The sequence below is a fragment of the Thamnophis elegans genome, chromosome 12, assembly GCF_009769535.1.
Source record: "Thamnophis elegans isolate rThaEle1 chromosome 12, rThaEle1.pri, whole genome shotgun sequence".
Taxonomy (NCBI): Eukaryota; Metazoa; Chordata; class Lepidosauria; order Squamata; family Colubridae; genus Thamnophis; species Thamnophis elegans.
The window spans coordinates 4,439,094-4,510,394 of record NC_045552.1 but is presented as its reverse complement, the minus strand read 5'-3'; the positions used below and the strand labels follow the sequence as shown (position 1 = coordinate 4,510,394).

Here is a 71,301-nt window from a genome sequence, read left to right as displayed (position 1 = left end):
GCGCTGTTGTCGCCCTGTTGATGACGTCAGCGACGCGGTTTAGTCGGACGCGGTTTAGTCGAGCGCGGTTTTGTGGTGGAACCCAAAGAGACAAGAGGGAATAATTTTGATTGAAATTGACTGCTTCATGCGTACCAAAGGAAACCATCAACGTCCATGGAAAATGATGGATGGAAATGTAGATGTGACATTCCTGAAAAAAAAAAATAGGGATGTTTCTCTTGGCCTCAAAGCCACCAATTTCTCCACTTCTTCTCCTAAACAGCCCTAAAATTTATTTACAGTAATTGGAAAGGACAAACTTGCGAAGGTTGGGCTCTTAACCTGAAGGGGGCGCTGCTGCCTTATTTAACGATCCATTATTTGTATCTCACCTTTATTATTTTTACAAATTACTCAAAGTGGTGGACATACGCAAACACACTTTCCCCCCTATTTTCCCCCCAAACAACAACCCTGTGATGTGGATTGGGCTGAGCAAAAGGGACTGGCCCAAAGTCATCCAGCTGGCTTTCATGTCTAAGGAGGAACTAGAACTCACTGTCTCCTGGTGATTGGCTCAAAGTCACCCAGCTGGCTTTCATGGCTAATGTGGAACTAGAACTCACTTTCTCTTAGTGATTGGCCCAAGATCACCCACCTGGCTTTCATGTTTAAGGAAGGACTAGAACTCACAGTCACCTGGTGATTGGCCCGAAGTCCCCCAGGCGCCTTTCATGGCTAAGGTGGAACTAGAACTCACTGTCTCCTGGTGATTGACTCAAAATCACCGAGCTGTCTTTCATATCTAAGATGGGACTAGAACTCACCATCTCCCAATTCCCAGGCCTGCAACCTTCATCACTAGTTCAAACTGAGTCTTTAATTCTTAAGTTTAAACCCTCTATCTAGTGTGTTTTAATTTGGCCAGATGAGACCATCTGATGAGCCCTTTTTCGTATTGAGTGCAGGAAGCATGAATCACAAAAATCTGGCACCTTTGGAATCCTTTAGATCCCATGATTCAAATAAAACATTTGGAGGGTGAGATATCATCGGTGGAGCTGGAGTTCACGACTGTGTATATGCCTCCTCGTAGATTTTTATGACTGGCATTATTCATTAAGTCTGTTCTAAATATAATCAGGTTTCGTGAAGCCACTTCCTTGTTATGCATCTCAGGCAGAAATGGAAAGCAGGTGAGAAGGTGGGGAAGAGAAGGGGGGGAGAGGAAGGGAAGGGGAAAAAGAGGGCAAGAAAAAGAGGGGGGGAGATAAGAAAGAGAAGTGAAAGAGAAGAGAAAGAAGAGAAAAGAGGAGAGGAGAAGGGAGAAGAGGAGAGAAGGGAGAGGGAAAGAGAAGAGAAAGAGAAAAGGAGAGAAGAGAAGGGAAGGAAAAAGATGAGGAGGAGAGGAGGAGAGAAAAGAGAAGTGAAAAGAGAAAAGAAAGGAGAGAAAAGAGAAGGAGAGAAGAGAAAAGAGAAGAGAAGGAGATGTTGAAAGAAATGTCCTTCTGGGTTCGGCTCCAAGTAGGGAAAAAGACACTGGAGACATGGAGGCTGCTTGGAAAGATGGTTTATTGTTGGACAGGGCCACATGGCTTGAGCCCTGAACAGGAAAGGTGATCACATGCTTCAATGTTGGGTGAAGAAGAAGAGAGCAGAGGAAAGAGAATGGAGGAAGGGGCTTGGTGGGCTTTTTATAATCTGTCCAGCCCCACCTCTCTGTTTCCTGTTCCTGTGTAAGGAATGTATTCTGATTGGTTGTCAGATTCCCATGGGGCCAAGTTTGAGTTTCTAGATCAGTGTTTCTCAACCTTGGCCACTTGAAGATGTCTGGACTTCAACTCCCAGAATTCCCCAGCCAGCGAATGCTGGCTGGGGAATTCTGGGAGTTGAAATCCAGACATCTTCAAGTGACCAAGGTCGAGAAACACTGTTCTAGATGCTATATGGTGAGTTTCTCTGGAAGGCTAATCCTCTCTTTATTATGCAAAGTAAACTAGCTCAGTCTTTAATGGCTCATCGATAAAAGGGAAAAGAGGAGAAAGAGGAGGAGAGAAAAGAGAAGGAGAGGAGGAGAAGAAGAGAGAGAAGGCGAAGGAGAAGCGAAGGATGTGCTGCTGAATTAGCCTTAGGAAGGAACCAGTGGAGGAGAAAAAGGAATTTATGCGCTTGCTTTTCACACAGAATGCTTCCCGCACAAGGTCAGGTTAATGCATAATCAGCAACCTGTTGCCTCCCAGTCTGGAATGAGGCCACTGCGCTGCCTTGTAGCCAAAACAGTCCGCAGAAGGTTCAAAAAGTCCAGGGCTTAACTTCTCTCTGCAAGCTGGATGATTTGAAAAAAAGTCACTGTAGGAAGTTATCACCCAGACCTCTCCCAGAAAAATGAAATATCCTAGGAAACATTGAAAAGGCAGAATATTTCTCTGGATATGAAAAGAAAGAAACATTTTTTAAAAGACAGAATAGCTGCCTGTAGCTTCCTGCCCATCCCCACTTTGTCAATGGGCCATTAAGAAGGCCGAGCTAGTCCACTTTACATAATAAAGACTTCTCCACTTCAGTTCCAGGGAGGGATGGGGTTAAAGCATGATAATATTGGCCCCAACCGACCACCTGGCATCTGAGAACTCAACCAAACCTGGATTCAAAACACAGCCTAGAGAGTTGCCCCTGCATGGCCCCATGGGAGTCTGACAACCAATCAGAATACATTTCTTACACAGGAACAGGAAACAGAGAGGTGGGACTGAACAGGTTATAAAAAGCCTAGCAAGCCCCTCCCTCGGCCCTTCTCTTCTCCACCAACACTGAAGCATGTGATCACGTGCTCAAGCCACGTGGTCCTGTCCACCATTAAAACCATCTTTCCAAGCAGCCTCCATGTCATCTCCAGTGTCTTTTTCCCCACTTGGAGCCGAACCCAGAAGGACATTTCTTTCATCAATCTCTTCCTCAACAAATAGGGATGGAGGTGTTTGGCTTTACTACTGTTTCCGCAACACAATCAAGTGTGCTTTCCGACAAGGCAAGGCCCCAGTTTATAGGAATTATAAAAGGATGGCCTGCCTTAGACAAACATTGTAAATCTCCTCCTTGCCCTAAAATCCTCTCTCTTAAAAGATGTGTTTGTTTGTTTATTTGCTTGTTTGTTTATTGGATTTATATGCCGCCCTTCTCCCAAAGGACTCGGGGCAGCGTACAACATTAAAAACAACAACAACACATATTACAAAAGCTCAAAAGGAAATTAGATAAGAGTATCCAGAAACAAGCCCAATTGATATTAACAATAACATTTTAAAAATGAGATTAAACTTAACAATTAAATCAATCACTTATTTTATTTTGTTCAGGCCAGGCTGGCTTGCTGGAAAAGCCAATTTTTAGGTTGGTGTCAGAGTTACTTGCCAGATTTAACTGGATAAAGTGATGTGCCATCATGGGTTTTTTTCTCAGGGTTCCAAAAAAACACCCCCAAGGAAATAAAACTCCGAGTTCCCTCAAAGTTCCACTTTATTAGAGATGTTGGCACATCTGGGAAAACCCAAATCCGAAAGCTTCCAGGTTTTCCCACCCAGTTGGAAGTTCAAGACTCTGTCCCAGCACCCACAAGTTCATCCCATGGTCCAATCTTCCACGGCCTCGAAGACAGATTCCTCCCATCCAGTTCCGGCCAAGGGCAGAGGCAAAGATGACCTTGACTTTCTAAGAAGAATGTTGTTATGGCTACATATCGCCCAACTCCATACAAATCCCGCTCCCCTTTTCCCACAGTAGAAAGTGTGGCAGGACTGAAACCCCCCAAAAAACATGGCTTGTAGACATGACACTTACACTAACAGCAAGCAATAGCGCTTAGACATATATACCGCTTCACAGTGCTTTTACAGCCCTCTCTAAGCGGTTTACAGAGTCAGCCTCCTGCCCCCCAACAATCTGGGTCCTCATTTTACCTCCCTCGGAAGGACGGAAGGCTGAGTCAGCCCTAAGTCTGGTGAGATTTGATCTGGCAAACTGGTGGCAGCCCATGATTAGCAGAAGTAGCCTGCAGTACTGCACTCTAACCACTGCGCCACCGTGGCTCATAGCAACCACAGCAGGGGTGGGTTCCTGCCAGTTCTAACCTCTTCTATAGAAGAGATTCCACAAATCTACAGTGCCGTTTAGAACCGATTCCAGCTACATCCCCACCGCCCGTCCGCACATCATCAAGATGAATAGCAAGAGGAGGAATTCTGGGAGTTGAAGTCCACAAGTCTTAAAGCTGTCAAGTTTGAACACCTCTGGGTTTTTTTTTTCCTAAAGGGTTAGGGGTGCAAGAATCTTGTAACTTGACAGCTTTAAGACTTGCACACTTCAATGCCAGAGTTCCTGAGCCAACATGACTGGAGGAGGAATTCTGGGAGTTGAAGTCCACAAGTCTTAAAGCTGTCAAGTTTGAACACCCCTGGGTTTTTTCTCTCTAAAGGGTTAGGGGTGCAAGAATCTTGTAACTTGACAGCTTTAAGACTTGCACACTTCAATGCCAGAGTTCCTGAGCCCACATGACTGGAGGAGGAATTCTGGGAGTTGAAGTCCACAAGTCTTAAAGCTGTCAAGTTTGAACACCTCTGGGTTTTTTTTTCCTAAAGGGTTAGGGGTGCAAGAATCTTGTAACTTGACAGCTTTAAGACTTGCACACTTCAATGCCAGAGTTCCTGAGCCAACATGACTGGAGGAGGAATTCTGGGAGTTGAAGTCCACAAGTCTTAAAGCTGTCAAGTTTGAACACCCCTGGGTTTTTTCTCTCTAAAGGGTTAGGGGTGCAAGAATCTTGTAACTTGACAGCTTTAAGACTTGCACACTTCAATGCCAGAGTTCCTGAGCCCACATGACTGGAGGAGGAATTCTGGGAGTTGAAGTCCACAAGTCTTAAAGCTGTCAAGTTTGAACACCCCTGGGGTTTTTTTTTCTAAAGGGTTAGGGGTGCGAGGGTCTTGTAACTTAACAGCTTTAAGACTTGCGTGCTTCAAATGCCAGAGTTTCTGAGCCAACATTTTGGTTGCTAAGCAAGAGCGTTGTTAAGTGAGTTTCACCACATTTTACAAGTTTGCCATGCCCACCCAGTCACATGACTGCCAAGCCATTCCCATCAGATCACATGGCCGGCAAGCCACTCCCACTCGGTCACATGGCCAGCAAGCGACTCCCACAAAGCAGGCCACACCTACAGAAAAGGTTCTAAAAAATTTGGAAATCCACTACTGAACCACAGCAATTGATTTTTTTGCCTGGAGCAGTGGTCCTTCCCCCCAAAAAAACTTGGTTCTTTAACAGATTAAGAGTTGGAAGGTCATCTAGTCCAACCCCCTGCCCAAGCAGGAGAGACTACACCATTTTGGACAAGTGGCAGTCCAGTCTCTTCTGGGGTCACATGATCCCCATTTGGGCGATCTTCCCAGCTCGCTTCCAACCAACCAGGTCAATGGAAGAAGCAGCATTCACTTAACCATCTCAGGATTCACTTGACTTGCAACAATTTGCTTCCTCGCTGTAACAGAAAGGTTGTAAAACTGGGTGTGACTCACTTAACAATTGTTTGGCAATGGAAATTTAGGTTATAAGTCAAGGATTATATGTATGTACTCCAGAGCAGAGTTTTGAGGTGAGCTTTGTCGATCAAGAAGGTCGCTAGCTCGGTGGTTCGAATCCTTATCACTGCGTAATGGAGAGAGCTCCCGTTACTTGTCCCAGCTTCGGCCAACCTAGCAGTTCGAAAACATGTAAAAATGCAAGTAGAAAAATAGGAGCCACGTTTGGTGTGAAGGTAACAGCGTTTCGTGTTTTGGCGTTTAGTCATGTGATCACGGAGACGTCTTCAGACAGTGCTGGCACTTCGGCTTTGAAACGGAAATGAGCAGTGCCCCCTAGAGTCGGGAACGACCAGCACAGATGTGCGAGGGCAACTTTTACCTTTACAAAGAAAAATTCAGCCCTCGGGGACAGAAATTCGTCATGGCCATCCTGTTCGTCTAAAACACCTCTATTTCCTGCTTCTTTTGGGGGAAATTGGGGTGGGTGGTCCATTTAAAAAAACACACACATATACCCGCCAACACCCACACTGACCCCAAAGCCCCAAAGCCCGCCCACACTCTCTTTAAATAGGTCCTCCCAACATGACAGATGAAGGGGCCAGAGGTCAGGTAGCACTTTCTAAAATTATCTCCTTCTCTCCCTCTTTATTTACATTCAACGCAGAGGCCGCCTTCGGAGCTAAACTATTTTAGAAATCCGAAGTCTGCTGCCCCCCCTCCTCCCTCAAACCAGGGAAGGGTGGGTGGGTGGGGGAGAAACATGCATATGTTTCCTTGTCCCAATTTATCGAGCAAAGTTTCAATTTCCCTTCTCTCTCTCTCTGCTTGGTTTGATTGCCTCGCCTTGCAAAACGCTTAACGTGAATGGTTTCCTAATGCGAGTTCAGATTCCGTGGGGGTATGTGTGTGTGTGTGTGTGTGTGTGTGTGTGTGTGTGTGTGCGTGGGGTGGGGGTTCCATCCAGAAATTAAATTTCCGAGTGGGAGGCATTGCCACCGCTATTTTCGAAAGATGCCCTGCCACCACTGCCCACTGCGTCGCCACGAGCCACCTGCTGATTTGCACATTGTGTTGGCAAGGAGATGATGTCTTAGAACCGTGGGAGATTTATGGCAGAAAGTTTCTCCATTCCTAGCAATGTTGAGGACGCAAATATCCTTGTTTCTATCCCTTTTTCTGCCCTGGGGTTTGAGTCACGTAGAGGCCCAGCCAGCTGCCTGGGAATACAACACCCGTCGTCCCCAGCCGGCAATATTTCCTCCAACTTTGGCCAGGCGTGGAAAAAAATGGCAGAAAAGGTGCAGAGGACTAATTTTCACGTCTCCCTAATTGGGGGGTGGGGGAGATAAATCAACCAGAAGAGAGCTGGAAGGGACCTTGGAGGTCTTCTAGTCCAACCCTCTGCTCAAGCAGAAAGCCCTATACCCGCGATGGTGAACCTATGACACGCGTGCTGGAAGTGGCACATGGAGCCATCTCTCTGGGCACGAGAGCCGTTGCCTTTTGCTCTTCTGGCTTCCGGTGGGCCAGGCCGCCGGTCGGCATGGGCCCACTGGGAAGATGATCTTCCAGTTTCTGGCGTGTGGTCTTCGTGCGGGCATGCATCCCACAAACCAGAAGACCAGGTGGCTGGTGTGCAGGTATGTGTCGGGAACCGGAAGATCATCTTCCTGGCACGCTTGCACACCAGGCGGCTGTGCTTATGGTTTTCGGCCCATGTGGCAGTGCCGAAAAGGTTCACTTCCCTATACCATTTCAGAGAGATGGCTGTCCAGTCTTTTCTTAAAAACCTCCAGTGATGGGAGGGCCCATAACATCTGGAGGCAAACTGTTCCACGGGCTAATTGTCCTCAGTCCAGTGGTGGGTTTCAAAAATTGTTCGAACCTACTCTGTGGGTGTGGCCTCCTTTGTGGGAGTGGCTTGCCGCCCATGTGACCGGATATGAAGATGCCGACGACACTTGTCAGAACCACCTTAAATTACCTCCCACACAGCACTGGCATGCATAAGAATAGGATGTCAACTTGTTTTTTAAAAGGCATCTTTGGTTTGCGTTAAAACAACTTCAACACACGCAATGTTCTGATTGCACCACAAACGCAGTAGTCATCCTTACCTTTCACAGAGGCACTGAGTTTTATAAATAGGAGCATGATAGTGTAGAATAATCATATCCAAGGACCAGTGGTGGGTTTCAAAAAAGTTTGGAACCTCTTCTGTAGGTGTGGCCTGCTTTCCGGGTCCACTGGTGGAACCTCTTCTAACCGGTTCGGTAGATTTTATGAACCGGTTCTACCGAATAGGTGTGAACTGGTAGGAACCCATCTCTGCCTCAGTCATTCATGGGATTAAAAAAATGCCCCGATGAGCTTGTTGTTAAAATATTCATGACTGGGAGAGACATGGGAACAAAGTCAGCCAATGAATAGGCACAGCAACTAAGTCAGCCAATGGGAGCTTAAACAGATCTGAGTCTGTGCAGAGAATTGAAACCGAAACTTAAGCAGTCAGCTGCTCTGAAAAGTAAACTAGCAGTCTGTCTGGGCTTCTCTGCTGAAATGAAACTAGCTGTTTGTGTTTGCCGGTAACTCTCCGGCCTTGCGTTTACTTGGAAGAACCACCTGTTGGTATTGTACATGTATTCATTTATTGTTACGTATATAAAGAAGTTAATGAATCCAGCTGAATCGGTTCCCTGTGTGCTTTCTGGATTTGAATTTGTGCAACCAACTCTGAAATGTGTTCTGCTTTGTATTATGCACCATGATTGGATAATAATTCCCTGTGTCTCCTTGCCAACCTGTTCAGCATCCAGATTTTAATACATTCCTCTTCAGGCTCCTCTTGTTGACACGGATGACACAAGCAGGACCCACAATCTGTCCTTCCGTAGGACAGGTCGTCCTTGAGATACAACCTCCATCATATCCAAAAATCTCTGTTGCTAAGCAAGAAGGCTGTTAAATGAATCCCCCCCCAATTTTACGACCTTTCTTGCCACACTCGTTATGCAAACCACTCCGTTTGTTTTAAGTTAGTGACACGGTTGTAAAGTGAATCCGGCTTCCCCCTGGACAGAGAATCGTATGACCCTGGGATGCTACAACCGTCATTAATATGGATCAATTGCCATGTGCCTGAATTTTGAGCATAAGGCTGTGGGATGCTGCAGTGATTGTAAGTGTGAAAAGCGGTCAGAAGTCACTTTTTTTCCAGTGCCGTTGGTAGCATTGAAGAGTCAGGCTGCCTTTGCTGATGCCCGTTTGCGGACTCATTTCATGTCCCCCTTAAGATGCCCACCAAAATGATACTAATACCACACTATAAAAGCAGGGGTGAAATCCAGCAGGTTCTGGAGAACCAGGAGTGGAAATTTTGAGTAGTTTGGAGTAGTTTAGTATTGTGGCCCAGCAGGAGCCGTTGGAGGTGCCACCAGACTCCAACAGCGAGGGGCTCTCTGAGTCGGCTCTGGAGGATGTGGAGGACCCTGGACAGGGTTCTGACTCCGAGCAGGGCGCAGAGAGGCTGGTTGGCCACCAGGAGGCACCTGACCCTTGGACCAGTGGGGAGGAGACAAGGGAGAGTGAGCCGGATGCCAGCAGTGAGTTGTTCCTGGATGCACGCCATCGAAGAGCTAACAGGCGTCAGGAATAGTTGTGCAAGTACAGGAGGTAATTGCACTCAGCTGGTGGTCATTAGGCTCCTCTCCAGACTATAAAAGGACTGCTTGTACACACACCCCTCTTGCACAAGTCAACGCAGGAATGAATGTCGGAGAACATTATTGTGAGCTTGGCAGGCTGGATTGCTGCAACGGCTTATCTGTGCTGGATTGCTGCCCAAGCTTGTCTGGGCCGGTTTGCTGCCAAGGACCTCTCTGTCTGTTAATTAAATGCCGTAACTTATCTTTGGCTCAGAGTGTGTGTTGGTGTGGGATGAGGGGAGTCAGAACAGTTCAGAGAACTGGCAAATGCCACCGCTGGCTGGCCCCAGAGCGAGGAGGGGAGATTTCGCAGTAACCTTCCTCTGCCACGCCCACCAAGCCACGCCCACAGAAGCAGTAGTAAAAAAAATTGAATTTCACCACTGCTATAAAGCCTTAGTAAGGCCACACCTAGAATACTGCATCCAGTTTTGGTCACCACACTATAAAAGAGATGTTCAGACTCTAGAAAAAAAAGTGCAGAGAAGAGCAACCAGGATGATTAGGGGCAGTGGTGGGATCCAAATAATTTAACAACTGGTTCTCTGCCCTAATGACCAGCTGGTAGGTGTGGCTCGGTGGTCTTGTGACTGGGTGGGCATATGGCCAACTCAATGTCACTCACGTTGATGGGCGCTTCGTTTTAGCTGTTACAATATAATAAGGGTTAACCGGAGAGGCAGTTTCTGTAAGCAGGGCAATACAGATTAGGCTAGAAACAACACCAGAATGTTTCCTTCCTGCCTTCCTTACAGGATTAGCCCTGTAAAGTGGGAAAAAACAAAAGGAGATTTCTTCCAACAACCGGTTCTCCAAACTGCTTAGAAAGTTAGCAACCAGTTCTCCCGGATAGGTGCGAACTGTTTGAATCCCACCACTGATTAGGGGACTGGAGGCTAAAACATACGATGAATAGTTGCAGAAACTGGGCATGGCTAGTCTAGTGAAGAGAAGGACCAAGGGAGACAGGATAGCAGGGTTCCGATATCTCAAGAGCTGCCATAGAGAGGAAGAGGCTCAAGTTATTTTCCAAAGCACCTGAAGGCCAGAGAAGGAAGAATGGATGGAAACTGACCAAGGAGAGATTCAACCTAGAAATAAGGAGAAATTTCCTGACAGGGAGAACAATCAACCCATGGAACAGACGTTGCCTTCAGAAGTTGTGGGAGCTTCATCACTGGAGACTTTCAAGAAGAGACTGGACTGTCATCTGTCAGAAATGGTGTAGGGTCTCCTGCTTGGGTGGGGGGGGGTTGGACTAGATGACCTACAAGACCCCTAATCTGTAATCTGTGTAGTCGTGGTCACCGGCTTTCAAAATCTTGAGTTGGCAGGAGCTGGCGTGAATGACAGGAGCTCACCCCATCCCACAGCACCCACCGGGTCTCAAACGCAAACTTGCCGATTTTGTCAACCCAGATTGGCTTTAGGCCAATCACCAGGAGACAGGGAGTTCTAGTTCTGCCTTGGCCACGAAAGCCAACCGAGTGACTTCGGGCTAGTTCCTCCCTCTCAGCCCATACCCACCTCACAGGGCTGTTGTTGTGGGGGAAATAGGAGTGCGGGGGGAGGGAGGAGGGGAGAAGTGGGTTGGATATATCCAATGCCTTGAATTACTTGTAAAGGTAACGAAGATGGGATACAAATAAAGAAATCAACTAAATGCACAAGGCTCGCAAACATTCTGTGCATCACACCCGACGTGCAGAGAAACTGCTTAATTATACACTGCAGGATAATTATGTAGTACTGTATAAGTGTTTAGGCATGTAAGGAGCTACTGTTATCTGAAAGAACCCGTGGTCTTTTAAATAACCCTGTCAAAACTTGTGCCTGCTGAAGGGTTAGGACTGTCCCTCCCCCCCTCAAGGAATTTTGACTTATCAAGTTGAATGCAAGCCAATATATACACATTAACATTTCTGGTCCCTTGGTAACCTCCGATAACGATTTCCTCCTTGCAACTTTTTTTGCATGCACCCCCACGCATGCAATCCAAAGAGAGGAAGAGGCCATGAATTATTATTTTTTTTGGTGGGGGGAAAGAATCTGCCCTTCCCCCCAATCTGAAGGGGTCCTTGATGCTCTCTGAGCTTGGTGGTTTTCTTGCAGGCGTTTCATTACTAGTGACACTGATGACATTACCCAGTTGGGTGATGAAACGCCTGCAGGAAAACAGCCAAGCTGAGAGAGCACCAAGGACCTCATTCTCCTCCGAAACCCTACTCCCTTCTAGCACTGATGAAGTTACCCAGCTTGGTAGTGAAATGTCTGGAAGAAAACAGCTAAGCTCAGAGAGCACCAAGGACCTCATTCTCCTCCGAAACCCTACTCCCTTCTAGCACTGATGAAGTTACCCAGCTTGGTAGTGAAATGTCTGGAAGAAAACAGCCAAGCTCAGAGAGCACCAAGGACCTCATTCTCCTCCGAAACCCTACTCCCTTCTAGCACTGATGAAGTTACCCAGCTTGGTAGTGAAATGTCTGGAAGAAAACAGCCAAGCTCAGAGAGCACCAAGGACCTCATTCTCCTCCGAAACCCTACTCCCTTCTAGCACTGATGAAGTTACCTAGCTTGGTAGTGAAATGTCTGGAAGAAAACAGCCAAGCTCAGAGAGCACCAAGGACCTCATTCTCCCCTGAAACCCTACTCCCTTCTAGCACTGATGACATTACCCAGCTGGGTCATGAAACGCCTGCAGGAAAACAAGCTCAGAGATCACCAAGGACCCCCTCATTTTAACCCTAAATGACAATATCCTCCTTCGTTGCCACCTCTCCCAAATCTACAAGGAAACAACCTGGATGTGAACAGTTGTCGATTTCCCCACAACAGAGAGCAATTCTGATTTTTTCCTTTTAAGGGCCGATGATATACAAATCCGCCTCTTTTTCCACCCGTTTTATTTATTTTTTATTTAAATTTAAAAAAAAGATATCCAGACACATCCATCGAAAATCAGCTTCAAACCACGGTGAGACAACCTGCCAAGCCGAATGTGACAATTAACACAAGGTCTCTGGATGGCTGGTCCTTCGCAGATTCTGCTCTTCCCAGAAAAATAGGATGACAGATGGTTTCAAATTGGAGAGCAGGCATGTTCAATGCGATGTCCTTAGCCCAAAACACTGCGCCATTGTCCTCTTGCTCCAAAGCTTCGTGTGATCACAGGCTGTGCAGCCCACACCTGACAATTAATTGTGAGGTCCAGGTTGTACGAGATGCTATCACGCCAGGTAGGGAGAGGCTGAGTGGGGGGGAGGGAGGGGTTGACCAAAGGAAAGAAACTGGGAAGGGGGAGGGAGGGAGAGAGCTTAAACTGGCTATCCTAACACCAAGCAGCAGATATTAAAAAATAATTTTTTCTTCTCTCCTCTTCCAGACCTTAAATGGCCTGCAATTAGAGACAAGGTAAAGGTTCCCTTTGCGCATGTGTGCTAGTCGTTCCTGACTCTAGGGGGCGGTGCTCATCTCTGTTTCAAAGCCGAAGAGCCAGCGCTGTCCGAAGACGTCTCCGTGGTCATGTGGCCGGCATGACTCAACGCCGAAGGCCCACGGAACGCTGTTCCCTTCCCACCAAAGGTGGTTCCCTATTTTTCTACTTGCATTTTTTTACATGCTTTCTGCTAGGATGGCAGAAGCTGGGACAAGGAACGGGAGCTCACTCCATTAGGCACTGCTAGGGATTCGAAACCCTGAACTGCCAACTTTTATGATTGACAAGCTCAGCAGCCTGTCTTGGAGACAAAACAGACCAGCTAATTCTAATATCATTAAGTTGAAGGAGGCAGGCTGCTCAACTGTTAAAAGACGGTTGCTTTTTCCCCCCCAAATGAGGAGATGCCCTTGGGTAAACACGCCTTCTCTCCATGCTTGGATGCCTTCAATGAGGCGGGTTTCCTTTCTGCAAAGCTCGAGCATTTTTCTGCAGCGGGGGACGTTTGGGCCCTGTATTTACAATTCTCCTATGCTGGCAGATCATTTAAAAGCTGCTCCTCGTTGTAGCTCCGTGCAATCTCCCCCAACTCTCCTACCAGAGGGAAGGAGTCCACCTGAAGAGCTGGGAGAGGCCCAGAAGAGATGGTCTCCCAAGCTTTTTGCAGGGAGTTTCCTCCAAAGTTCTGGAATTGTCAGTAAAAATCCCCAAAAGACGTTTTCATCTGGTGCTGGAAAATTATGGAAAACCTTGTTGAGATATCAACAAGTCGGTCCTAGTGCTCACCCTTTACTTTCTCTCCTGGCTCAGCAAATGCCAGTTTGCTGGACTAAAAAAAATAAATAAACAAATTAAACTTGGGAGAAGTTATTTTTTTAAATAGGGACCTCATCGCTCACGTCACCCTCTGGCTGCTGATTGTTCTTTCTTTGTTTGCGTCTTCTAATTTGTCTAGCTGATCTGGAGAAAACAAGGGACGGTTCCAGACGGAAAATCAAATTGCCTTTTTGTCGTCACCACTTCCCACCGCAACCTCCAGATCAGAGAAGCCCAATTGATCTACCTATCGATTAAAAAAAAATGAAAAAGGGATATTTGAGGACCTAGAAGGGGCAGGAATCTGGCCGGGAGGAAGGACGGGACACCAGCTCCTCCGTCTTCTGAAAATCAGTGAGGACCAGCAGCACGTCGGATGCTTTTCTGAGGAAGCGAGACCTTTTCATTTATTTTTTTTTATTTTTTATTTTTCACGTGGCACGAAAAAGCCCTGGAGGGTAGGAGCCACAGCTGGCTGGCAACACCAAACTCAAGTTGCAAAAAAACACAACAGAGAACCGTTTGGCACAACTCAGGAATCACAGCGAGGCGACGAGAATGGGAGGGAAAGGCAGAGAACAAAATGCAACCTCTTGTTTTTTTTTGCTTCCTGCCCTGTTGAGGGGGGGAAATGAAACAGCCTCCCTGCCGCACGCGTGGAAGTCTTAACATGATAAAAATGTATGTGTTGTCTCTTGCACAAGGCTGCTAACCCTTTCATTACATCCTGGGGAGAGAGACACTCCGCTGTGGCTGTTGTTTTGCATCCAACTTGAGAGGCTGGGCGGCAATCTGGACATTAATTGATCACGGGATCAAGGGGCTTCTTGCCCTCCCTTCCTGTTTTTTTTTGGAGAAGATCATTATTTATCCTCCCTTCTTCTTCCCTATAAAAGCTCGCCACCAGAATCCAGCTGAAAGAGGAAGGAAGCAGAAGGGGAGGGGGGGAGCTCCTGGGTTAAATAACCTGTCCTCCCCCCCACAGGCAAAGATCGATCCACAATCATTTTTTCTTGATTTCGGAATAAACAATACCACTGTCCAAAGGCCGGGGAGGTTTTGAGAGTGGCTGCGAAGTGTTTTTTGTGTCAAAAGCTAGTGTTGAATATTGTATGTCTTCTTCAACCTGTAAAAGAGGAAGGCGGAGGAGGAAAGGGGAAGAGATGGAGAGATTAGAACACAGAACGTACAACAATAGGAGAAACAGACACCTCTCTCTCTCTCTCTCCCCCTCCCTCCCTCCTTCTCTTTTTCAATCCTCAGGGGGCAAATCTGTGCAGGATTGGTCCTCCTCTTGCATCGTCAGCTCTCCACGAAGGAAGAAACGAGAAACAGGAATAGCAATGAGGATACAACAACATGCGCATTTGGAGACAAGACACCAAACAAGGCAGGCAAACATTAGTTCAGTGTTTTCACAGCAACCGCGGTCTTCCCTTCCAAACGGTGAATGACTTGGGAAGCACGAGAAGCCCATTTTAAACTACGCACACAAAAACATGTAATTTGTCAAGCTGTGATTTAAATACTCGCGCTTTTCTATTTTAATTCTTTTTGCATCTTGCTCCTGCTTTCTCTAGAAGGGTTACAGCCGTTCTGCTTGGATTCTGGGTACTTGAGAGACCGCCTGCTGCCAATTACCTCCACAGACCCATTAGATCTCACAGGGTTGGCCTCCTCTGGGTGTCATCTACCAGCCAATGCCACCTGGCTATTACCCGGGGGAGGGCCTTCTCGGTGGCAGCTCCGGCCCTCTGGAATGAACTCCCCGCAGGGAAGGACCCTCACCTCTCTCCAGGCCTTCCGAAAAGCCGTCAAAACCTGGCTTTGCCGGTAGGCCTGGGGGTGATGAGTTCCCTCCCCTCTTGACATGTATGGTTGTGCGACTGTTGTCTACTTTTATTATTTGTATTTTGTCTTTTATGTTCCCCCCTTTTTTCCCCTTTGAATTGTTCGCCGCCCTGAGTCCTCCCGGAGAAGGGCGGCATACAAATAATAAAATTCTATTCTATTCTATTCTATTCTATTCTGTTCATTTTAGGAATTCCCCTCCAATAGTTTTATATTTTATTTTATTTATTTTGTCAGGCATGTATTAGACAACATATATCAAGTATACATATGATTGGGTACATGAAATGGATAGGGACGGTAGGCACGCTGGTGCGCTTACGCACGCCCCCTTTTCGGACCTCTTAGGAATGGGGTGAGATCAACAGTAGACAGTTTAAGGTTGAAGCTGTGGGGGGGTTTGAGGATGTAACAATGGAGTTGGATAGAGCATTCCAGGCGTTGACCACTCTGTTGCTGAAGTCGTATTTTCTGCAATCAAGTTTGGAGCGGTTTACCTTAAGTTTGCACCTATTGTGTGCTCGCGTGTTGTTGTGGTTGAAGCTGAAGCATTCATTGAGAGGTAGGACGTTGTAGCGGATACTTTTATGTACCACGCTTAAGTCAGACTGAAGGAGGGGTAGTACTAAGTTTTCTAAGCCCAAAATTTCAAGTCTGGTGGCATAAGGGATTCTGTTGCGAGCAGAGGAGTGGTGGACTCTTCTCGTGAACTATCTCTGGACTTGCTCAACTGTATTAATGCCCGATATTGTTGTGCCCTGTTAAAGGCACTGGAGCACAAAAGAAAGTAGCAATAGCAATAGCAATAGCAGTTCGACTTATATACCGCTTCATAGGGCTTTCAGCCCTCTCTAAGCGGTTTACAGAGTCAGCATATTGCCCCCAATCCGGGTCCTCATTTTACCCACCTCGGAAGGATGGAAGGCTGAGTCAACCCTGAGCCGGTGAGATTTGAACAGCCGAACTGCAGAACTGCAGTCAGCTGAAGTAGCCTGCAGTGCTGCATTTAACCACTGCGCCACCTCGGCTCTAGTAGTAAAGTGGCAACTCTTCCTGAATTTGTCGAGGCCCAGAAAACTGGCACTAGAAATAACTATATAGTTTCCGAACAGGTTTTTTTTCCCCCACCCCTCCCAGCAGCTTTGGTAATTCTCTAGTTGTCTGCAAGGCTGAATTTGGTTTTCTTAAAACACTTCTTAGATGTCCGTGGCCAGCAATCGACTATATTAAAGAAATATTTAACTTACCCAAACTTACCCAAGAGTGGAAAAACAAAAACCCGCCTTCTTGATTGTCTGAACTGGGACTATACATCACTCACCTTGAAGAGAGCTGCTTAGATTCCTGAGTGTTTAGAATCCATTAAGGCAGTGGTTCCCAAACTTGGCAACTTTAAGACTTGTGGACTTCAACTCCCAGAATTCTCCAGCCAGCTCCAGTTGAAGTCCACAAGTCTTAAAGTTGCCAAGTTTGGGAACCACTGCATTAAGGTTATGATGACTCAGGAAATAATTGATATTGATAACATAACAACAATGACCATAATATGATGCACCTTCGTAGCAACTCGGTCTTACAGAATACAGCAAGTTCTTATTTGGCTTCCCCCCCCTCACCCAACCCCCGTTTTCAAATCATCTGGAGAAATGGACAGGAAGTCCTCGACTTACAACCGCCACTAGACTTCCAAGTCGTAAGTCGTTTGCGGCCCTTCAGTTGAACCAGACCGGTTTTTAATGATCGTGTTTATGAGCTGTCGTTAACTTTTCTCAAGGACGTTGTAACGACTTCGAACCGTCGTTAAACAAATGGTGATAAGTCGAGGACTCCCTGTATAGACCGCTTGCCGAAGTCCGTAGAATAAACGGCCATGGAACGAAGGAGGCATCAGAGGTGGGTTCCTACCGGTACGGACCGGTTCAGCCGAATAGGTAGTAACTCGGTTGGACACATGAATGTACCGTTTCTACCCTGGGTGCCGCCATCTTTATTTTCCATTCTGCACATGCGCAGAACAATCTTCATTGAAAATATGTAATTTCCCCTCCTTTTTTTAATGGTGTGCGCATGTGCAGATCTTTTAAAGTGCAAATGCGCATGTGTGCACGCGAGTGAAGCGATTGCGCGCGTGCAACATTTTTTGGGCACCGAACTGGTAGTAACACACCCCTGGACAGCATGAATGAAATAGCGGGCCCTTCATCTCTCTCTTTCTCAACACTGAAAACGGATTCTAAAGTTAGACCCCCAACATTTCCAGTTTTCCAATTTGACTTTCTCTCCACCTTGAAATCTGGACAAGATAGAAACTATTAAGACTTCCATTCTTACCGTTTTGGACTTGGTATCAGTGGCCTGGTCTGAAATGACAGAGACGGACAGGACAAAGAGAGAGAGAGGGAGAAAAAAAATCAGGGAACTGGAACAAACGAAATTGCATCCATGCGTGTAAGTAACACCCACAGGTGTGGACTCTTGTCTGAAATCGCATATGCTGGCAAGGAAGTCCCTCCTGATTTTAAGAGATGTGGCAGGGTATGGGGAAAACATGAAGTTTCTTCTCTCCGTGGCAAGGTTATCTCCAACTAAATTCATTTTTTTCCCTAGCTGATAAACTGGCATTGCCAAGGTATTTATTTATTTATCATGTATTAGACAGGAAAAGGAATGAATTATATCTATAGTGTCAAATCAATCTCCCTTACCAGAGGGAGCCCCTTGTGGAGTACTATGAAGCCGTTACCATGGCAGCTCCACTGTGCTGTACAGTAGAAGCCATTTTAAGGCACAACAGGCTGCACCTTAACAGAACTTGAATCCAAAATGCACACTATCACTGTCAAAAGTACTGTGATTTGACGCTATAGATACTGTATATTTCATTCCTTTCCATTTCAGCGGCCGGGGCTTTTCAGAGTTATGCTGGAACACAGACACACACAGACAACCCCCCCCCCCCAGGAGTGTTAGGGGTGTCTTACCCCCACAATATTTTTTTTCCCAGAGAGTAAGTTATCTGTGTACCAAGTTTGGTTGAAATTGCTTGAGGCATTCCAGAGTTATGCTGGAACACACCTACCCACTCATTTATTTATATAGGTTAACATATAAAGTTATATGTTTATATATAACTTATACAAATATAATTATTTATATAGGTTGACTAAAGGTCGGGGAAGGAAGAGCCAAGATGGTCAAAGTTCCTTCTGGTGGACCTCTTGAATGCTCTCTTAAGCTTGGTGGTTTCTGTGTAGAGTTGGGTCATGAACCAAGAAGATCATCAAGGTCAGAGAGCACCAAGATGTCCACCATTCAATCCCAAGCTACAGATTCGCTTCCGTTGAATGGTCCTTCCATGTGAAACCCTTAAAAGAACTTCAAGAAGGTCCAGATCATGGAAGATCAACGGAAGGCCATTGTGGGTTTGACAAAAGGGACTGGAGATTTCTAGATCGGGGATCTTCTCACATCTCCCATGGTTCAACCCACCTACCTTCCCTTCCTACCTGAGTCCAGTTCTGGAACATCCCAGCCAATGCAGAGGTAGACAAAGTAGGCCAACAACTCTGCCCCCCCCTCCCCACATGCCTTCTTCATGCTTGTATCCATGTAGCAGAAGCTCAACGGAGGTGAAGAACCATTTCTCCAAATGATCATCCGGCCGAATCTCACCACCTCTGGGGAGCTGTGGGGTTTCATCCCTCCATCCCCCTACCCCACCCTTTGAAACTACCATGGTATATAGCAGCAGGAATCCCAGGTGATTCAGGGTTTGGGGGCAAATGAGGACAGAGGGAGAACCGCAGAAGAACGAGGGAGAAGAAGAGAGGTGTATCCCAGGATGCCAGGAGTAAATTCAGAGAAGAAGTCTTCCCTTGGAAACAGGAGCCAGAGCAGCTGGGAAAAAGCCCACCCCGAACCTCAAGAGCATGCAGGATTTTCCCAGGATGCATTTGGGCTGTGGATGGAGGCACCTACTCTCCTATGCTCTGGCTCTACAGCAGTGTTTCTCAACCACCGACATAAGACGTGTGGACTCCCACCTCCCAAAATTACCCAGTCATGCAGGAATTTCCCAGGATGCAGTTGGGCTGTGGATGGAGAAACCTGTTCTCCTACACTCCGGCTCTGGAGTGGTGTTTCTCAACCGTCCGCATTTTAAGAGGTGTGGACTTCAACTCCCAGAATTCCCCAGCCAGCCGGCTGGCTGGGGAATTCTGGGAGTTGAAATCCACACCTCTTAAAATGCCGATGGTTGAGAAATACTGCTCTAAAAGAGTGCAGGGAAATCTCCTCCACCTTTTCTCCAGTGTTAGAGAAGCTCCCCGAAATCGCGAGGCGACGTGTTAGTAGTGAGGAGACCGTGTCACAAATACAGGCATGCGTCACACAGATCCCGGCCCGGCCCAATACTTACTGTGGCCGGGTGCCGAGGGTATGTTTCCATTGGATACTTGCTGTTCCGCCTTCCTAAATAAACAGCAGACAGGTGTGACCCCCCCAAACGAAGTGGGGATCCGTTTCCCGACACAGCCAGCAAGTTATTTGAGGTCCTGCACTTTTTAACTCCTCCCCACGTCTTAGAAATCAACAATAGGTAAGTTGGATGGTCATCTTGGCTGGGAATTCTAGTCCCGCCTAGGTGCCCTCCAGATGTGCTGTAAGTAAAACTCCCAGAATTCTCACAGTCAGCCCTTACATACAGTATCTGCATGGCCTAAGATCAGTGTGAGTAAAACGTTTGGTCGCTATTTCCTTGCTAATACCCCAAATTTGTCATTTTGGCACTGTCCCTTATATTTCCCCCCATAATTTGACCTTCAACCCCTTTCTCCCCAGTTAGGCTCTTTCCAATATTATAATTGCAAATATGATTTAAAACAAAAAGATTCACAAATGCTATGCACATTGCCCTCCTCCCCAGAAATCCAATGCCTTAACATTTTATAATACTTAAGACATCAGGAAAGATGTCCCCTCAAAGATGTCCCCCTTTTCCCCCCCTCAAAGATGAACCGGGACTACAACGCCCAGCATCCCCAGCCAGCACACACATCTCCACGTACCTGAAAGGACTCAAAAAATTGAAACGTTGATGTGTCCAGCAGAGGTTATTTTGTTCTTACGGGCCCATTGTACTTCGGTCTAGGAGAATGATTAGATTCAGCAATGGGCACTGAATCTAATCCCAGATCCCCAGGGATACTGGGATGTGGATACCTGCTCTGCTCCTCAGTGGATCCCGTTTTTTGAATTTAGTAAGCCTCGTTAGAGCTGGTGCGCCCTGCCCTTTGCCCCCTCAAGAGCTTCCAAAAGATTGCACCAAGGTAGATTTTGATCCAAGGTGAAGGAGGAAGAAAGAAAACAACTGTGGATAACGTTGGTGTCACCACCCCGTTAAGTCCAAAGTTAAGTGAAACCAGGCGCCCGTAGGAGGAAGGACCTCGAGAAGTTCGAGAAGGTGATGCACCCAATTGGGAACGCCAACTCGGCGGGGGACTTACCAACAGGAAGCCTTGGTCCACAGGAGGTACACAACGATTACGCAAAGCATCACACCGGCCACAGAACCGATAGTTGTCCCAGCAATGACTGCAACCGACATGCGGGGCTGAATTGCACTCTCATCTGTCAGAGAAGAACACGTGAAGGTTAGAGAGCACCTAGCCACGGACTTCCCTATTTTCTTGGGCAAATCAATGGGGGAAGGGCGGGTAGATTTCATTGGAAGTCCTACTCTATGGCTGGTAACTTCTGAACACGAAGCTACTGTAAGATGGGGACCTAACAGAATAACAGAGTTGGAAGGGACATTGGAGGTCCTCTGATGCAACCATCTCCTCAGGCAGGAGAGGAGACCTTATACCATTTCAGACCAATGTCCAATGTCTTCTCCCTCCCCCCCTGCTTTATCTATTTTATTTGTATTACTTTCCATTTCCACCAAACAGTGTGGGGGTCTGAGTTTTGGACAATCAAAATCCACATATTTCTTATAATATTCATCACAATACTATTAATAATATAACTATCAATACAACGACAATAGTACACAACACCTTCATCATCAAATTCTCTCCACATTAGCATTTCCTCTCTCTCCCGGGGGAGAGCCTTCTCTGTTGCAGCTCCAGCCCTCTGGAACGAGCTCCCCGTGGAGATCCGGACCCTTACTACTCTCCCGGCCTTCCGCAAAGCCATGAAGACTTGGCTGCTCCGGCAGGCTGGGGGGGCTGTTGAAATAGTCAGCCCCACAGGAACTATGAAAGTTGTGTATTTTTGTCTATTGTCTATTTATCCCCTTCCTTTGTTTATTGTAAGCCGCCCGGAGTCCTTCGGAAGTGGGCGGCATACAAGAATTCCATCAGCCGGCCAATGTCGACTGGCAACTACCCGGAGGAGAGCCTTCTCGGTGGCTGCTCCGACCCTCTGGAACGAGCTCCCCGTGGAGATTTGTACCCTCACCACCCTCCAGACCTTCCGCGTAGCTCTTAAATCCTGGCTGTCCCGACAGGCCTGGGGCTAAAGACTCCAACCCCACTCGAATAATATGACTGTTGTGCTTTTTTAATGATGTATTGTCTTCATGTTTGTAACTTGTTTGTCCTTCCCTCCCCCTGAATTGTGAGCCGCCCTGAGTCCCCTCAGGGTAAAGGGCGGCATACACATAAAGTAAATGAATAAAGTAAATGAAGACCAATAAATTCAATTCAATTCAATTCAATTTGTATGTCCTTTTTTCTAACTTCTGTTTCTGTTGTCTAACCATCGGTTCAGTGGTGGGATTCAAATAATTTAACAATCGGTTCTCTGCTCTAATGACCAGCTGGGTAAGTGGGGCTTGGTAGTCATGTGACTCAGTGGGTGTGGCCAACTCAATGTCACTCATATCGATGGACACTTCACCTTATCTGTTACAATGTAATAAAGTGTTAACTGGAGAAGCAGTTTCTGTAAGCAGGACAATAAAGATTAGGCTAAAAACAACACCAGAATGTTTCCTTCCTGCCTTCCTTATAGAATAGCCCTGTAAAGTGAAAAAACACAAAATAAGATTTCTTCCAACAACCGGTTCTCCCAACTGCTTAGAAAGCTAACAACCGGTTCTCCCAAATAGGTGCGAACTGGCTGAATCCCACCATTGCATTGGTTGAATACAAGCCACATCAGAAAATATTCAGTTTCTTCTTTATCCTTAATAAAGAGCGTTAATCTATCAATTTCTGCGCATTCTAATATTTTCTTAATTACACTCTCATCTGATGTCATTTCATCATTTTTTTCTATTGATGTGCAAATACAATTCTAGCTGCAGTTAATATATGTAAAACCAGATATCTAGTCTTTTTGCCATATTTTTCTGGCGGAATGCCCAACAAAAATATCTCAGGTTTCTCTTCTTCAAAGCCTCCAGTGATGGAGTATCTACAACTTCTGGAGGCAAGTCGTTCCCCTGGTTAATTGTTCTCACTGTCCCGAAAATGTCAATGGAGCTGTAGCCCTGATACCATCTGAAGAGCCATCAGAAGAATAGACATTTCTCTAGTACTACACAGTGTTTCCCAAGCTTGGCCATTTTTTGGGGGATATGGACTTCAACTGCACGAATTCTTACTGGTAGCCGTGCTGGCAGTGGAATTCGGAGAGTTAAAGTCCACCTATCCAGAAATGATCATGGCTTAGAAACTCTGCCTTGGTGGGAGAAAGGATAGTATCAAAAGCTTTGGACGCTGGCACAACCCCGTACGCCAAAAGACAGCTTGTCACCTCTGCTTTCCACACCCAATTTAGCTTCTGAACGCTGACACACAAGGAGAAGTTGTGACACTGCAGGAGATAATGTGAGAATGATGGCTTTTGCCATACTTGCTCAAAAGAATCCCAATGAACATTTAGGTGCAGAGGAGAAGGAATTCCATGACTACCTTATTTAAAAGTTTACTGTCACACTAGATTTGCAAATTCTTATCAATTGGTAGTGCTAAAACAGCACAACAAAGATTTCCATGGTACAAATGAAAAAGCATTTAATATCTATATACTACTAAAACTCTCTTTCTGATAAGCTTTAACTGGGCAAAACGGTGCATCGCAGGACAAAAGAAATAAACTAACTTACAGAATACATCGAAACTCCGGAACCCATGATTATGAAATATTTCGTGACATAAAATGATCACCAAACAATTTATGGCAAAATCTAGGAGAAGGAATGGCAGGACCAAGGGGTGGAGTCAAGAGAGCAATCAGCCTAGTATCTCTACGCAGTTACAAATGGATTAATTTAACTCTCTTGAATTCCTTTGACCTCTAGCTGATGCCAAGATAAGGCTAAGTGTTAGTTAAGAAGGAAGGAGAGAAGGAGAGAAGAAAGGAGGGAAGGAAGGAGAGAAGGAAGAAGGAGAGAAGAAAGGAGGGAAGGAAGGAGGGAATGTAGGAGAGAAGGAAGGGGGGAAGGAAGGAGGAAAGGAAGGGGGAAAGGAAGGAGAGAAGGAGAAAAGAAAGGTGGGAAGGAAGGAAGGAAGGAGGGAAGGAAGGAGGGAAGGAGAGAAGGAGGGAAGGATGGAGGGAAGGAAGGAGGGAAGGAAGGGGAGTAGGAGAGAAGAAACGAGGGAAGGAAAGAGGGAGGGAGGGAAGAAGAAGTAGGACCGTTGTAAGATAAGATGGATCTATGGGATGTTAAGAAAGCAATCTTCAAGTATATTGTCAACTGTAGGGAAAAATTGTTATAAATACATATTATTAATAACAGTTATGAGATCATATAATTGTGAATGTATATATGAAATTGATAAAATAAAATTAAAAAAAAAGAATATTCCTGTGTCTAAGTTGTTTAGCAAAACATCTGTTTAATTGGACCTCCACATCTGGATCTGATATTTCACACCTGAACACCTTATACAATATGTCGTAAAATATTTCCTGATCTGATGCAGCGCTATACAATTCAACACGAGCTATTTTCCAGACAAATAGGTCTCTGAACATATCACAACTATCCCAGTAAAGACCATGCATCAGAGGTTCTGTCAAGATATTGAGGAAGCTAGTAATGAAATATCTCTGAAGGAATAATTGAGCAGGACATGGGCTGTTTAGTCTGTTTTAACATTATCCCCATAACAATAGTCCTGTGAGGTAAATTTGACCGATGGCTCAGAGTCACCCACCAAGCATTCAGGTTCAAGGTGGGCTTGAAACTTGGTTCTTATCTTAAACCCCCTGTTTGGGCAGGGGATCAGACTAGAAGACTTCCAAGGTCTCTTCCAACTCTGTTATTCTGTTATTAACCAGGTAAAACCTTGTGGAGTATTTCAAGATCATCCAAGGTTGGCTGGGTGTTATCATTCTCCTTGTTTCTGACCCAGCCTTAGCAGAAACAAGAATCCTTGTCCCCAAAAAACCCTCTTTATTTATCGCCAGTGAACTAATGGCATTCACACACTGAAAAGTCCAGGCAATAGTCCTTCAAAGGGTTAACTGCAGTAAGAGACATTATCAGTTTCTTGAGATAATTGCCAGGCCAGGAGCTTCCAGGCACAAAGCTGTACATTAAGTTCTGGCAAGCAGTCTTTGTGGCACAAAACACAATGGGCAAAATCTTCAGAAATAAGAACTGTTGTCTCCTACAACCACCACTCCCCTCTCCTTCTATTATTCCCCAGCCTGGGAGGTACCACTCGGTGTCCATGTGTGCCTTGCTTCCTGAGTCAGCTCCTTGTCCTCCATTGTTCTCCTCTCCTAACTGCTTTGCACATACGCGCATCTGGAACAGGCCGCAGCTGTTCTTCCTCCCCACTTATCTCCACCTCTGAAGGCAGCTGCCTCTCCGGTGGCCAGGAAATGTCAGATGCCCCAGGCTCTATCTCTGCGTCAGATGCTGAGCATCCATCACAGCCTTCCCCAGACTCCAGAACTGACCCAAGTTCCGCCCCAACCTCCTCATCGTCCGAGTCTGCCACCAGCTCTGCCGCCAACTGGCGCCCCATAACAGTTTCTTTGTTTTTCTTCAAAGACGTTTCGCTTTTCCTCTAGGAAATGAGGAAGCTTCTTGGATGAGAAACGAAAGGTCTTCAAGGAAAAAGGAAGAAAGTCCAGGTGCCTCTTGAAAAACCACCTTTTGGATAACCCCAACCTGGTGATTGAAAATCTCCATTGACATTCCCTTGTTAGATAGCAGATTGCAAATCCTAGGAAAGAATAAAAAAAAAACAACAACAACATCGAGGTATAGTAGCATCTCCTGTCCTGGTTTCCTGCCATGGGCAGAGGGTTGGACTAGAAGACCTCCAAGGTCCCTTCCAGCCTTAGGATTATCTGATGATATCCCCTCTAACACCACTATGTCCACAGTGGCTCCTGTTAGCCCAATTCTTAAAGTCGCAGCAAGATCGACCGACCAACTCACAGAGAATCTGAAACACGCATGCAATATAAGAGGTATTATATGCACCTTACCCCAAAGACACCTTTCTAATGCCTTCCCAACCAACATTCTACCTGGCAAACATACCACGGTTCCACCACAAATGCGCGAACGACAAAAGCGCGCCTGACTAAACCGCGGTGACAAAACCGCGCCGACGAATGAGCGCTGAAGCGCGCCGACAACAGCGCGCCGACAGAAGCGCGCTGTAACCCTAACCCTAACCCTAAACCTAACCCTAAACCTAACCCTAAACCTAACCCTAAACCTAACCCTAAACCTAAACCTAAACCTAACCCTAACCCTAACCCTAACCCTAAACCTAACCCTAAACCTAACCCTAAACCTAAACCTAATTCTAAACCTAACCCTAAACCTAACCCTAAACCTAACCCTTAACCTAACCCTAAACCTAACCCTAAACCTAATTCTAACCCTAACCCTAAACCTAACCCTAAACCTAACCCTAAACCTAAACCTAAACCTAACCCTAACCCTAACACTAACCCTAAACCTAAACCTAATTCTAAACCTAAACCTAAACCTAACCCTAAACCTAACCCTTAACCTAACCCTAAACCTAACCCTAAACCTAATTCTAACCCTAACCCTAAACCTAACCCTAAACCTAACCCTAAACCTAATTCTAAACCTAACCCTAAACCTAACCCTAAACCTAACCCTTAACCTAACCCTAAACCTAACCCTAAACCTAATTCTAACCCTAACCCTAAACCTAACCCTAAACCTAACCCTAAACCTAATTCTAAACCTAACCCTAAACCTAACCCTAAACCTAACCCTAAACCTAATTTTAACCCTAACCCTAACCCTTACCTTAACTTAAATCGCGCTTCTGTCGACGCGCTTTTGTCGGCGCGCTGTTGTCGGCACGCTTTTGACATCGCGGTTTTAGCGCCGCGGTTTTGTCGGCGCGCTTTTGACGTTCGCGCATTTGTCGGGTCACGACATACCACAAGCCACCTATGCACGCCCTAGTCCAGAATATTAGTAACCAATGTGCATAAAAGGTATTTTGGGAGAAAGTCCAATATTTTATTCAGTAGCAAAGATAAAGGCCTCGGTTGGTACTCCCAACTCCCACAGAGAAAGTCATTTTTTTAAATGTTGCAGTGACAGAGTAGCTTTGTAAATCAAAAACTACCCAACCACAATTTTATTTACTTTGTTTTTCTTATCTGTTTTTCTTTTCTTTAACTAGCCTGCCGAGTTGGCAAAGAGAAGTGAAAAATGCTCATTATCTCCCACTGTTTCATTCCACTTCTGCATCTGGAATTTCTGACAATTAATTTTTCCCCTCAGGGCAGGGAATATATATATATATATGTGTGTGTGTGTGTGTGTGTGTGTGTGTGTGTGTGTGTTTTATTTTTTATTTGTGCTGATAAATAAATAAAGGGAGACTAGTATAGATCTATTTCAAGCTATTTAGCTCTCATCAGCTAGCCACACCCTCACTGGGATTTGAACCTGGGCTATATGGCATATTAGGCACACTAGGCAGAGATCTTAGCCATTAGGCCACAGGCTCTTATCCGTTTATCAGCGAAGCCAGGGTGAAAGGTATCTATTAGATTTTTTAAAAATCTATATATATATATATTTGCTGTTTGCTTGTCTCCTAAATGCATTTTTCAACTGGGAAGGTTTGAACGACAAAGCATGAAAATCACATTATTTGCAACACAGTGAAGTGTAAAGAACAAAGATAATACCTCAATAACACCGCTATAAAGAAACTACGACATACGTTACAGGAGGGGTTTAGTAGCACCCGTTTCCGATGAATGCGTTTTAAAAAACACTATATCCTTTTTAAAAGGCATTCTTTCTGCCTTTTATTGCATTGAAAATGGTTAGACGGAAAAGGAGACGCCCAATTCTTCCAGATTTCTTTTAGCACCAGAGATTACGCTGACTCTCCTCTTACAATACGTGGCAGCAATTAAAACGTGCCGAACTTAAGGGAGGGAAAGTTTAAAGAGAAAATCAAATCAAATATAAAATCCATGACATGCCAATATAAAATTAATCCAGTCCTAAAACCTGCTCTTAAATGCAGAGCAGTGTTTCTCAACCCTGGCTACTTTAAGCGGTGTGGACTTTAACTCCCAGAATTCCCCAGCCAGGCAACAGGACGAGGCGTTGGCTTCGTGCTCTTGGGAAACCTAGATCAGAACACTGATCTAGACCATATAGATTAGAAACGTATACCCCCATTCTCAGACTCTAAACACATTTTATAAACAGATTCTCTTTGCTGAGCTCTGTACTCTACACCAGAAGATCTGTTCATAAAGATACTTTTTACTCAGTTAATTACAGTGTAATCTGGAACGATAGAAAATATAAACCTGGGTTCACACCTCCCTTTGGCATGACTATCCTTGTCATACTATCCTACCCGGGATATAATCCCCAGCTCCAAATCATTTGACCCATGAAGAACTCAGATGAGCCAGAAACTTGTGAGGAACCAGAAAGGATCATGGACACGGTGGTCGATTCCAAGAAACGGGACTTCTCACCTGTCAATTTCACATAGACAGAGGCCGAAGTGGTACGCTTGGTGAAGGGGTTCGTGGCCTGGCAGCTGTAATTGCCTTCTTCTCCCCAGTCCTTCAAGTGAAGATTGAGCGTGTCATCTGTCCCATTCTTGACCGTGTTATTGAAGAACCACTCAAACGTGGCCGGAGGCACGGATTCCGCAGAACACTGGAGAACCAATTCGGAACCCAACGGTTGAACTATGATTCCTGACTGGTTCAACTGAGCAGACCTGGGTCCGTCTAGAAAGGAAAGGAGGTAGAATCAGGGCAAAGGGGTGGAAGAGAAGAAGGCCCAGCTGCTAAGCAGGAGGAACGTACCCCACCCCACAAATCAGCAAGATTTTTAGGGCACCATTGGGGTGTGTGTGTCAGGAATGGGGCTTATCATGATTCCAACATGAATTTTGGTGCTGGGGTTCCATCTCCGCATCTGAGAAGGTTCCCTCGGGTCTTTGCAGAGGTCCTTCCTTGGGAGTGTCTTCTTCAGCTGTCTTCCCAGAAGGTTTGGAGGAAGAGGGCTCATCTCTTGTCAACTAAGAATCCCCTTATTTTTCATTTTGGAGATGGGAAAGAACGCTAGTAGCCGTATCTTCACCATGAAGCAGGGAGGGAAGCCCTGTCAAAAGGAAGATTACTCACATGCCAGTGTAAGTATGCTGGGGTTGCTTGTGGCAGCGCTGAAAAGATTCTGGGCTGTACAAGTATATTTCCCTGCGTCCGATTGTTGGAAATTCCGCAGCGTGAGGATTCGTTTTCCATGGTCAAATTCTACATTTGTTGGGAAAGGTTTAGTGTCCTTGGACCAGGTGACGCTCACCGTGGAACTATTGGAGGTGCTACAATTCAGCGTGAAACGTGTGTTCTCAGGCACAAGGGACTCCGAAGGCCGCAGGATTGGCTTTGAGAGTTTTTCTGCGCACAAAACACAACAGGGGGTCACATACTGAGTACTTACAGCTTCCGATACTTGGCCTGTTCAGTAAGGTCATCCTCGAGGACCGCCAGAGTTGGGTGGGTTTTTTGAGAGCTCTCCTCTGTTTGGAGAAGCTTACAAAGACTCAGGTGCCTCAAAAAATACAACAAGGAGAACAACAACAGTGGGTGTGTTATCTTACCCCCTTCCCCTTCGAGCCAACATGGCCGACGGACCAAGTCAGGGACCATGGGTAGCGCCAACAACGTTCTGCTAAGAAGTTCCTGCAAGAATGATAGATTTGGGTCTCCACAAGCAAGCCGTGCGCCGGGGAAGACACTGGGTTGGGTTGAGAATGGCTCCTGCCACCCACTTTGAAACCAACAATTAAGTGGAATCATTTAGCACGAGCTTTCAGGAAATGGAATTTTAATGGTTTCTTTCCTTCTCTTTAATTTAATAGGCTAGGCATTCTCTCTTATACTGGTTCAGAGAGTCTGGGGCAGTGGTGGGTTTCAAAAAAATTTGGAACCTACTCTGTGGGTGTGGCCTCCTTTGTGGGAGTGGCTCGCCAGCCATGTGACCTGGTGGGAGTGGCTTGCCAGCCATGTGTTTTTTCTCTCTCTATCTCTCTCTCCTTCCTTTTGTCTCTCTGTCCCTTTTTTCTTTTTGTCTTTCATCTCTCTTACTCTTTTTCTTTCTTTTTTCTTTCTTTTTTCTTTTCTTTCTTTCTTTCTTTCTTTCTTTCTTTCTTCCTTTCTTTCTCTCTCTCTCTCTCAGTCTGTGTGTGTGTGTGTGTGTGTGTGTGTGTGTGTGTGTGTGTGGTGGGTTTCAAATTTTTTTGGAACCTCTTCTGTAGGTGTGGTCTGCTTTCCGGGTCCACTGGTAGAACGTCTTCTAACCGGTTCGGTAGATTTGACGAACCGGTTCTACCGAATAGGTGTGAACTGGTAGGAACCCACCTCTGGTCCGGGTTTTTTTTTTGTTGATAAGGACACTCCAGAGGGTTAACATCATTGCCCAGAGGATCATGGATTGCCCACTCCCCTCTTTGGAAGAGTTTTATATCTCCCACCTGCCTTAAGAAAGTTCAAAACATTCTTAAGGATCCATCTCATCCTGGGCACCTTTTTCTTTTTTTGAACTATTACCACCAGGCAGCCGGTACAGGGCAATAAAAACAAGGACAAAGAGGCTGAAAAACAGCTTCTATCCCAGGGAAGGAACTCTATTGAATTCTACTGTATAGTGCAATATGAATGCAATATCAAGGGTTTTCAATTCAATTGCATAGAATGCAGAGTGTTCTTGCATCTGAATTTTGAACAGGCGACATAAGTCACTTTTTTCAGGGCTGTTTCTAGCTTTGAACGGTCACTACATGAATTGTTGCAAGTCGAGGACTACCTGTGTTTCTTGGTAGTCTTCTTGAGAAAAAAAAACCTGGGCTGTAGCCCAAAATCCATGCCTTGATTGATGCTCAGTGAAAGCTGACCAACTCAACCTCCCATCTATTGGTTCAACAGATCCAGCCACTCCATCAGGCTTTTAAAGCCAGTCCTCTACTTACGACCAAAAATGTGGACCAAAATTTCCACTTCTAAGCAAGGCGGTTGTTAAACGAGCAAGCTCTCTAATACTGACCTTCTGTCCCTTTTCGGTCTTAGATTTTAGACTGCACATTTTATGGAGAATTTTAAAAGCCTGGAAAAAAAGTTTTTTTAAAGAAGAAAGTGTTTGTAATCTACTAGTTTATTCTCTTTTCCTGCGTCCTGCTTTCTAACTTTTACTGAGTGTTTCATTTGTTTTGAAAAAAGGACCCAGAGACTATTTTGCTACGGGAAGGAGACAATGGAAGACATAAATAATAATTACGCAGCTCTTGTTTTCTTGGAGAGCTGAATGCATTCAAAACAATCATGAAAGAAGGAAAGAATGAGAGAAAGAAAAGCAACACAAAATACTATTAGAAGAGGGGGGAAAATCCTCTTTTTGCTAAATTTCCCTGCATGGGAGACACGTACAGGGATATTATGCAGCTATATTTTCAGCCAAGCAGTGCGGCTCTTTCGTTTTTTAAATAACAATTCTAGTAAGCATTGGCATCAGACTGTTTTTCATAAGCTGAGGATGAAACCTCCTGTGATCAGTGCAGTTTATTGCCAACGTGGACTGCTGCCAACGTAAAAGGGCATAATATCAGAATTTTTTTTTTTCAAAAAGGAGGGCAATTAAACACAGTGGCTTCCATCCAGATATGTCTGCATTAGCCAGGATGTTCCCCGGTGGCTCTAGAAACCATCACGCTATCTCATATTTTAGTAATTGAATTTCATGAGTCCAATGAAGGGGGGGATGGGGAACCCAAGGAAAAAAAGATATATACATTGCAGAATTGGTTATAATATTATTCAGGACGCCTTATTTTCCTGGTATGAGTGGTGGGATTTAAATAATTTAACAAGCGGTTCTGTGGCGGGGTAGGCATGGCCAAGTGGTCATGTGACTGGCTGGGTGTGGCCAACTCAACATCACTCATCACACCCAGCCCTGCCTCCCGCCTCGAAGGCAGAAGTGGGATTCAACAATTGTGACCGGTTTGGACTAATCCCACCACTGGCTGGCCCCACACCTGCCTGTTTCTGGGGCTATTTTTCAGCCATTTTTCAGGGTCGAAAAACAGCTGAAAAATGGGCACGGGCGGGGCCAGCCAGTGATGGGATTGGACGGTTTGCTGAACTGGACAGAATTTTAACAACCAGTTTGCCCGAACCGGTGTGAAGCGGCCGAATCCCACCGCTGGCTGTTATGTATGTCCAGGTGTTGAAATTATGATACTGGGGAAAAACAACTCCCTCGTAACCATTTTAGAAACACTGGGACGATCTGGGGTGAGACACAGTTGAAAGGGTGGATCAGATCAGCTTCAAAACCAAGAAAGCATTTACAGATGCCAGGAAATTAAAATAAAAGAGCATCCAAACCCTTGGAGGAATCATCTTTAGATACCATCGTTCTCATTAGCCTCTTCCCTTCGGTTTAATTTGCTGTTTAGCTTCTCTTGCCAAGAAGTAATCTCACAATGGTACAAAGTCCTAGAAGGCACATTATAAGATCACCAGGGACAATAGAAAGCACCAAGCTCTCCTCTTCTGGTGAAAACCTCCCAGAGGCTGGTGGAAACCAGAATCGAGTTCTACTCTTTGAGATTTTTCAAGGACGTACAGATCAGAGGTGGGTTCCTACCAGTTCGCACCTATTCGGTAGAACTGGTTCGTCAAATCTACCGGTTAGAAGAGGTTCCACCAGTGGACCCAGAAAGCAGGTCACACCTACAGAAGAGGTTCCAAAATTTTTTGAAACCCACCACTGCTAAAGGGTTAGGGGTGCAAGGATCTTGTAACTTGACAGCTTTAAGACTTGCATGCTTCAGTGCCAGAGTTCCTGAGCCAACGTGACTGGAGGAGGAATTCTGGGAGTTGAAGTCCACAAGTCTTAAAGCTGTTAGCTTTGAAGACCCCTAGTTTTTTTTCTCTAAAGGGTTAGGGGTGCAAGGATCTTATAACTTGACAGCTTTAAGACTTGCATGCTTCTGAATAGCTACTTGGACCGACCTAAGTACTAATTCATAATTTCATATCCGGTCACATGGGCGGCAAGCCACTCCCATCCGGTCACATGGGTGGCAAGCCACTCCCACAAAGGAGGCCACACCCACAGAGTAGGTTCGAACAATTTTTGAAACCCACCACTGGTACAGATGTAGGATCAAACTGCCTGATCTTATTCTTTTCATCCAATTCCACATTTGTAGCAGCGTCTGATTATAAGCTCTCAAGTGTTTCTTCTGGGTGGGAGTTCACATGGTGGAACATCTACCAGCAAAGAAGAATTTAGCAGAATTACAGAGCTGGAAAGGACCTCAAGAGATCTTCTAGTCCAACCTCTCGCTCAAGCAGGAGATCCTATACCATTTCAGACAAATAGTTATCCAACCTCTTCTAGAAAACCTCCAGTGTTAGAGAGCACCCACAACCTCTGGAGGCAAATTGTTCTATAAACTGTCCTGTCAGGAAACTCCTCCTTAGTTCTAGGTTGCTTCTCTCCTTGATTAGTTTCCATCCATTGTTTCTTGTCCTGCCATCACGGGCTTTGGAGAAGAGATGGACTATTAATGTGAAGTTACTCTACTAAAGCTTAACTGCCATTAACATAACCTGATTACTTCACGACAGTCATTTTAAAATGGATAAAAACAAATTCACGTACAGGTCTTTTCGGAATAGCATCTTACCTTTATCCATTCTTTCGAGGACTTTCGAGAACTAAGACTAATGGGAAAGGAATGATCAGACACAACTTTCAACCTTCAGAATTATTCTATTTATTACAGATAAAACTTTCTAAAGATGAACATCCCCAAAGCGATGAGCAGGTATCCAGTCCTAATGACTTTCTAACGTGGTTTGGCGTTTGTTGCTAAGATAATATTAGAAAACCGCAACGATAAAATTAGACATGTTCTCCGTAAGAGAAATGAACAGTGGGGAAAAAGAAGAATAGCAATAGCAATAGCAGTTAGACTTATATACCGCTTCATAGGGCTTTCAGCTCTCTCTAAGCGGTTTACAGAGTCAGCATATTGCCCCCAACAATCTGGGTCCTCATTTTACCCATCTCGGAAGGATGGAAGGCTGAGTCAACCTTGAGCCGGTGAGATTTGAACAGCCGAACTGCAGACCGCTGAAGTAGCCTGCAGTGCTGCATTTAACCACTGTGCCACCTCGGCATGGATGTTTTTCTAAACTCCAGTTCCTTCAATATTGTTTAAGGATGACCAAAAGCACAAAAAAGGAAGGAGAAATTACAACACTACATACATAGGCAGAATGAAGAAATGCAACAATATCAGAGAAGTTTGAAGCGACAGGAGGCTGAAAGGGGATTTCTAATGCTCATCGCACAAATTCGCAACTAACATCTTAAGAAAGAACAACAGCAAAAGGCGGCAAACTCCAAACCTTTGAAGGAAACAGTAGAACAGTTGCATCAAAACTGAAAACCAGTTACAAGGCACAAGAATGTATCTTAGGAAGAACAGTCACAAACAGAAACCATTCAAGGAGTTGGCTAAAGCAATGAGATTTCATGAGGGGGCGGGGGGGGGAGACTCCAATGAAAACTGAGGTTCCAATGTTGACTTTTGAAGATTTCATCATAGGGCAGATGGTTTAAATCCAAACCCAGTCACGTGGGGTCACTTGGGGACACAACCCCTGTCAACACATTCAATAGAGTGTGTAGATTGAGAAGGAGCTGTCGAGAAGACAAGAATACCCAAACATATACAATAAATAGAACGGAACGTGAAAAAGAGATAATTGGGACTGGATCTGGATGATTCCAGACAAGTCCCACGGAGATAGGAAATACAGAATACAGAACAACAGAGTGGGAAGGGAACCTTGGAGGTCTTCTAGTCCAACCCCCTGCTCAGGCAGAAGACCCTGTGCCACTCTGGGCAAATGGCTGTCAAATCTCCGTCAATCTCCAATGATGGAGCACCCACAACTTCTGTTCAAATATATAAATTAACTCGCCCCAGAACGATTCAACTCAGTTAAGAGACGTGATTTATGGAGACCAGAAGTCCATACAACCATGAATATACTCACCCAGGACACAGACAGGCTGGATTTTAGACTGGGAGAGTTTGGTCTCGTTGTTGGAGGCCTCACATGTATAGGTCCCATTGTTGGCGGAAGACAAGCGAAAGAGCTGATAGATCCCCCCTGAATGGGTAGACTTCTTGAAGGACCATGTATACTTGGCGGGTGGGTTGGAGTCAGCTTGACAGGAGAGGGTGAGATTGGAGCCTTCTGCATAAAACTGTCCACTAGGGCTGATGACTGGGGCATCAGGCCCATCTGGAGCAAATATAGGAGAGTTACAGGTTGAAGAAGGCCAGGGAACTTGGGGAGAAAAGTTTTCAGGAGGAACATTTGATCAAAAACCTACGAGATGGAATGACGCATGCTTGTGTCGTTGGCGTGGGTCCACAACAATGTTCTCTGCATTCGGGGAAAATATAACAGGGCTCTCCAACCCTGGCAACTTTATGACTTGTGGACTTCAACTCCCAGAATTCCTCAGCCAGCATAGCACACCCGGCTGAGGAATTCTGGGAGTTGAAGTCCACAAGTCATAAAATTGCCAGGGTTGGAGAGCCCTGTTATATAGGGAGAAGCTGCCCAGTACGGAGTTTGTCCTTCATATCCAAGAGCTATTTAGCTCGACAGCCTAAATAGCAATACCACTTAGACTTATATACCGCTTCGCAGTGCTTCACAGCCCTCTCTAAGCGGTTTACAGAGTCAGCCTCTTGCCCCCAACAATCTGGGTTCTCATTTTACCCACCTTGGAAGGAGGGAAGGCTGAGTCAACCTTGAGTCTGGTGAGATTTGAACTGCCAAATTGCAGTCAGCCGGCAGTCAGCAGAAGTCGCCTGCAATACTGCACTCTAACCACTGTGCCACCAAGGCTCATATACACGTAGTCCTCAACAATACAAGTAGCCCTCAACTTACGAACACCATTGGGACCAGAATTTCCATTTGTGGTTGTTAAGTGAGTCACATCCGAGTTTATCATCTTTTTCATTGTTAAGCAAATCAGCGCAGTCGTTAAGGGGATTGTGCAGTCGTTAAGCGAAACCAGCTTCCCCACTGACTTGCCACTACCATTGCCAAGCGCCTGAATCCTGATCACGTGACTGGGCAGCTACTGCGCCAGTTCCAAGTGCGAGGTCCACTCACGGGTCACGGTTTCCCCCAGTGCTGTTGCAACTTAGCATCGTTGCTAAACAAATGGCTGTAAGTCAAGGACTACCTTCTAGTATTGGAGGAGGTCTCAATATCCATTTAATCTCAAGTTTCACGCCTACCAAGAGTTCAAAACCCCCAATTCTTTTCCAAGAAAAGGAGAGAAGGTAGAAAAACTCTGATTTGGCTTTTGAGAATTCAACTTGGGGGCGTTTAATGTACACAGTTCAACATTCTCAGGGCGGCCAGGGACCCTCTCTTGGGGTACCCTGGCCAGACAGAGAAGCAAAACAGAGAAGCTAACAGCTCGAAAGGTGGGGGTTCCAATTCCTGTTGTACTTCATGCTAGTTTCATCAGCCTGATGTTACTTTCTCGAGTTACAGATGGCTTGTAAGTCAACCCACCTCTTCCCCCCAGAAAGACTGAAACTGTGTTTCAAGAATAATAAGCCCAGGTGGGGCATTGAAGCAACTGGAAAACGAAACTGCCCTTTAAATATGCAGAAGCAGTAATTATTTCTTCTGGTTCTTTGGGTGTGGACTTTAAGCAGCAGTTTGCAGAGGGACTGGAGTAAAACAAGAAGAAATTGTTTTTCACCCTTCCCTAAAATAACATTTCGGCATGGTGGCTTACCTATTTCATGTAGCAGACAGAAGTAATAGACAGGAAGTTGCAAAAAGGTGCACAGAATGCCCCACAATGTTGTAAAGTGTGGCTTGCTTATAACAAGGACTCACATTTCGTCAACTGACATCTCTACTTCAAGGGACAAAGAAATCCCCTTTGGAGAGAGATTGTGTTGTGTGGTGAAGGAATAATTGATGGAACATTTTATTCTCTATGGCTGTAGATGAAGGCGGGGTCAAATGTACCATCGGTTTGGAATCATTAGTCATTAGGTAAAGGCTCCCCTCGCACATTTGTGCTAGTCGTTCCCGACTCTAGAGGGCGGGGCTCAACTCCATTACAAAGCCGAAGAGCCAGCGCTGTCCGAAGACGTCTCCGTGATCATGTGGCCAGCAGGACTAAATGCCAAAGGCGCACGGAACGCTGTTCCCTTCCCACCAAAGGTGGTTCCTATTTTTCTACTTGCATTTTTTACGTGCTTTCGAATTGCAAGGTTGGCAGAAGCTGGGACAAGAAATGGGAGCTCATTCCATTACGCAGGACTAGGGATTTGAACCGCCGAACTGCCGACCTTTCTGATCGACAAGCTCAGCGTCTTAGCCACCGAGCCACCACGTCCCTTTGGAATCATGATGCTCCCAAAATTATTTGCCTTAATCATCTGTGGGTCAGATTCTCATAGTAGACGTAACATGTAATAAACTTGAAGGGCTTCGAACTGGCTCTTGTTCCTGGTTCCATGTCCAGGCAATTGTCATCGTGTGTCACCAGGAATTATAATTTCCAGTCTGCACTAAAAACCCTACTCATTCTGATTTGTTTTAATCACCAAATGTTATTATCGGATCAACCTGATTTTATTTCCTTGACCGCAGGACTACCTGTATTAATTCTAACCCCTTTGAGATAGTTTAGCATAACTATGTTTCCCCCCCACTCTCTTGCCTTAAGTAAAGGTTTTATTTGCTGATCTATGATGGGGGGAAAAGTTTTAATTGATTGGTTGATTCTGATTGATTGACTGGCCAAACTCAGCTTAAGGATTTTAAGAGTTTTTATCCAGGCGGCTGGAGAAATTCCAACTGCCCAAAACAGAGGGTGTGTTTTACACTACACCGAGGCCTGGGTTGCCTCGGTTTTACCCCGAGGTTCAAGGGACATGGTTGTTCCAGGAATTTTTTTTAAATTTCCCACAAAGAAGTGGCGTCCTTCTCCATTCAATTCACAGCTGGCAGGTGACTCGTAACACTTGCTCAGGATTAATGTTTGCAATTATATTATTATATGTAGCCCGAGGTGATCCTGTCATCCTAATGATAGGCTTCTCCTGTCGAGTCAGATGATTATACTTGGGAGTTGATGCAATTTCTCAAACGGATTGACTTGTTAGATCAAGGGTGTCAAACTCGACTTCATTGAGGGCCTCATGAGGATTAGGTTTGACCTTGTGGGGTGGGCATAGCCAGGGTGGATGTGGCCAGCTTGACATCACTCCTGTTGGGGGCACCTGTGGCCGACTGAGCACTCGTGCCAGAGAAAATGGGCTTTCACTGGCAGAGGCTTGAAGGAGGCCTTGGCAGCTGAAAACGGAGCTCAGGAGCCCGTTTTTGCAGGCAGAAGCAACACAGGATGGCCCTTCGCTATTGATAGTGTGGTCCTGTGGGCCATATCTAAGCAAATGCGCGCACGACAAAAGCGTGGCAACAAAACCGCGGTGCTAAAACCGTGACGTCATCAACGGGACGTCATCAACGCGGCAACAACAGCGCGCCGACAGAAGCGCGATTTAAGTTAATGTAAGGGTTAGGTTTAGGGTTAGGGTTAGGTTTAGGGTTAGGTTTAGGGTTAGGTTTAGGGTTAGGTTTACAGCGCGCTACTGTCGCCGCACTGTTGTCGCCGCGCTTCAGCACTCATTCGTCGCTGCACTTTAGAACTCGCGGTTTTGTCACCGCGGTTTAGTCGGGCGCACTTTTGTCATTCGCCCTTTTGTCGGTGAACCATATCTAAGTACCCCCCGGGCCGAATCTGGCCCCCGGGCCTTGAGTTTGACACCCTGTATTAGATACAAGCTTCACAGCTCCAAATCAAAGTGAACCTTGCAAGATGACCTATCTAAACAGTTACTCAAGAGGTTTGGATAACAGTCCAGGTAGTCCTCAACTTACGGCCACAACGGAGCCCCCCCCAAATGTCCATTGTTAACAGAGACCTTCATTAAGTAAGTCTTGCCCCTTTCCACGGCCTTTTTTGCCTCAGTCATTAAGTGAATCCCAGCACAGTTGATAAGTTGGTAACTTGGTTGTTAAGTGAAACTGGCTCCCTTAGTGATAAGCACGAACCAGTGGCCAAGCGTCTTGAGTTTTGATCACAAGGGGGCTGCAAAGATCCTCACTGTCATAAATCTTTTTTTCCCCAGTGCCGTTGTGTGTTTGAACCGTCACTAAACAAACTGTTGTAAGTTGAGGACTGCCTGTAGGGGTTGGTTGCATGGCAAGGGAGGGAAAAGTGACTGGATCAAGGGAAGGCACTCAGAACACTGGATCCCGCGAATGGATCTGTTCAACGTCTCTCACATATCCCTAATTTAGAAGTTAGATTCTTACACAAGCGTGCGTGGGGAGCTCGTTCCCCAAATCCCCAAATCTCTACAATCTCCCCAAGGCAGAACCAGACTTACAAAAGACATTCAGGGTGTAGTTGAAGGAGTTGTTAGAGAAACTGTTAATCCCCCAGCAGGTGTAGAGGCCCGAATCCTGACGGCTTGTTTTACTCAAGCTAAGGTTTTGGCCATTGCTGCTTAAAGACAGGCGAGCCCCCGCCTGAAGCCTCTGCTTCCCCTTAAGCCAATAGTAGGAAACATTAAAGCCAGAGGCTGTGCAGTTGAGATAGGTTGTGCTATTCTCGACAATCTTGCCAGGGTCTCTGACGGAGATATGATTGATGGCCTCTGTTGGAAAGATAAAAAAAAAAAAGTGGGAAGTCATTGTTATTTAAGACAAACGCCTGACGTAAACATTGGAGTCTTCATCGCGGTTCATTGATTCAGGACTTCAAGATTTTATCTTGATTTTTCCATTCAGAAGGGGCTGGGCAGCCAGATCTGTGGCCGAGCGGTGAGCCTCTATGCATTTAGGAAATGTTGATCAATGACCAACTTAGCTACCCTTGAGGTCCAAAGCAGTGGTAACAGAACCAAAAAACAAAAGAAAAGGATGGAGAACATTGATATAAATCAATTCTCTTCCCCTGGACGGGAATATTTTTGTCAAGGGACCTCAAATGTTCCATGGCTAAAATGGGAAGTTGGGAAAAGCCGAGGCCAAAATTAGTTTCAGCTGAAAATTTAGCCATTAAAAAAAAAAGGAAATACGAGGTTTATCTTTTCAGGAACATCATCTGGGTGGCTTCGCTGTAAAACAATAGCTGGTTTCTGAACCACTTCTGAGACATCCCACAACCACCAAGAAGGAAAGTGGTGGAGAGACACTTCAAACGAGGCAAGCTTGAAGCAGATAAAATAAACAGAAGAAAAGAATATCGAACAGTTATAGAGTCCGAGTGAATATCGATGGGTGGGCTTGAAAACGTAGCCAGAATCTGGCCAGTTCTCAGTGCCAAGGATATAAATGAAACAGGGTTTAAAGAGAAGGTAAATGAAAAAAAGAAGAAGAAAGGCTAACAAAAATTGCACAACTGTTTTTAACTATTTGGGGTCTCACACGGCGAGGAAAGAAAATGTAAGCTCACAGTGTTGGGAAACACAAGGAAAAGAACTAAGCTCGACTATCAGAACAGGCTCAAAATAGGACTGCAGTGAGCATAAAGGAGAAGCTTTGATGGTGACATGTTGAAGGGACAACATGTAGGAGCTAATTTCTACTGGAATGACTTTCAGTCATTAGAGAAATCAGGTGGAATCTAGTCTACCAAGATCACAGGTACAGAATAAGAGAAGGAACTCAAAATAAAAGAGGAACAGCCTGTTGAAGTAGTAATGCTTCACTACTACTTCATCCCACGGTGGAGTACCATGATAACAAAACTCAAACCAAAAAATGCAGGAACGTCCAAAATCAAATCCATGCAGAGCTCTTGAAACGGACGTACCGAGATGACAGGAAGCGAAGGAAGAGTCACACCAAAAAAAAGATAGCCAGAGAAATCACCCCACAGCAAGTCCTCCAAAAGGTTTGGGTGAGCTTGGCCGTCCAAGCTACTCACCCCGGATGCTGATCTCCAGTCCGACGGCTTTGGAGAGTCCAGTTTCGACATTGTCAACTCGACAAGTATAGTTCCCAGCGTTCTTCAGAGTAAGACGCTGGGCCAGGTGAGAATCGTTCTGACGTGCCAGAAGCTCTCCATTAAGATACCAAGAAAACTTTGCAGGTGGATTAGAGACGGCAGAGCAGAAGAGGTTGAGAGTGGAATGCTCATTGTAAACTTGTTGTAGGGGGTTGATTACGGGGTGTTCAGGCCCGTCTGAAGTAAACATAGGAAAGTCATATGTTGGGAAAAAAAACCATGCTACTTAGGAAAACTACCAGTCTTATTATGGCATTACGTCTCAAAACCGTGACCCGTCAAAACCGCGGTCCACTAAAGCACGCCCAATTAAAGCACGTACCTGACGTCATCAGCAGCGCGACAAATACGACCGCGGAGAAAAAAGGGCGCTTTAAAAAGCGCTTTTAAAGCAAGCCAATTCACATAAAGGTAAGGGTTAGGGTTAGGGTTAGGTTTAGGTTTAGGGTTAGGGTTAGGTTAAGGGTTAGGGTTAGGTTTAGGGTTACGTTAAGCGTTAGGGTTAGGTTTAGGGTTAGGTTAAGGGTTAGCGTTAGGTTTAGCGTTAGGTTAAGGGTTAGGTATAGGGTTAGGTTTAGGGTTAGGTTAAGGGTTAGGCTTAGGGTTAGGTTTAGGGTTAGGTTTGGGGGGGTTAGATTTAGATTTACGCGTTAATTTTAAGTTTACCGCTCACAGCGTGCTGTTTTCGTCGCGCTGTGATGACGTCACGTACGCACTTTCGTCGAGCGCGCTTTAGTCTACCGCGGTTTTGTGGTGGAACCCTCAAAACGGAATAGGACATCTCCCTGCAGCCAATTTTTGCTGGGGCAAACTTGCTTCAGGACAATTCAACAAATACAAAACTTTACATGGATTTTGATGGATCTGTGACCAATAATAACAACAGCAATAGCAATAGCAGTAGACTTATATACCGCTTCATAGGCCTTTCAGGCCTCTCTAAGCGGTTTACAGAGAGTCAGCATATTGCCCCCAACAATCTGGGTCCTCATTTTACCCACCTCGGAAGGATGGAAGGCTGAGTCAACCCTGAGCCGGTGAGATTTGAACCGCTGACCTGCTGATCTAGCAGTAGCCTGCAGTGCTGCATTTAACCACTGCGCCACCTTGGAAAGAAGCTACTCCATAAATAAAAGAGTTACAATAATTTCGACCAAAACGTGATCACCGATAATAAAAAAATACCCAAACGAAACGATCAAATACAGCATTGAATTGTCCTGGAGTGAGTTGGCCATGGCGAGTTGTCCTAAACCCATCTGAAAATAAAATCCTAATTTTGGGGTGTAAACAGAGGTGGGTTGTTCCCAGTTTGGCCTGGATCGGGCGAACCAGTAGTAGCGGCGGCAGGAGGCTCCGCCCACCCACTCGGATGCTTTAGCACATGTGTGCAAGTGTGCGCAGGAGCCCGCCCGAACCAGTAGTAAAAATATTGGCAACACACCACTGGGTGTAACCATATGCTGTCTCTATATATGGAGAAATCCCAGGGAGTGGAAAACTAGAGAGTGTTTGGCTAAAACCCAACAATAACCTCAAAACATTACGGAGCTCCAGTTTTCTGGATCCTCTTTTATTTCTTGCTTGTTTTCACGCTCAAAGCTTTAACTCAAGCTAGTTTTAAGCTCAGTGAAGAAGCTGGTTCCTATTATTCTTTTTTCAAGCATCCATTTGAAGAGTAAAGAGCTTGTTTTTTGATGGTCCTTGGAGGCAGGTTGGGTTGAAGGAGAGTTACTAGGCCAAAACTACCCTGCTGGTTTTCAAGGCAGTACTTGAAAATAAATAACAGGACTGGATCCTGGATTCAAATCACCAACTATTTCCTGCCTTCAGGTTCAGAATGAACGTCTTTCAGCTCTTTGGGCTGAAAGAATCATTGTCACACAGGGCAGAGCAGGGGGAAAAATAAACAAAATAGAAGGGGCAAAGTCTCATCCTTCCTTGGACGCAGATTAACCCGAAATCAACCATTCCAAGGAAAGAGAGAGATAGAGACTAGAACCAAACACATGATGAAGGTGGCAAATGAATTTGAGGTTGCTTCTCCTTCCTTCTAAAGCCAGCTGTCTTCAGTTAGCCAGGGGAGAAAAGACATCAAAAGACATTTGTCAAAAGTCATTTATTTAGGTATCTTGGTACCCAGCTGCTTTGAAACTCATCGAATTTGGTATTCAATGCATCTCAATGAGAAAATTTCGTCCCCGGTACTTGTTATTTGTTTAGTACTAAACACACAAGCTAGAATTTGTCAGTGCCGGTTGCCCTTTCACACAGTAGCTCTTGCCCTGTGCACATTCCCTTGCTGTCTTATACTAGCTTTTGTGGTCATTTTTGTGTACTTTTGAGCTTTTTCCTCCCCACATCAGTACAGGCAATTTTTAACACTTTTTTAAATCCAAGCTTGTCTTAATTTTTAGGTTTATTTCTCATGTAAAGTAATGATATCCGACCCTATCTTTTTACAGATTGCCTTCAAAACGTGCATTGTCTTTGGTTTGGGAACTCATAAAAATTATTTATATTATTCCTTATGGGAAAAATGTGTTTAGTACTCATCGTTTTTGCTACACCTCTTGGAATCAATTAATGATGAGTACTAAGGTACCACTGTATCTTCTATTGAGAGTCTACTAAAAGTCTATTAGCCAGTTGTATCCAACTCATCATCATTTTTTGACCGAAGGACTCAGTGTTGTCAAAAGACATTTTCTGTGGTCATAGGGCCAGCATAGCTATTCCACAAAGGCACATGGAACACTGTTACTGTTAATTAGTGGTACCTAATTATCTACTTGCAATTGCTTTCAAACTGTTAGATGGGCCGGAACTGGAGCAAGTAACGGGAGTTCACCCTGTCTCGTGGTGCTCAGGTGTCAGACCCAAGTTATCAGCATTCCAGTTGATGAGCTCAGTGTCTTTAACCACTGAGCCATCACCCCCCCCCCGAGGGTCTATTAAAAGGGGCCAACTGATGGTGAGCCATTAGAGTGGTGCAGTGGCCTAAAGGTGGAGCTCTCGCCTCACAATCAGGAGGCTGTGAGTTCGATCCTAGGTAGAGGCAGATATTTCTCTCTCTGGGCAGAATGAGAATATATCTGCTGAACAAAACTCTGCATTGGCGACAAGGAAGGGCATCTGGCCAGGAAACCCTCAGTTCCATTCAGTTGCCCAGACTCCGACCCGCAAAGAAGATGAACTGACGGTGAGCCATTGGCTGGATGGGAAGGGACACTTCCAGCCTAAACTTACAGAAGATGTCAAGCTGGTGAGGCTCACTGCTGCTGGCCGAGAAGCTATTTTGCCCAGAACAGGTATAGCTGGTTGCGTCACTTCGAGAAGTTGTAAGGAGCGTGAGGGTCTGGCTGTTGTTCTTCACAAGGACCTTCCCTCCTGCTTCAATCGGTTGGCCTCCCTTCAACCAGGAGTAGGAAACATTGAAACCCAAAGAGGAACAATGAAAAGTGACAGGTTGGTTTTCTAGCACATGAGAAGGCCCGGTGACGGTGACTTTAAGGACAGCACCTGTGAGGATAGAAAAGGGGCAGAGGAGACTCCAGATTGCTGGGGAATCAAGTCATCCACCCCCACCACCAATTTTAAGCAGATCACAAAGTCCAGGAAAAAGAACCAAGCACCTCTTACACACAGACACAGATACCAACACTCGCAAGGACGATCAATTGGGGAGCATGACAGAGAAACACACTGTAGGATGACAGCATTTCACAGCCGTAGAAGTCCAGAGACAGAGAAATACAGGTAGTCTGCGACTTACAACTGTCTGTTTAGTGGCCGAAGTTACGACGACACTGAAACAAGTGACTCAGGATTGTTCTCCACACTTACGACCATGGCCACGCGATCAAAATTCAGATGCTTAGCAACCGACTCATATTTGTGACGGTTGCAGGGTTGTGGGTTGGTGACCTTCTGACTGGCATAGTCAAAACGGGGAAGCGAGATTCACTTAGCAACCATGTTACTAACTTAAGAGCGGCGGTGATCCACTTAACAACGGTGGCCAGAAAGGTCATAAAATGGAACAAAAACAACCTTAACCGCTGTCTTGCTTAGCCATGAAAATGTATTGATCGTATAAGTTGAGGATTACCTGTATTAAGGACTTAAAAAGAGGGGCAAAATAACCAAGGAACCCGTCATCAGTATTACGTTGAAAAATCCTCCATTCATAGAGCGGCAACATGAGGCGGATGCCAATCCTACGGAGGGGAAGGGAGACCACGCAAGGAAGCAACAGATCTCATCAAATACAGAGAAAGTGTTAAAGCAATGATGGCTAACCTTTTCGGCGCTGCATGCTGAAAGATCGTGCACGCACACAGCCATAACGCAATGGATGTGTGATGCCCTCCCTGTGTGCCCACCCCTGCACATGTGTGTGACCCCCCCCGTGCTCCTCCGTGCATGCACACGCGTCTCCCACATTCGCCCCGCATATGCGGCAGAGACCCGAAAACCAGAAAGCTGGCCTGCGGGATACACGGGCACATGCAGAGTGGAGCTGAGCTGGGGCGACAGCTTGCCTGCCCGCAGAGAGGGTTCTACGCTCCCCCCCTGTGGCATGGGAGCCATACATTGGCCATTACAGTGTTAAAGAATCCACACATTCACACGGAAAGCCCTTTCCCAAATGCCTTTTTTGTTTGTCATTGCTCAATTCGTTCAGTTTTTTTTATGGACCCAGTAAAACAGATAACAGATCAATGAAGCGCACCTGAAAAAAACAGAGGAATCAAAAGTGAACCCATTCAACCAAAAAGCATCCGGCCAACTTCGACAAGTTATACATATTGCCAAAAGTATTGGCTCACCCATCCAAATAATCAGAATCAGGTGCTCCAATCCCTTCCATGGCCACAGGGGTATATAAACTCAAGTACCCAGGCATGCAGACTGTTTTTACAAACATTGGCAAAAGAATCGGTCGCTCTCAGGAGCTCAGTGAATCCCAGCGTGGACCTGTGATAGGATGCCACCTGTGCAACAAATCCGGTCGTGAAATTCCCTCGCTCCTAAATATCCCACCGTCAACTGTCAGCTGTATTATAAGAACGTGGAAGTGTTTGGGAACGACAGCAGCTCAGCCACGAAGTGGTAGGCCACGTAAACTTCTCCAATATCAGTGTGCGACCTCACAAATGCGCTTCTGGAAGAATGGTCAAAAAGTCCCATAAACACACTCCTGAACCTTGTGGACAGCCTTCCCAGAAGAGTTGAAGCACTCTACATGGGGCTGCCCTTGAAGAGTGTTCGGAGACTACAGTTGGTCCAGAATGCAGCCGCGCGAGCGATATCGGGTGTACCTCGGTACACCCATGTTACACCTATCCTCCACGAGCTGCACTGGCTCCCTATTGGATGCGCTACAAAGTGCTGGTGATTACCTTTAAAGCCCTACATGGCATTGGACCTGGATATCTGAGAGACCGTCTCCTGCTACACACCTCCCAACGTCCGATAAGAACCCACAGGCTATGCCTCCTCTGGGTGCCGTCAACCGGACAATGCCGGCTGGCGACCACTCGGGGGAGAGCCTTTTCTGTAGCTGCTCCGGCTCTGTGGAACGAGCTACCAGCAGAGATCCGGACCCTTCCCACTCTCGTGGCCTTCCAAAAAGCCACCAAAACCTGGCTGTTCCGACAGGCCTGGGGTTGTTGATTTTTAAATCAGGTCCAACCCCCAGCTAAGGCAAATGTACGTTGTGTTTTTTAAACTGTTTTTGTTTCTTTCCCCTATGTGTTATTTTATTTTGTATTTGTAAGTCGCCCGGACTCCTCCGGGATTGGGTGGCATATAAGCTCATTAAATTGCGAATTGAAGCTGTTATAGCTGCCAAGGGTGGACCGATGTCATATTGAACCCTATGGATTAGGAATGGGAGGTCACCTACCGTAAATTCATATGCGAGTAAAGGCGGGTGAGCGAATACTTTTGGCAATATAGTGTAGCTAAGGGCTGGGAAAACCTGGCAACCTTTTGCAGCCCTTGGCCCAGGTAGCCATCGGTGTTTATGCAAGAGACACTGTAGGCATTTTACGAGCTGTCATTAAAATAATACAACCTTGTGTTGGCTACTGTGCAATCCTTCTACCGCTTTTTCCATCCCAGGATTAGACTTTGGAGAGCCTACAGTTAGGATAGGTGACTCAACCACCTGATCCAAGTCCTTCCTGGGGTTTTGAGGTCCATCGTTGATGTAGCTTGGACTGGCGTGTCGTGACTACAATCTTCCAACACACACACACACTAGAGCCCGATGTGAACATCTGTACGTTTGTTGGTTTTGCACACCTTATAAAATGTTTCTGTTGCTAAACGGCGACACTAATCTCCGTTTCAAAGCCGAAGAGCCAGCGCTGTCCGAAGACGTCTCCGTGGTCACGTGGCCGGCATGAATAAATGCCGAAGGCGCACGGAACGCTGTTACCTTCCCACCCAAGGGGGGTTCCTATTTTTCTACTTGCATTTTACCTGCTTTTGAAAATGGTCTCCCCTGCCCCCCCCCCCCCCAATAGGCCATTTGGAAGCTGGGAATAGATGTCTCCAAACTTTTGGTAGGCCCATTGGGCCTATATTTTGCCCTCTCCAGGGTCCGGAGGCTTTGCTGAAGCCTGGGGAGAGTGAAAATGGCGTCCTCCCGGCCCGCTGGAAGGTCGAAAATTAGCTGGCCAGAGTGCGCATACGGGCTGCAGCTGACAGTTCATGTGCCGGCAGATATGGCTTTGTGTGTCACCTGTGGCACTTGTGCCATAGGTTCACCACCACGGGTCTAGGCTTTCCTGCCTGAGCAGGTAGTTGGACTAGAAAACCTCCAAAATCCCTTCCAACTTTTGTTATTCTGTTCTGTTCTGTTTTCTGTTCTGTTCTATTCTACTCTTTTCTATTCTATTCTTTTCTATTCTGTTCTATTCTATTCTATTCCATTCCACTCTACTCTTTTCTATTCTGCGTTTTTCTTTTCTTTTCTATTTTCTATTCTATTCTATTTTCTATTCTTTTCTATTCTATTTTCTATTCTATTTTCTATTCTATTTTCTATTCTATTTTCTATTCTATTTTCTATTCTATTTTCTATTCTATTTCTATTTTCTATTCTATTCTATATTCTATTCTATTCTATTTTCTATTCTATTTTCTATTCCATTCCACTCCACTCCACTCCATTCCATTCTATTCTATTTTCTATTCTATTCCATTACATTACATTCCATTCTACTCTACGCTATTCTATGCTACACTACGCTCTCCTATTGTGGCTTTTTTCATTGCCGTTTTAACTTTGATCAGTCACTAAAAGAACTGTTGTACATTGAAGACAACTTGTGTAAGGCTGCTAGGGACGTGGCCTCCACTCCCAGCTCCCGCGAATGCGACAACCTCCGAAATTGCATCAATGCAAGCTTTGTGTTCTGGTTCTGACGATTTCCATCTCACCATGTTTCAGAAAAACTGCACCGAAACACACAATTATTTGCATTCGAGGATTTCCTACGGTGCCTTCTTGTTTTGACCTCTGGTCCCGCCGGCGCCATTTTCAGGTACGGCTGCTCTTCTCCCTCCTTGCTTTCCGAGGGAATTGCCAAGTCTTGTTAGGTGATGAAATAAAGCAGCACAATGGGACCATTTCTATCCTCCGGGGATCTAGAAGATGATGAGCCGCCTCAGGAGGATTTGTGCCACAACAGATTGCATAAAGGTGCAGGAAGCTGTAGCCCTCAGCTAACTTTCAGCTCAGGAAAGCTAAGTACAGGTACGTAGAATAACAGAGTTGGAAGGGACCTTAGAGGTCTTCCAGTCCAACCCCCTGCTCAGGCTAGAAACCTTATACCAGGGGGGTCAAACTGCTTAGAGCTGACCCGCGGGGCGCCCTGGAAATAGTGAGGGACCGCCCCACAGTGCCTCTGCTGGCAAAAACAGAGGACCACATGCAGCCCTCCCGAGCACCACTTTCACCGGCAGAGTGCTGCAGGAGGCTGTCGCAGTCGGAAACGGAGCTCGGGAGCTCCTGCTAGACACCTCCCAACGGCCGATAAGAACCCACAGGCTAGGCCTCCTCCGGGTGCCGTCGACCGCATAATGCCGGCTGGCGACCTCCCGGGGGAGAGCCTTTTCTGTAGCTGCTCCGGCTCTCTGGAACGATCTGCCCGCAGAGATCCGGACCCTTCCCACTCTCGCGGCCTTCCAAAAAGCCACCAAAACCTGGCTGTTCCGGCAGGCGTTGATCTATGAACCAGGTCCAGCCCCCAGCTAAGCCAAATGTATGTTGTGTTTTTTAAACTGTTTTCATTTCTCCCCTATTTGTTATTTTATTTTATCTCGTATTTGTAAGCCGCCCGGAGTCCTACGGGATCGGGCGGCATATAAGATCATTAAATTACGAATTACGAATTACGTTTTCACTGGAAGAGCGCTCCGGCCACCACAGGCACTTCCAACACGAGTGACGTCGAGAAAGTGTTGACCCTGGAGGTCAAACACAACCCTGATTATGGCCTTCTGTGAAATCAAGTTTGACACCCCAGCCTTATACCATTTCAGACAACCTGTCGTGTTGGACAGAAAGCGACAGAGCAGACTCTAACGTTGAAAAACATTTTGTAAGTCAGCAATGGCAAATAATTTTCTGTACGGTGGCCAAGAAAAAAACCCGTTTGTATCCACAAAATCCCCAGGAATTTACCTTGACTAGAGAGAGACAGAGAGAGACACTGCATCCTTTTATAGTGCAGGAAAAAGCACCAGACAATTCTTGGCACGCATTAATCTTGCCTACCCAATCTTGATATATATCCAACCAGGAAGGCATTTATATTTCTTTCTTCCTTTCTTCCAAGGCAATTGAGAAGGCGCTCATCACGAACGTAACACACAGGCAGGCCTCGTCTTACGACCGTACGTTTAACCAACGTTCAAAGTTACAACAGTGCAGAAAAAAAAGAGACTCACTGCTGGTCTTTGCACTTAGGACTGTGACAGGATCCCTCATTGGTCACAATGATCCAAATTTGGACAACTGATACCCTGTTTTCCTGAAAATAAGACCTCCACAGATAATAAGCCCAATTGGGCTTTGGAGAGCATGCGCTAAAATAAGCCCTCCCGCAAAAATATTGCCACACAGCGGCAGCCAGGAGGTGACCCCGCTCGCCGCCTCCTGCACCTCAAAAATAATAAGACCTCCCCAAAAATAAGACCAAGTGCTTATTTCGGGGGTCAAAAGAAAATAAGACCCTGTCTTATTTTTGGAGAAACACAGTAATTTTGTCAATTTGTCAATTTTAATAGATTTGTATGCCACCCAATCCCGCAGGACTCCGGGCGGCTTACATAAAAGACAGTTTAAAAAAGAAGATGTTAAAAATTTAAAATATAAGACAAAACAAATTAAAACAGATTAAAAGCAGGACACAACATACACTCGATGTTAATGGGGCTGAAGCTCAATCAGAGATCAGCAGCCCCAGGCCTGCCGGAACAGCCAAGTCTTAACAGACTTTCGGAAGGCCGAGAGAGTGGGGAGGGTCCGGATTTCAGGGGGCAGTTCGTTCCAGAGGGCCGGGGCAGCTACAGAGAAGGCCCTCTTCCGAGGAGCCGCCAGACGACATTGTGCAGTCGATGGTACCCGGAGAAGGCCCACCCTGTGAGATCTTATTGGGCGCTGGGAGGTATGATGCAGGAGGTGGTCACGGAGATATCCAGGTCCTAGTCCATGTAATTGAGATGTAATTGAGATGTATTTGCTACAGTGCCAATGTCCCATGGTCACAATTTGCAACCTTTCCAGATGAGTCAGCCAAAGTCAACGAAGGAAGCTGGGTTCACTTAAGAGGAGCCGAGGTGGCGCAGTGGGTAGAGTGCAGTACTGCAGGCCACTTCAGCTGACTGCTAGTTCGGCAGTTCGGCGGTTCAAATCTCACTGACTCAAGGTTGACTCAGCCTTCCATCCTTCCGAGGTGGGTGAAATGAGGACCCAGATTGTTGTTGGGGGCGATATGCTGACTCTGTAAACCACTTAGAGAGGGCTGAAAGCCCTATGAAGCGGTATATAAGTCTAACTGCTAACTGCTATTAAGGGCTTAACAAGCATTGCAAAAAATAAAAAAATAGGTTGCAAAATGAAGCATGACTCCCTCAACAGCCACTCTGCTTAGCGACGGAAATTCTGATCCCAGTTGTGGTCGCAAGCAGAGGACTAGCTTGTATGCTGATCTATTTTGGTCTGGTGTGCAAATTGAGCAAACCGATTCATCCTTCGCATACAGAATGGGCTCTAACAACGACCAGAAACCTCCGGTTTATTTTGCCAAGCTCCGCGTTTCATGATTAAAAAGTGATCATTCCACGGCAGGATATGGCACTTCTCTGGCGACAATAAACTCCTTGCTCTCTGATTAATTTTTTTTTTTGCCCTAGTTGACAAACATGGCTGGGCTGGCTATGAAAACTCAGGCCAAAAATAATAAAAAAGTGACTTTATACGTTTGCAGACAATTTTACGGGTTCAAATTTAAAGGCTTTTTAAACAGGTGACAGAGGAAAAAGTTATTGTTTAGTTCAGTGACGGTTAACCTTTTCGGTGCCAAGTGCCTCAAGAGGGCATGTGCAAAACCCCAAAATGCACTGTGAGCCCCCACTTGTGCATGACCCCTGCCTCCCCCTCGCTCATTTTTGGCTTTCATAGCAGTAGCAATAGCAATAGCAGTTAGACTTATATACCGCTTCATAGGGCTTTCAGCCCTCTCTAAGCGGTTTACAAAGTCAGCATATATTGCCCCCCCCCAGTCTGGGTCTTCATTTTACACACCTCAGAAGGATGGAAGGCTGAGTCAACCCTGAGCTGGTGAGATTTGAACCGCCGAACTGCAGCTTAGCAGTCAGCTGAATTGGCCTGCAGTACTGCACTCTATCCACAGCACCACCTCGGCTCCAGGTTAGTGCAGGAGGCTTTCTCGGCCCAAAACGGGGCACAGAAGGCCTTGCTTGGCACCCCTGCGCCCCGTTTTGGCTTCCAGGATGGTGCAGGAAGCCTATGAGGCCCAAAATGGGTAGTGGGCGGCTGCACGAGCCCCCCAAATGCAATGCAAGTGCCCCCCATATGCTTCCCGCCTCCCCGTGCATGCATGGCAGAGACACAAAGACCAGCTGGTTGGTGGAAGGCGCGCGCGCATGCGCAGTGGAGCTGGCCTGGGGTGATGGCTGGTGCACCGCAGGGAGGGCTCTGCTTGCCACCTGTGGTATGCGTGCCATAGGTTCATCATCACGGATTTGGTTAAAGAAAGGAGAATAAATTGCTTCTGGAGGGCCATTTCTGAATAAATAATAGATGAGCGCCTCTTCCTTGTTTCATTTTCAACCCACCACCTGGGATCAATCTGTTAAAATATTCATGACTGGGAGAGGCATGGGAAAAAGGTCAGCCAATGAATAGGCATGGCAACTAAGTCAGCCAATGGGAGCTTAAACAGATCTGAGTCTGTGCAGAGAATTGAAACCGAAACTTAAGCAGTCAGCTGCTCTGAGAAGTAAACTAGCGGTTTGTCTGGGCTTGTCTGCTGAAATGAAACTAAATTGTTTGTGTTTGCCGGTAACTCTCCTGCCTTGAGTTTACTTGGAAGAACCGCCTGTTGGTATTGTACATTTATTCATCTATCCTTATGTATATAAAGAAGTTCATTAATCCAGCTGAATCAGTTATCTGTGCGCGCGTTCTGGATTTGAATTTATGCAACAAACTCAGACAAAATCTCAATTCTCTCCCTTGACAGCCAAACGGGGGCCGTTCCCATCTGGATCTCAAAAGGCTGTCCAATTTAATTTTTTCCCTATGGACGCCATAGGTGGCGCAGTGGTTAAATGCAGCACTGCAGGCTACTGCTAGATCAGCAGGTCAGCGGTTCAAATCTCACCGGCTCAGGGTTGACTCAGCCTCCCATCCTTCCGAGGTGGGTAAAATGAGGACCCAGATTGTTGGGGGCAATATGCTGACTCTCTGTAAACCGCTTAGAGAGGCCTGAAAGGCCTATGAAGCGGTATATAAGTCTACTGCTATTGCTATTGCTCTTGTCTGCGTCTTTGGTCAATGCCCCCGATGCCAGCAGTCTCATTATCTAGGCCTGGTGCCAGCCAATTAAAAAAAGAAAATAGCTGTTGGGTTAATGAAAAACAAGGAAAGAGAAGGAATGTGCAGGACTTTGCAACGGGAGGCCGGGGGTGGGGGTGGGGGAATGTAGCGCAAATCTCCATGGGCTTTCATAAGAAAAGCCCTAACCCAGTGTTTCTCAACCTTGGTGACTTTAAGTCCTGTGTACTTCAACTCCCAGAATCCCCCAGCCAGCGCAGCACAGCTGGCTGGGGGATTCTGGGAGTTGAAGTCCACAGGACTTAAAGTCACCAAGGTTGAGAAACACTGTCCTAACCATTGTGTAAAACCCTATTGAGAGACCCAAGTTTCCCGAAACTGCTGACCCAACTTCTGACTAATTGTTTCTGCGGAATCTGTCTCCAGAACAGAAGAAGGAAAAAGAGAGTGAGGCCAGGCTTGAAGTATCAAGGGAACTCGTCAAATGAACAGGAAGCAAGATCTTTCTCTGCTCCTCCTTTGCCACGTCTTGGTTAACGGACTCACATTCAAAATAAGGAGAACTCGCTCGTGCAACCCTTAGTATCTTCTCTCGGTCAATAGAATACAATTGCTAGCCTTGAAAATACAGTCTAAATGTTGCAGAGGCATTTTCTTAAGGACCTGGAGATAATACTGGAACAATATTGATTTTATTATTTCACTAATGCTTCCTCGGGCACTTAAAATGCCTTTTCTTTCCTTTCCTTCCCTTCCTTCCTCTTTCTTTCTTTCTTTCTTTCTTTCTTTCTTTCTTTCTTTCTTTTTCTTTTCTTTCTTCCTCTTTCTTTTCTTTTCCTTCCTTCCTCTTTCTTTCCTTCCTTCTTCCTCCCCTTCCTTCTTTCGTTCCTCCCTTTTCCTTCCCTCCTTCCTTTTTCTCTTCCCTCCTTCCTGTCTCTTCCCTCCTTCCTTCCCTCCCTCTTCCCTTTCTCTTTCTCCTCTTTCTTCCTTCCTTTTCCTCCCTCCCTTCTCCTCCCTCCCTTCCCTTGTTACTCGATAAATAATTCAAGATGGCAAACATACTTAATACTCCTTCCTCCTCCTATTTTTCCCTGTAACAATAACTCTGTGGGGCTAAGTGGGGGATAGGGTTGGTGATTGTCCCAAATTACCCAGGTGGGATTAGAACTCACTGTCTCCTGCTGAGTGGCCCCAAATCACTCAGCTGGCTTTCATGCCTAAGGTGGGGCTAGAATTCCCAATCTCCCGGTGATTGTTCCAAAGTCACCCAGCCATCTTGAAACAGGACTAGAACTCACACTCCTGGCTTCTGGGCCAGCACCTCCACCACTAGACCAAACAAGCTCTTTCATTACTATAGTAGTAGTTTGAAACAACGCTACCCTTCAGACCTTCCACACCAAATTTTGTAAAAGCAACGCTGGGTGAGGATTGGTTGGGTGGTTTATGGGACTTGAACTCAATGCACCCAGAGGCTGACAGATCACCAAAGGCTAATGTACAGTAAGAACCTGCCCACTACTATTAAAAGAGTCTCTTTGGGAAAGGGAGACAGGAGGAGAGAATGAAAGGAAGACGGGGGAAAGAAGAAAGAGATGAGGAGAGGAGGATGGAAGGAAGAGGAAATGAAGGAGAAAGGGCAGGAAGGGAAGAAGGAAGGAGAGGAGGAAGGAGGAAAGTAGAGAAGGGAGGGAGGGAGAAAGGAAAGGGAAAGGAAAGGAGGATGGAAGGGAGAGAAAAGGAAGGAGAGAGGGTAGGAAGGGAAAGAGGAAGAGTAGGAGTAAGGGAGAGGTAAGGGAAGAAGGAAGGGGAAGGAGAGGAGGAAGGAAGGAAGTAGAGGAGGGAGGGAGGGAGAAAAGAAAGGGAAAATAAGGTGGAGTTACAACAGGAGGAAGCGATGGTGAATAAAGCAACCCAAACTGTATATTATAACCTATTGAGTGAAATAAATGTGTAAGAATGATAAATGTAAAGAAGAATAACAATTATGTGGACGTATACTTAAAATGGTATGTAAGAGAATAAAAAAAAAATCTTTAAAAAAGAGTCTCTTTGGATAGTGAGAGGGACACACATAAATTAAACCAACTAATGAAAAAGTAGAATGAAGTGGTGGGTTCTCAGCCATCACATCTTGGGGGACGGTGGGAAGGAAAAAGGCAAAGTTCTACAAATATTTTTCCTTCTCTCAAAAGAGACAGAACATTCCGGACATCAAGCAAGGACATCAGTTGTTTAACCAAACAATTCTCCTATATTTACACTGCGGTTGGCAGCCCAAACAACGGCAAAGATTCCTTCTCGGGAGGGACAGAGGCAGAAATGCAGAGAAAGGAGGGGGCGGGGGCTCCCTCAATGGGGCCCATGGAACTTAAGGACTCAGCATCTTGCAAGTTGAAGAGGAGCATATGCTGAAGAGGTGGCTGCCTTATCTAAAGCAGCAGGCGATCAAAGCTATGGGTTTGGGGTTTTTTGCATCGTTCCCCCACTTTTTCTTGAGATTTGAAAGAAGAAAACAGCCTCTGTTGTTTCTCTCAAAACAAGCTTGCAGCATCGGCTGGCTTAAGGCTGACTGGCCCCAAGGCCCCCCAAGCAACTTTGTGATTAACTGAAGATCTGTCGTACTATTTAATATAATAAATAAAATCTATCTTTCTCTCTCTTTCCATCTCTCTCTCTCCATCTCTGTCTCTCTCTCCATCTCTCCCCTCTCTCTGTCTCTCTTCCTTTCTCTCCGTCTCTCTCTCTTTCAATTTCTCTCCATCTCTCTCTTTCTCTGCCTCTTCCCTCTGTGTCTCTCTTCCTTTCTTTGTATCTCTCTCTCTCCATCTCTCTCCTTCTCTCTCTCTCTCTCTATCTCCATTTCTTTCTGTCTCTCTCCCTCTCTCTGTCTCTCTTCCTTTCTCTCCATCTCTCTCTTTCCATCTCTGTCTCTGCCCCCCTCTCTCCCTCTCTCTCTGTCTCTCTCCCTTTCTTTCTCTCTGTTTGTCTCTCTCCCTCTTTCTGTGTCTCTCCCTTTCCCTCTCTCCCTCTCTCTGTTTCTCCCTTTCTCTCTGTCTCTCTCCCTCTTTCTCTCTATCTCTCTCCCTTTCTTTCTCTCTGTGTGTCTCTCCCTCTCTCTGTGTCTCACCCTTTCTCTCTCCCCCTCTTTCTATTTCTCCCTTTCTCTCTGTCTCTCTCCCTCTTTCTGTGTGTTTCTCCCTTTCTCTCTGTTTCTCTCCCTCTCTCTCTCTCCTTTTCTTTCTCTCTGTGTCTCTCTCTCCCCCTCTGTGTCTCTCCCTTTCTCTCCCTCCCTCCCTCCCTCTCTCTCTCTCTCACACACACACACACAAACACTCACACCTCAGTCTAATGAGCACCCGATAGGAACACCCACACTTCTATTGTTCCTCTTCACCATCCACCCTTGGTAGAAACTGCAAGAGCTTTATGACAGACAGAGGAGGGCAGGATTTGGGGCTGCAAAGGAAGAAGATGGAAGGGCGACCAGTTTGATCAAGTGGTTAAGGCACTAGGCAGGACACCAGGAGACAGTGAATTCTAGTTCTGCTTTAGGCATGAAAACTGACTGGGTGACTTTGGGCCACTCACTAGAAGACTGGAAATTCTAGTCCCACCACAGGCATGAAAGCCAGTTGGATGCCTTTAGGCCAATCACCAGGAGACAGTGAGTTCTAGCCCCGCCTTAGACCACGAAAGCTGACTGAGTGACTTTGAGCCAATCAACCAGGAGACTGGGAGTTCTAGTCCCGCCATAGGCACGAAAACTAGATAGGTGCCTTTAAGCCAATCACCAGGGGGCTAATGTGACTTTGGGCCAGTCACTTTCTCTCGGCCCAACCTTGAGTTATTTCTAACCACAATAAAGGTGGGATGCAAATAAATAAATGCATAAATATAAATGAGGAAGGGGCTGTGATCTGGCTATTCCTTTGGTGCTGGCATGGAGGGTTTTTGGAAAAGCAGAGAAAAGAGGCCAGTTGGGCAGGAGTCCCATAGCCAAACACGAAGAGAAAAAGCCACAGAATGACCAGGAAAACCGATCATCCATGCTTGCTCAGGAATTCTGGGAGTTGGAAGTCCACACGTCATAAAAGGGACATACTGTAATAGTGCCCCGCCTCTGGTCTTGACAGTAAGGAAGAGAGCTTAGCAATGCCACGCGGAAAGAGGAAGAAGGCCTTCCAAAGAGAGAGGAAATACTCCAGGCTCTTCCAAGAACTCCGAACGTTTCAGCTCTTGTTAGATTCATGGATGAGACATTCGGGGTTTAAAAACCTGCAGTTCTTTAGGGACTCCTCCAGGGCATCAGGCTGGGCCAAAGAAATCTCAGACTCAACAGAATTACCCCCCCACACTCCAACTTCACAAATGAGGGGTGGGGTGGGCCTAGAAGCGGAGCTCTCTCCTCACCTTCAGGAGGCTGTGAGTTCGATCCTAGCTAGAGGCAGATATTTCTCTCTCTGGGCATGATGAGAATATATCTGCCGAACAAAACTCTGCAATGGCAACAGGGAAAGGCATCCGGCCATTAAAACGCTCTGCTAGCTCCATTCACTTGCCCAGACTGCACCCCTCAAGGGATTATGGGGTCGTTAAAAGACAATAATTTCAGCTTCACAAATGCAGGCAGACAGTTCAAGAAGCATTAGTTAGACAGCAGGAATCCTGGCCTTGTCAACCCATCTGGAAATATTCAAACATGCGGAAATATTCAAACAAGATTTCTCTCCGGAATAAAGAAGTAACATTTATGCATTAACCCGAAGCTACCAGTGGCAATGATCTCTGGGTCTGTCCTTCCTCAAACCAGCAGAACATTTGTTGAGGCAGACACCCAGCCTCAAGCTTCCTTTGTTCCTTTAGACATTTCTTTTTCTCCTGTTAAAACTGGATGTGAAATATTATCACGGGATCGGAGGGGATCTCAACCTCATAAATGCTGCAAAACGTCCTAACAAGCCAAACAGTTCGATAGCAGATCCAGTTACAAGGATGGGGAACTCCCCTGCGCTTCATGTGCTCCAGTAAGGACCAGATCAATGTGGACTTCAGCTCCTAGAATGCCAATGCACAATGGCCACGGGTAGCTAGGGAATTCTGGGAGTTGAAGTCCCAGCTGTTGGCAAGAGAATTCTGGGAGTTGAAATCCCAGCATGCTGGCTAGGGAATTCTGGGAGTTGAAATCCATGCATGCTGGCTGGGGAATTCTGGGAGTTGAAATCCCAGCATGCTGACGGGGGAATTGTGGGAATTGAAATCCATGCATGCTGACCAGGGAATTCTGGGAGTTGAACTCCATGTGTGCTGGCTGGGGAATTCTGGGAGTTAAAATCACAGCATGCTGACTGGGGAATTGTGGGAATTGAAATCCATGCATGCTGACCGGGGAATTCTGGGAGTTGAAGTCCAAGCATGCTGGCTGGGGAATTCTGGGAGTTGAAATCCATGCATGCTGGCTGGGGAATTCTGGGAGTTGAAATCCATGCATGCTGGCTGGGGAATTCTGGGAATTGAAATCCATGCATGCTGACCGGGGAATTCTGGGAGTTGAAGTCCAAGCATGCTGGCTGGGGAATTGTGGGAATTGAAATCCATGCATGCTGCCTGGGGAATTGTGGGAATTGAAATCTATGCATGCTGACCAGGGAATTCTGGGAGTTGAAGTCCAAGCATGCTGTCTGGAGAATTTTAAAGTCCCCACATTTTAAGGCTGCCACAATTGGAAAATGCTGGACTAGACAGCCATTTATTAAGGATATCTAAATTTGGCTTTCTGTATTGATCAGGAAGCCGGATTCAACACCCCAAAGGACCTTTTCCCAAAGTCTAGTATTTTAAGGATCATTTTGTGGATTCCAAAAAAAACTCAAGAGCAACAAAGGTAGCCTTTAATACCGAACCAAGAAGCGACCAGTGGTTCACCAGTAGAGTTTAACGGGTCAAAGCAAACTCTCTCCACAGAATCTGCTCAGCAACAAGCAGTCTTGGGGTGAGTGGGGTGTGTGTGTGTGTCCTTTCACACATGCATTTAAGGACAGCAACATAAATTAACACCTTGCACGAAGAAGCCGATTGGAAAAGAAGTCTGGTGTCCCACTTAAATCACATCCAACACAACACTTTTCAGTGGACGCCCACACTGTGTCTTAATTGCGGGAAATCAAGTATTGAACAACCAAGCAGGAAATCCAATTTCTGCCTTGGTTTTAATATTATGTCAATGCTGGATCTTGTGCGTTATTTTTGAGTGGACATTCAGTGCTGGAGGCTCTGCTGGATCCAGGAAATGTAACAGAACAACGGAGTTGGAAGGGACCTTGGAGGTCTTCTAGTCCAACCCTCTGCTCAGGCCAGAGACCCTATATGCTTTCAGACAAGCAATTGTCCAGTCTCAAGTTGCTCCACTGATTAATTGTTCCAATTGTCAGGAAATTTCTCCTTAGTTCTAGGTTGCTTCTCTCCTTGATTAGTTTCCACCCATTGCTTCTTGTCCTGCCCTCAGGTGCTTTGGAGAATAGCTTGACTCCCTCTTCTTTGGGGCAACCCCTGAGATATTGGAAGACTGCTATCATGTCACCCCTAGTCCTTCTTTTCATTAAACTAGACATATAGCAATAGCAGTTAGACTTATATACCGCTTCATAGGGCTTTCAGCCCTCTCTAAGCGGTTTACAGAGTCAGCATATCGCCCCCACAATCTGGGTCCTCATTTCACCCACCTCGGAAGGATGGAAGGCTGAGTCAACCTTGAGCCGGTGAGATTAGAACCGCTGAACTGCAGCTAACAGTCAGCTGAAGTGGCCTGCAGTACTGCACCCTAACCACTGCGCCACCTCAGCTCTATATCCAATTCAATTATATATATATATATATATATATATATATATATATATATATATATATATATATATATATATATATATATATATATATATATATATATATATATATATATATATATATAAAAAGAGACAATAAAAATGTTAAGAAGGAAACCAAAAAAACAAGGGCACACCCTTTTCTAAACAGGGATTAACAACAATCAAGTAGGAAACAATACTCTAATATACCCATTGATATATATATATATATATAATTGATATATATATATATATATATCAATTATATATATATGCAATTCGAGCAATTGCTCTTTATATATGTTTCAGCCTCTAGTCCCCTAATCATCTTGGCGGCTCTTCTCTGCCCTCTTTCTAAAGTCTCAACATCTTAAAATATAACTCACACGTTACTTGGGGTATGGTCCATTGGACCACAGCTTTGCAGTTGGGGAAGTAGAAGATGGGTCTCCAGCCAGGATTTTCATCACCAAGAGGTGTCTGGATGGGAGTCGCATCTGTGCGTGCAAAATTGATACGGAACGCACGCCACTAATTTCATGTTGTGAAGTGGCTTGAGATAGCTTTTAACAGACATTAGCAATAGCGCTTAGACTTATATACCACTTCAAAGTGCTTTACAGCCCCCTCTAAGCGGTTTATAGTATCAGCCTATTGCCCCCAACAATCTAGGTCCTCATTTGACCCACCTTGGAAGGCTAAGTGAAGAAAACCTCCAAGATCTCTCCCAACTCTTGTTCTATATTCTATGTAGGCAAGCACAACTGAATTTTCACTCATCTATCATGTGAGTAGCAATAGCAATAGCAGTTAGACTTATATACCGCTTCATAGGGCTTTTCAGCCCTCTCTAAGCGATTTACAGAGTCAGCATATCGCCCCCACAGTCCGGGTCCTCATTTCACCCACCTCGGAAGGATGGAAGGCTGAGTCAACCTTGAGCCAGTGAGATTAGAACCGCTGAACTGCAGATAACAGTCAGCTGAAGTGGCCTGCAGTACTGCACCCTAACCACTGCGTCACCTCGGCTCGAATCAACCAAAGAGGTTTAAAAACAGCACCTCAATCTCTTGGCTGCCCAATTCTCCATCACACAGATTTTTAAGCTCATCCCAGAGGCAATTCTGGAGGTGACAACATATTCAACATTCCTGAAATTCACTTCATTTTTCCAGAACAGCGAGCAGTTTCAACCAGATCCCAAAACCGAATCTCCTTTCCTCTGTGTACAGATCGACTGGGGTTGTTTAATGCCCTAAGCCAATGTTTCTCAACCTTCGCGACTTGAAGATGGGCGGATTCCGACTCCCAGAATTCCCCAGTTGGCACTGGGAAATCTGGGATTTGGGAAGTTGACACATCTTCAAGTTGCTAAAGTTGGGAAACCCTGACCTAAGTGAAGTCATATTTAGTCTTTATCACATTTTGCAGCTGAAGCCACGGCAGCCGAGTTCACCCTCTTAGCAAAACTATAACATGTCGGAACATATAATAATAGGGTTGGAAGGGACCTTGGAGGTCCTCTAGTCCAACCCCCTGCCTGAGCAGGAGATCCTATACCATTCTGGACAAAGAGTTATCCAGTCTCTTCTTGAAAACCTCCAGTGATGGAGCACTCACAACTTCTTCACACCCTCAGGAAATTTCTCTTTAGTTCTAGGTTAGAATCTCTCTTTAACTAGCTTCCACACATTACTTCTTGCCCTGCCTCCGGGGCAGAGAATCAGTCAATCCCCTCTTCCTTGTATCTGCCCCTCAAGTACTGGAAACCTGCTCTCATAGATAATAACATAACAACAATAACAGAATAGCAGAGTTGGAAAGGACTTTGGAGGTCTTCTAGTCCAACCCCCTGCTTGGGAAAGAAACCCTATACCAGGGACGGCGAAACCTTTAGGCACAGAATGCCCAAACCTGAAGGCGCATATGTGCTTACGTATACACGCACCACAGTGCTAGAAACCCAGCTGGCTGAGCTGGGGCGACGGTGCGCTTGCCCACAGAGAGGGCTGGGTGCAGCCACCTCTGGCACGTATGCCATAGGTTCTCCATCATGGCCTTATACCATTTCAGACCTTCTCTTTAATTTAGTTTGGTGTAGTATGTTATGGGAAGTCATTGCAAATGATAGTTTGGCACAGCATACAAACCCAGCCAGCCGTGTCTGTTAACAAACAGTGGTGGAAACTAACCACATGTAACAGCCTGGCTGGTTTCAGCTATCGTGCTGAATCAAAAAGCAAGCAGGCCAGTGGTGGGTTTCAAAAATTTTTGGAACCTATTCTGTGGGTGTGGCCTCCTTTGTGGGAGTGGCTTGCCAGCCATGTGACCTGGTGGGAGTGGCTTGCCGGCCATGTGTTCTCTCTCTCTCTCTCTCTCTCTCTCTCTCTCTCTCTCTCTCTCTCTCTCCCTCCCTCCCTCCCTCTCTCTCCCTCCCTCCTTCCTTCCTTTTGTCTCTCGGTCCCTTTTTTCTTTCATCTCTCTCTCACTCTCTTTCTTTCTTTCTTTCTTTCTTTCTTCCTCCCTCTCTCTCTCTCTCTCTTTCTCTGTCAGTCTGTGTGTGTGTGTGTGTTTGTGTGGCAGTGGTGGGTTTCAAAAATTTTTGGATTTTTGCGCCGCATCCCCCCAACCCCGTGCATACGTGCATGACCCCCCATCACATGTGCATGTGATTCCCAGCAGGTACCTGAAAATCAGCTGGCTGGTGGGAGGGACACACGCATGTGCAGTGGACCTGACCTGAGGCTCTTGTGCCCGCAGATCAGGGGTGGGTTCCTGCCAGTTCTAACCTCTTCTATAGAAGAGGTTCCACAAATCTACAGTGCCTTTTAGAACTGGTTCCAGCTCCCTCCCTCCGTCCATCCACACATCATCAAGATGAAGAGCGAGAGGAGGAATTCTGGGAGTTGAAGTCCACAAGTCTTAAAGCTGTCAAGTTTGAACACCCCTGGGTTTTTTTTTTCTAAAGGGTTAGGGTTGCAAGGGTCTTGGAACTTGACAGCTTTAAGACTTGCACACTTCAATGCCAGAGTTCCTGAGCCCACATGACTGGAAGAGGAATTCTGGGAGTTGAAGTCCACAAGTCTTAAAGCTGTCAAGTTTGAAAACCCCTGGGTTTTTTTTTCTAAAGGGTTATGGGTGCAAGGGTATTGTAACTTGACACCTTTAAGACTTGCGTGCTTCAAATGCCAGAGTTTCTGAGCCAACATTTTGGTTGCTAAGCAAGAGCGTTGTTAAGTGAGTTTCACCACATTTTACAAGTTGGCCACTCCCACCCAGTCACATGGCTGGCAAGCCACTCTCACCCGGTCACATGGCCGGCAAGCCACTCCCACCCGGTCACATGGCCAGCAAGCCACTCCCACCCGGTCACATGGCTGACAAGCCACTCCCACCCAGGTCACATGGCCGGCAGGCCACTCCCACCCAGCCACATGGCCGGCAAGCCACTCCCACAAAGCAGGCCACACCTACAGAAGAGGTTCTAAAAAAATTTGAAACCCACTACTGCCGCAGATATGGCTCCGTGTGCCATCTGTGGCACGCGTGCCATAGGTTTGCCATTACGGGTATAGGATCTCCTGCTTGAGCAGGGGGTTGGACTAGAAGACCTCCAGGGTCCTGTTGTGCTGAGTAAGGAAGGAGAGTGTTCCAGTCCTTGGGAAGAAGCATTCCAACAGAACGTGGAAAGACTAGGCGACAGCTCTCCCAAGGCTCAGCAGAAACAGAAAGGGTTTAGACCGCACCAGAGAAGGTAAACCATACCTAAGACTTGAATCTTTACATTCCCTTTCCCTTGCACCGAAGGTCCATTCATGGTTACCACGTAGTCTCCGGAGTCATTCAAAGTTAGGTTTTGAATGAGCAGAGAGCAGCCGAAGCCCGCAACTTCACGCCCGGTGTAGGAAGGCCCTGTCGTGTTCCCAGCGAGTGGCGGTAGGTAGTGCGTGACGATCACATGTTCTTTCGTGTCGAGCGCTCGGTACCAGTTGCAGAACGCAAAATTGGCCGGCTTGTGTTTGAGGCTCAGGTTGACAGTCCGCCCTTCTAACGTCTCTGGTGGGTTCGTCAGGATCGAGATGTCGTAAAAGATGGTTGTTTGGCCCTGAGCCAACAGGAAGGAAGAACCGAGGACGAAAGCTAGAAGAAAGTAGAAGGGGGGGGGGGAGAGAAAAGGAGGAAATGCTCAGTTCAAGCAAAATACCCATTCGGGCCGCACCCCAGTTATATCCGCACAGGAATGTTCGATGGAGAATCCCAGTCCTCCAGGTCATGGTTGTCCCAAAGGTGCTTTTTCAACCGCCTGTTCTTTTGTTTTTCCTCAAAGACGCTTCGCTTCCCCTCCAAGAAGCTTCCTCAGTTCTTCAGAAGAGAAGAGTTCTTCTTCAGAACAGAAGAAGCTTCTTGGATGAGAAGGGCCCAGGTGTGCCAGGCCGTGGCACGACAAAACCGTGCTCGTCAAAATAGTGGTGATAAAATCGTGTCGCTAAAGCCACGACATCATCACCGCGCATCATCACCGCCATGACAGAAGGGCGCTTTAAAACGGCGCCGCAGCAGAAAGCCGATTTAAATTAAGGTAAGGGTTAGGATTAGGTTTAGGGGTTTGGTTTAGGGTTTGGTTTAGGGTTAGGTTTAGGGTTAGGTTTAGGTTTAGGGTTAGGTTTAGGGTTAGGTTTAGGGTTAGGTTTAGGGTTAGGTTTAGGGTTAGGTTTAGGGTACTGAGTGCTTGGGAATGCGCGGATTTGCCCTCCGCGATTATGTCATCGCGGTAGGGTCGCGTTTTCCCTTAGCGCTTCGAACGGCGCGAATTAGTCTTTGCGCTTATGTCTCCGTGGATAAGGGCTTCGCGGATTTGTGGTGGAACCGTGCCAGGCCTGGCTGCAACTATCTGTAAGTAGAAGGGTAGCTCCACCCTAATATCCCAACCCTAGTATAATTTTTACTCATGCACCCCGGAGTGGGCGGGGTCTTAATTAGGGTTTATTTTGGGTGTAGGGCTTATATTTGGCACGCATGTAAAAATCAACCTAGGACTTAACTTTCGGGGTAGGTCATATTTTGGGGAAAACACGGTATTTAAGAAGATGGATGCCTTTCTCCGCGTCTTTGTGGTGTTCCTCGCTGTGATTATTAGGGTTACCAATTTTGAACAAGAATAAAGTTATGATTACCCGGTTTCCCCGAAAATAAGACCTCCTCGGATAATAAGCCCAATCATGGTTGTCCCAAAGAGGCTTTTTCAAGAGGCAACCGTTTGTTCTTTTGTTTTTCCACGAAGACGTTTCGCTTTTGATTTGATTTGATTGATTTATTTTATTTATATGCCGCCCTTCTCCAGGAGGGACTCAGGGCGGCGAACAACTCAAGGGGGAAAGGGAAACATAGAACACAATACAAGTAGTTAAAATAGCCAAGAATCACACAACCACACAGGTCGAGAGGGGAGGGGAACTCATCAACCCCAGGCCTGCCGGCACAGCCAGGTTTTGACGGCTTTTCGGAAGGCCTGGAGAGAGGTGAGGGTCCGGATCTCTCCGGGGAGACTGTTCCACAGGGCCGGCGCAGCAACAGTGAAGGCCCTCCCCTGGGGGGGCCGCCAGCCGGCATTGTCCGGTTGACGGCACCCAGAGGAGGCCCAACCTGTGCGATCTTGTTGGTCGTTGGGAGGTATGTGGCAGGAGGTGGTCTCTCAGGTAGCCAGGTCCTAAACCATGTAGGGCTTTAAAAGTAACGACTAGCACTTTGAAGCGCGTCCGGAGACCAATGGGGAGCCAGTGCAGCTCGCGGAGGATAGGTGTAACATGGGTGTATCTAGGTACACCCCATATTGCTCGCGCGGCTGCGTTCTGGACCAGCTGTAGTCTTCGAACACTCTTCAGGGGCAGCCCCACGTAGAGCGCGTTAAACTTTATTCTTGTTCAAAATTGGTAACCCTAATAATCACAGCGAGGAGCACCAAAAAGACGTGGAGAAAGGCACGTCTTAAATACCATGTTTTCCCCAAAATATGACCTACCCCGAAAGTTAAGTCCTAACTTGATTTTTTACATGCGCGCCAAATATAAGCCCTACGCCCAAAATAAACCCTAATTAAGACCCCGCCCACTCCAGGGTGCACGGGTAAAAATTATACTAGGGTTGGGATAGTAGGATGGAGCTGCCCTTCTACTTACCTGCAGATAGTTGCAGCCAGGCCTCGCACACCTGGGCCCATTTCTTCTGCAGCTGGCAAGGCTTTCCTCAAGGCCTTGCCAGCTGCAGAAGTAGTTCCCGAAGGCCTCTGACAGCTAAAAGGAGGCTGGGAAAACACACACACAAGTGAGGTGACTCAGTGGATGGCGTCTCCCCTGCCCCCCAAAATAAGACCTCGTGCCTTTTTTGGTGGCCAAAAAATAAATAAATAAGAGAGGGATCTTATTTTGGGAGAAACACAGTACTTGTTAGAAAATTATGAAATATAAAAATAAGAAAAACAAGAAAATAATGACAGGGGAGTTTATTTCATTCGGCGTACCCTGTTTTTCTGAAAATAAGACCTCCCCAGATAATAAGCCCTCCCCAAAAATATTGCAACACAGCAGCAGCCATGAGGTGACCACGCTCGCCACCTCCTGCACCTCAAAAATAATAAGACCCCCCCAAAAAAGGCCAAGTGCTTATTTCGGGGTGGAGAGGAGGGGAAAGAAAACAAGAACCTGTCTTATTTTTGGGGAAACGTGGTAGCAAAACACAAGGTAGTGCATAAAATTCACAGAAACAATGTATCAAATGTGTATTGAATCAATTTTTGAGTGCACGCGCTAAAATCAGCCCTCCCCCAAAAATCAGACCCCCAAAAAATATTGCAACACAGCAGCAGCCATGAGGTGGCCACACTCGTCTCCCCCTGCACCTCAAAAATAATAAAGCCCTCCCCGAAAATAAGGCCAAGTGCTTATTTTTTGGGGGGGTCAAAAGAAAATTAGATACTTTAACCAAATGCAACATAGTGCATAAAACGCACAGAAACAACACATCAAATGTGTATCAAATAGTTGAGCTAAAGGATCTAAAATCCACTGTGTATTCCTTCTCCTGCCCACCCCCTCTTCTTTTCACAATAGATTCCTCCCTCCTGGTCCTTTCCAAATATGGTGGACCTTCATTCCTGCATTCCTCATCACATTCTCAGGGCGAAGTTTTCTGGAAATTGAAACCAGGATGGGGTGGGGGTGGGGGGTGGAATGAGACTGTAGCCTGGTTATTTTGAATCCATCTTTGACAACTATTGTCAAGAAAGCCTAGTCAAATGTCTCACTTTCATACACACGGGGGTTTTCGTAGAAGAGAGATTGGTAGATCTACTGGTGTTAGTTCTAAATTTAATCCAGGGTGGAGAAGATCCTCTATTGAATGTTCAGGATTTTCTATGTTTATTGTTATAGATCTGGCTTGTGCTCTACACATTATTAAAGGTAAAGATTCCCCTCGCACATTTGTGCTAGTCGTTCCCGACTCTAGAGGGCGGTGCTCATCTCTGTTTCAAAGCCGAAGAGCCAGCGCTGTCCGAAGACGTCTCCGTAGCCATGTGGCCAGCATGAATAAACGCCAAAGGCGCACGGAACGCTGTTAACCTCCCACCAAAAGTGGCCCCTATTTTTCTACTTGCATTTTTTACATGTTTTCGAACTGCTAGGTTGGCAGAAGCTGGGACAAGTCACGGGAGTTCATGCAGCAATAGGGATTCGAACCGCCGAACTGCTGACTTTTTCTGATTAACAAGCTCAGCGTCTTAGCCACTGAGCCACCGTGTCCCTAACACATATTATTATACGAGTAAAACGTTGAGGTTTCGTGTTGATTCCCTTATTCTACTGCACAAAAATTATTTGGAAATCAATGCCTTTTTATTCCTTTTCTCCCTCGCTTCCCTACACATTTCTCTCTCTCTCTCTCTTTCCTCCCTTATTTGGCCATTTTAGTTTCATTTTTCTTCGTGTTCCCGCATTTTATATTTTGATCAACCAATAAACCTTTTGAAATTAAACAAACAAACCGCAATGTTCAGGATTTCCCTTGAAAGACAAATACTCCCGACACGCGAAAACAAAACCACGACTTCGGTTTTCTGCCACAGACAACTAGCAGATGGTTATGTCTACAGAGTAGAAAAAAAATACCCTTTGGATTTGCTAACGCTTTTTTTTAAATGCCCCCAGGAACAAGGGCTAAAAGTGGGTGCTAGGCTCATCCTTTGAATGGCTGGCTCCATACAGGCCAGGCTAAGCTTGCCCAGCAACAGGGCGGCACGGAGTTCGAATTCTCCCCCCCCTCTCTCTGGTGGATTTCTAGCCCTGTTGTGTTGGCAGCCTTCAGCATCTCGTGGGCACTTAGTTCAACATCTTAGCAGGTTGGGCAAACCAGGTGTGTTGCCTTTAAGCCTCCTTTTTTATTTATATATTCAGGCAGGGCAGTTTATGAGAATTTAGCACCTGTGTTTAATGCCAAATGCCCTCTATCATGGCATCCTGCTTCTCTCGGCAACTTGTGGGGCTCAGGAAAGTTTGCCCCCCACCCAAAAGCCATGGTCCAGGATGGGCTCAGGGTCATCGTCCCCCCCCCCCCCCCCGAATTAAATTTGGGCTTTGGATCGAATTTCTATGCTGCTCACGCTATTTTTTTGGTAGTTGTTCTTGCACAAACCTTGAAAACCGATTGAATACTGTAAAAAAAACAAGCACCCTCCCAGCGCAGATAGCAGATAACAGAGAAAAGAAGGAATAAGAATAAAAAAATGTTTTAAAATTTGCAACGGGGGAAGAGAGAGGGAATTTCGAGGAAAACCAAAGGAGTCAGTTCTCAGCAGACTCTGCGGGCCAAATGCAAACGAAAGACCCTCCTCTCTCTTTTGAGAGCCAGCTGTTTGCAGATGTGCTCGGGACACCCCCTCCCTTCCCCTAACTCTCCCGATCGGCAGCCAGCCAAACCAACGATCGGGGTGGGGTGGGGGGGATCTCGGTTAAAGCTCGGGAAAGTTGGTCAGATTCCAGCCAGGGTTTCCTGACCTGGAATCCAGCCGCAGCTATCCGGGGCGGGGGCGGCGTTTCCACGGTCAGCCAAGGGTTTTCTGGAACCCCCCCCCCCCCGAGGATCTTTCCGGGGAAAACCAACCAACCATCCCACATCTGGAGCTCCCAACTTCAAAGGATCGGCCCGACGGGACCCCCCCTCCACCCCACCCCTATTTACCTGCCAAGTGCACCGCCCACCTGGAGGGCGTCCATCCGCGAGGGTCCCGAGGGCGGCGGCGCCCCCCGTCTGCCCGCCACTCCATGCTCCGCTCCGCCGTCCACCCGCGCGGCTCGCCTTCCACCACCCCCACCCGTCGGAAGCAGCGCCTAGTGGTTTCTGCGCCCCCAACCGCCGGCCGAGAGAGGCACACCGGGCACCCAGCCCCACCCAGCCCGGTCGCCACGCCTTCCTGGGAGGAGCCACAGCGATGGGACCCGATCCGTCCGCTTTGCCAGCCACGGAACGGGGACGCAGCTCAGATAGGATCCCGGGCAGAGAGGAGGAGGAGGAGGAGAAGAAGCCGGCTCCGGGGCGCTCTGCCCTACCACGCCTCGCCGGGTTGGACGAGCCGAGGGGAAGCAGTAATAGATTTGGAAGGGACCTTGGAGGTCATCTAGTCCAACCCCCTGCTCACGCAAGAGACCTGTGCTAGGGATTCGAACCGCCGGACTGCCGACCTTTCTTTTCTTTCTCCAAGGTTTATATTTTTTATTGCAAATTTTAACATATTTTACGAACAAAGGGCTGTCCGGATCTTTTCTTTCCCATCCTCTCATATACATCCTATCTCATCCTCTCATATACATCCTATTTTACATCCTATCTCTGTTTCCAATTTCAGCCATATTATTCCCTTTCCACATTTTTAATCTTAAATTTATTTTCTTCTTAGTACATAAACAACACCTCGAATCGCCCTTAATTCCCAACCCCTTACAATGACACCAGCTCCATCCCTAAATGTGTTTCCCAAATTCCCCATCCCGTTCTTTAATATTTCATCTTTGTCTCTTAATTTAAATCATTTTCGACGTTAAACCAGATTGCCGTTTCACATTTCATCTGTGAATCCCCTTTTGTTATAGGCAATTCACACACACACACAAACACACAAAAACAACAATTCCATTACTTAAAAGGAGAATGTCTGTCAAACTATTAATATGAAAGATGTTTATTGGAGTGTAAGGTAATACCACCAATATTAAATGGAGCTCGCTCAGACGCTGAAATAAAACATGCAAGCTAAGTGGAGAGAGTGGAAGAGCGAAAGGGAGAGGAAAGAGAGGAAGAGAGGGGTTAAGAGAGAGGGAAGCAGGAGGGGGGGAAAGAGTTAGGAGAGAGAGAAGGAGTGGAAAGAGGAGAAGGCGAGAGGAAGGGGAAGTAGAGAAGAGAGGGTAGAGGGAAGAGGTGGGCTGGATCGCGGGATGCGTGCAGAGAGGGAAAGCCGGGCGGGTCTTCTCTCCCCCCAAACCCCTCCACTCGCCTTGCAAAAAAACCGATTTTGGGGGAGGAAACACAAGGCTCGCTCGCTGTCCTTCCGCTGGGGGGCTTTGAGCCCCCTACTCACTCCGGTCTGAATGTGAGGTGGGGGAGCGCGGGGTGGCAACGTCGCCAATTAGTCGTCCCCCCCATACTTTAAAAAATACTTTAAAAATACTTTTTAAAAAATACTTTAAAATACTTTTAAAAAATACTTAAAATACTTTTTAAAAATACTTTAAAATACTTTTAAAAAAATACTTAAAAATACTTTAAAAATTACTTATAATATAGCATACAAAGAATAGACAAAAGTATAAATAGCAGGGAAAACAGGGAAGGGAAAAGGGAAAACGAGGGAAAGAAAAATGGAAAAAGAAAAAAAAGGGGAAGGCATTCAGATTTCCTTAGGTGCAAGTAGGTGGAATAAAGCGTTTTAACATCAAACAACTTTTTACTTTGATAACTGAAACAATGCAGTTAAGAAAAGTGAAGGGCATTAGAGGCAAACATTAGTATTGCCTCTCAAGTACCAAACTTACAATACAATACAATAGCAGAGTTGGAAGGGACCTTGGAGGTCTTCTAGTCCAACCCCCTGCCTAGGCAGGAAACCCTCTACCGTTTCAGACAAATGGCTATCCAACATCTTCTTAAACTTTGGGGCATTCACAACTTCTGGAGGCAAGTTGTTCCATTGGTTAATTGTTCTGTCAGGAAATTTCTCCTCAGTTCTAAGTTGCTTCTCTCCTTGATTAGTTTCCCCCCATT

The 71,301-nt window shown here is 46.1% G+C and overlaps 1 protein-coding gene and 1 long non-coding RNA gene across 3 annotated transcripts; one reads left to right on the top strand and one right to left on the bottom strand.

Moving 5' to 3' along the window:
* Positions 1–13,091: 13,091 nt before the first annotated feature.
* LOC116515715 (carcinoembryonic antigen-related cell adhesion molecule 5-like) lies at positions 13,092–69,470 on the bottom strand. Of its 2 annotated transcripts, XM_032227899.1 has the most exons (12): positions 69,226–69,470; positions 63,760–64,134; positions 44,281–44,553; positions 40,951–41,208; positions 39,407–39,676; positions 34,956–35,207; positions 29,007–29,279; positions 28,347–28,607; positions 20,873–20,996; positions 19,786–19,838; positions 17,700–17,728; positions 13,092–14,643 (listed from the first exon to the last, which is right to left on the bottom strand). In XM_032227899.1, exons 1-12 carry the CDS (start codon positions 69,308–69,310, stop codon positions 14,521–14,523), a joined length of 2,376 nt encoding a protein of 791 aa, XP_032083790.1. In that variant the 5' UTR covers positions 69,311–69,470; the 3' UTR covers positions 13,092–14,520. The 2 variants fall into 2 exon arrangements, with proteins under 2 accessions (XP_032083790.1, XP_032083791.1); XM_032227900.1 differs by lacking the exons at positions 39,407–39,676; positions 40,951–41,208 and having other exon boundaries at positions 69,226–69,456.
* On the top strand, positions 16,329–17,164 carry LOC116515719. The gene is made up of 2 exons (XR_004256275.1): positions 16,329–16,741; positions 16,859–17,164. It is a non-coding gene; the product is annotated as an uncharacterized LOC116515719 (long non-coding RNA).
* Positions 69,471–71,301: the final 1,831 nt, after the last annotated feature.

Coding starts and splice junctions, on each gene's coding strand:
- LOC116515715 (XM_032227899.1), bottom strand. CDS start 69,310: ATGGAGTGGCGGGCAGACGGGGGGCGCCGCCGCCCTCGGGACCCTCGC. Junction 64,135..69,225: donor GTGGGCGGTGCACTTGGCAG/GTAAATAGGGGT, acceptor ACTTTCTTCTAG/CTTTCGTCCTCGGTTCTTCC. Junction 20,997..28,346: donor TGTCTATGTGAAATTGACAG/GTGAGAAGTCCC, acceptor CTTCTCTGACAG/ATGAGAGTGCAATTCAGCCC.